The sequence below is a fragment of the Entelurus aequoreus genome, linkage group LG24 (assembly GCF_033978785.1).
Source record: "Entelurus aequoreus isolate RoL-2023_Sb linkage group LG24, RoL_Eaeq_v1.1, whole genome shotgun sequence".
NCBI lineage: Eukaryota > Metazoa > Chordata > Actinopteri > Syngnathiformes > Syngnathidae > Entelurus > Entelurus aequoreus.
In genome coordinates this window covers 34,349,640-34,421,728 of record NC_084754.1, presented here as the reverse complement: position 1 = coordinate 34,421,728, position 72,089 = coordinate 34,349,640, and the positions used below count along the sequence as shown (strand labels likewise).

Sequence of the window (72,089 nt, the reverse complement as noted above, 5' to 3'; positions counted from 1 at the left end):
AAATAGAGATGTGACAGATTGTAGACAAAGGATGATTTCCATCTGCAGGTTGATTGTAACAATTTAGTCTTTTCATGCACTTATTTTTGCTGTATTTATCTGGCACAAGTGGAAAGCCGGTCCCTGGAAATAATGCCTGTACATTAAACCGGTCCGTGGTGCAAAAAAGGTTAGGGACCCCTGATGTAAGAGACTCTGAATGTCTGCTAGAAATACATCACTTTTTATGTGTGATTCATGAAAATGTTCTTGGAGTTTTATAATCTTGAAAAAAAAATCCTGGTGTCCTGTCAGAATTATTTCTCATATAAAAGTGAAAGAAGTTGGATAGATGCTTGATTTTTTGAAAGTCAATGAATGGCCATAACTTAGATCCTATAGTTATAATGGAGGATGCAAAGAACTCCATCCATTTTCTACCGCTTGTCCCTTTCGGGGTCGCGGGGGGTGCTGAAAACTTTCTCAGCTGCATTCGGGCGGAAGGCGGGGTACACCCTGGACAAGTCGCCACCTCATCACAGGGCCAACACAGATAGACAGACAACATTCACACACTCGGGCCAATTTAGTGTTGCCAATCCACCTATTCCCAGGTGCATGTCTTTGGAGGTGGGAGGGGCCTATTCCCAGGTGCATGTCTTTGGAGGTGGGAGGAAGCCGGAGTAGAACCCACGCAGTCACGGGGAGAACATGCAAACTCCACACAGAAACCCAGGACCTTCGTATTGTGAGGCACACGCACTAACCCCTGTGCCATCATGCTGCCCCTGGTATAAATACATCCTAATATGAACCCTTTTATAAGAGCTATTCAAAAGGTTCGGACTCTTTCATGAAGGTCCCATCACTATTGGAGACCTCCGTTCCTGTGAATGTGACTGAAATATGATCACTTTGTCAGAGGCATTTTGAGTTCTGTCTCTGCCTAGCAACAAGTGGCCATAATTGACCCATGTAAGAGACTCTGAATGTCTGCTAGAAATACATCACTTTTTATGTGTGATTCATTCAAATGTTCTTGGAGTTTTATAATCTTCAAAAAAAAATCCTGGTATCCTGTCAGAATTATTTCTCATATAAAAGTGAAACAAGCTGGTTAGATGCTTGATTTTTTGGAAGTCAATGAATGGCCATAACTTAGACCCGTGTTTTTCAATCCCTGTGAGAAAATGTTGGTGTGCCGTGGGAGTTTATGTCATTTTAACTAAAAATATTTTTTGCAAACCAGTAATTATAGTCCGCAAATGTGCCGTTGTTGAGTGTCTGTGCTGTCTAGAGCTCGGCAGAGTAACCGTGTAATACTCTTCCATATCAGTAGGTGGCAGCAGGTAGCTAATTGCTTTGTAGATGTCGGGAACAACAACGATGGTTTGCAGGTAAAAAGGTATCTAATGCTTCAACCAAAAATAAACAAAAGGCGAGCGCTGCTAAGAAAAGGCATTGAAGCTTAGGGACGGCTGTGCAGAATTAAAACCGAACTGGCTGCAAGTAAACAAAAACAGAATGCTGGACGACAGCAAAGACTTACAGCGTGTGGAGCAGACGGCGTCCACAAAGTACATCCGAACATGACATGACAATCAACAATGTCCGCACAACTGAAATAGTATTGATTGCAAAAACAAAGCAGGTGCGGGGAATAGCGTTCAAGGAAGACATGAAACTGCTACAGGAAAATACCAAGAAAACAGGAAAAAGCCACTAAAATAGGAGCACAAGACAAGAAGTAAAACACCAAAAAAACTCCAAATAAGTCACGTTGTGATGTGACAGTACACTTTGAGACAAGAGCTGTAGTGATGCCAGGTTGGTTATGGTTGAAATTCATATCCAACAACAACTTTTTATTGTCTACTGAGTTTCATTTTTTACTGATTTCTGCTGCTGGTGTGCCTGCGCATTGTTTCAATGAAGAAAATGTGGTTGCAAAAGACTGACTTAGATGGTATAGTTGTAATGGAGGACTCACCCTTGCATATTTGGAGGAGTAAGGGTCCTCAAAGAGAGCCCAGACGCGCTTCTGCCAGCGGCTCCACAAGCTCCCACTCCGCGTGTCAGGAGAGTCTCCGTGGGCCAGCCTCCTCGTCATCTCATCCACGTCGTCCTCTCCGTGCTCCTGGTCGGGCTCGGCGTCGTCGCTGGCCAGATCCAACAGTCCCCCCCCGCCGAAACTATCAAGGGCCTCCTCCGCCTCCCGGTGCTGGCGGTAAGTCATCCAGCAGCAGGGCTCCACGTCCGTCTCGTCGATGCCCCAGAAAGCCAGCTCCTCCTCGTACAGAGGTCCGCACACATCGGCGGGGCAGTGCAGCTTACCTGTCCGGTAGTAGTTGAGGATGTGCGCGAAGACCCCCGGGTGGCGGTCGAAGAAGAACTCCTCGATCTTGGCGTCATAGTCAAAGTGGTTGGGCGCGTCTGGCTCGGCCAGCCACGACAGACGCGTGCCGGGCAGGGTGCGGAGGGTGCTGCGGTACGTCTGGTGCCGGATCCCTCCCACGTTGATCACGATGCGATCCTTGTCGTCGCTCAGGCCCATCGCGTCCCTTAGGCATCGCTCGCCGAACTTGCCCTCATCGTCGCAAAGGGGAGTGCGAGCGCGGGAAAAAGCGGCGCGCCGAGACACCTGTCGTCTCCCGCCAACAGCAGCAGCAGCGGGGAAATTTGGCGGGGCACTTTGGCGCTAAAAGATGCGCTGCCAGGCTGGGGGCGAAATCCAAAATGAACGCATCACATGGACGGCAATGGACGTCTCATCATCACCAAGATCCAAGGAAGAAACAACAAGTCCAAGTCCTCTTCTTCACCTAGTTAATGATCTGCTTGATGACTTTGACAACAAGGTGACTGCTGCTGATGATGATGAGGAGGATGATGATGATGATGGTCCTCCTTGGTGTTCGATCCCTCCTCCTTCACACCGACGCACCGCCTGCGGCTCTTTGTCTCAGCGACACTTCCCTCTCCTCCCTCACTCTGGCAATTTGGGGGCACAAAGAGGCACACATGCAGTCAAGATTGGGAGGCTGTGCGTGTGCGTGTGCGTGTGCGTGTGCGTGTAAGGGGGAGTGGAGCTTAATCTTAAAGAAAAAGATCCAAAATGTTGGATCATGCAACCCAACAATCATCAGTGGTTCTTAACCTTGTTGGAGGTACCGAACCCCACCAGTTTCATATGCGCATTCACCCAACCCTTCTTTAGTGAAAAATAAAATGTTTTTTTTTTCAAATTCAAGACAAAGTTATATGTTTTTGGTAACTTTAGTATGGGGAACATATTCTAAGTAACAAATACTTAATTTTGAGTTTTTTGGACAATAGGGGAACATATTCTAAGTAACAAAGACTTCATTTAGAGTTATTCGGTTAGGGGGTTAGGGTTATAATAAGGCCATGCCGAATAAGGCATTGATAAGTACTTAATAATGACTAGTTAAGAGCCAATATGTTACTAATTTGCATGTTAACAAGCAACTAATTAATGGTGAATATGTTCCCCATACTAAAGTGTTACCATGTTTTATTACTGGTGCACAAAATGAAGCGTGCATGAACATCACCTTGTTCAAACAACAAAACCAACACAGTGCATAAACTCACAACAAATGACACACCTGCAAATCAGTCTGACTTCTGCTGTTGTCGTATCCGTAATACGCCGATAGGGAGAAGTTTGTATTTACACGATGAGTCGGGTGTGTCTTGACCTCCGCCGAACCCCTGAGCCCGACTCACCGAACCCCTAGGGTTTGATCGAACCCAGGTTAAGAACCACTGTTCTATATATGACCTCCTTTGTGTGAAGAAGGTGTCTGCAATGTGCTCAGTGGGACACTAATAATGCATGAAAACATTGAAGATTGATGCAAGTTGTAATTGCCATCACACTCATGTGCTGTCATCTACTTCTGTTTGGAAAGAGGAGAGTCAACTAAACTGTTCATGTGTCATCATCATAACAAAGGAGGCTTGGCTTGTGTTTAATTAGTCAGCAGAGGGCGCTGTTGTACATTAGAAGGAGGAGGTGCTCCATTTAGGCTAAAAACAGTTGAGGACACTTTTTTAGGTAGAGCTGCACACTTAGTTCTTGCCTGTACAAAGAGAAAAGGGGGCTTAGTTTTCTATTAGGTTCTTAATTTGTATTCTCTTATTTTTCTGTTATTACTATTATTCTCATAGGTTGATTGGCAACACTAAAATGGTCCCTAGTGTGTGAATGTGAGTGTGAATGTTGTCTGTCTATCTGTGTTGGCCCTGTGATGAGGTGGTGACTTGTCCAGGGTGTACCCTGCCTTCCGCCAAAATGCAGCTGACGCGCCAGCACCCCCCGCGGCCTCGATAGGGTCACGCGGTAGGAAATGGATGGATGGATTTATTTATTGTTTATGTTTTGTTTATTCATTCATTATTTATTTATCTAAATTTAACTTAAATTAACCGATTTTCAGTTGTACTGTATTTATTGCTATTATTACTACTATTATTCTCACTGTATTATCTTTTTATTTTTTGTATTTAGTATTTTTACATATATTTCAAAATATCTTTTATTTTATTTTTTTAGATGACGATCATTTCTATAGCAGCACGGTGGCACAGGGGTGAATGCATGTGCCTCACAATACGAAGGTCCTGAGTTCAACCCCGGGCTCAGGATCTTTCTTTGTGGAGTTTGCATGTTCTCCCCGTGACTGCGTGGGTTCCCTCCGGGTACTCCGGCTTCCTCCCACCTCCAAAGACATGCACCTGGGGATAGGTTGATTGGCAACACTAAATGGTCCCTAGTGTGTGAATGTGAGTGTGAATGTTGTCTGTCTATCTGTGTTGGCCCTGTGATGAGGTGGTGACTTGTCCAGGGTGTACCCCGCCTTCCGCCCGAATGCAGCTGAGATAGGCTCCAGCGGCCCCCGCGACCCAGAAAGGGACAAGCGGTGAAAATGAATGAATGGATGGATGGATTTATTTATTGTTTGTTTTCTTTAGTCATTCATTATTTATTTATCTCAATTTAACTTAAATTAATAATAATAATAATGGATTAGATTTATATAGCGCTTTTCTAAACACTCAAAGCGCTGCACAGAGAACTGAGAATCCATCAGTCATTAACTCCACATTCACACTCGGTGGTGGTAAGCTACATTTGTAGCCACAGCTGCCCTGAGGTAGACTGACGGAAGCGTGGCTGCCAGTTTGCGCCAACGGCCCCTCCGACCACCACCAAACATTCATTCACCAGTGTGAGCGGCACTGGGGGCAAGGGTATAGTGTCCTGCCCAATGACACAACGGCAGTGATTTGAATGGCAAGAGGCGGGGAGTGAACCTGCAACCCTTAAGTTTCTGCTCGACCCACCACGCCATGCTGCCCCCAAATTACCTAAATTAAACTATTTTCAATTGTACTGTATTTATTGCTATTAATACTACTATTATTCTCACTGTATTATGTTTTTTTTTGTATTTAGTATTTTTACATATATTTCAAAATAATTTTCTTTTTAGATGACGTTCATTTGTATAGTTTTTCTCCAGTGTGGAGGAGCTATGCCATCATTTTGTTATTGTCAATAGTGCTGTCTGTGCGTGGGTGCATGTGTGTGTGTGTGTTTTCTTATTTTTTGGTGTAAAGCACTTTTTGTTGCAACTTGCCTGTGCATGAAAATAACTATATGAATAACGTTTGATTGATTGAGAGTCTTAGTTTATCAATAAAGTCCCTGTATCTTTTGTATTTTACAATGGCGTTTGATTGACACTCACTTGTGTACTGTAACCTCACTCACTAGCTATGTGCACATGAACACAAATAATCGGATTAAAAGCCAAACCGTAATAAAAAATGCTTCATTTAAACACGCCATTCGGAATATTCTGACCCGATCACACACTTTCGGATCAAAATGTCCTTCCGATGGAGATGGGTGTTTTATGCCGATAGTCAATCAGATTGGAGCGCATGTAAACGCTTCTTCAGAAGTTTGGGTTGAAATTATTCTTACTGTGCATGTCCTTAATGTCAGCTATACTTTGGTGATGGAGGGGGACTAAATGTAATAGTCTCAGAATGAATCAATTGTGTTGCTGCTGTCTCCCCCCATTCAACATGTACAGAAGTAGCATTATATACTCTTGTTAAGTGTGTTTTTTCTAAAACCAAGACTAGCAAAAACAAAATATGGTCTGGAGTTTCATCTGTCGATGTTACAATAAAAGGAGCGATCCAGTTGTCGTCTCAACAAGCTGTTTTATTTACTGCTTTACAGCTACTCCAAGTGCTAACAGCTCGCCTCAGGCACGTAACATGAAGACGCATTGTGATGACGTCACGTTTGCGACTAGAGAAACTACAGCAACCCGTACCAATTCCAACATGGAGGGCACAGAACAGCTTCAATTCTAAAAGAGAGGTAAAACAAAAGTAGCGAACAGATGGAAAAATGGATAAATACATAAGTTGATGTCGGACAGGCAGAAATGCACAGAGCGGAAGTCACTAATGCTTCTTCTATTCCCATTTACTGTATGTGCTGCGCATGTCAAAATAAAGTATTCTGATTTAGGTGTGATGCATGACAACACACGTCATAATCTGCAATGTTGTTCATTTTATAGCTTCTTGCAGTTAAGACGTTATGGTCTATATAAAGGCAGCATTCAAATTACTTTTCTGTAAAATCTCTTGAAGATGAAGGTGTACCTTATGTGGTAAAAAAAAGGAAAAGGGAAGAAGCCTCGCTTGGCCACTAAGTGACAGTGGCGGCTAGCCGTCTAAAAGGCATGGCGGTGCTTGGCGAGGGCGATACGATCCAACAGGGGCCTGGTTAATGTAATCTGGGATGTCCAGGTAAGCCGAAGAAGGCCACGTAACCCCCTGGGTGGTGGGCACGTGCACGCCATGAGAGCCTGTTTGACTGTAAATCTGTCATCCATTCTTGCTACCTGGGCAAAAGATCGCAGCCTTCCCCTTTTTATTTTTGTGGAAATAGCAGTACGAAAACCTGCTTTTTTGTAAACTGCATTGTTTGTGTTATGGTGGAACCACCGAATACGGAGGATGTTCCAGAGCCAGTTCCTGTGAAAAGCATCAAAGCGGCGAGTAGTGTCTGCGGAAACAAGATTCAGATCCGTACAGGAGCACTGGCACCATGCAGGAATTGAAGATGTGCATCTTTGTAGACGTTTTTATCTGCGCCAGACTCTTTGGAGGCGACCGAAAGCACAACGGACAACGTGCAACTTCAGGATCCGACCAGCAAGATCTGGCAATTTTGGATCCAAGATAAACATAGTATTCGACCTGCTGGTTGTGGATGGTAATGACCTGTGTTGGGGCTGGGATTAAGTCTGACAGTGATTACATTTTTGTCTTTGCCCAGCTATTGGTAAGGCCCAGGGGTAAGGCATCTTCCGCTCATACTGACAATGCTTTGGTGATGGTATCCAGGTGTGTGGAGAACAACACAACATCATCAGCGTAGCACAGGTTTGTGAAGCAAAAATAGAAGATGACTCCATGACTGGGGCAGCGGTGCAGTGTGCTTTGGATTCACCAGTCAACAGCGATATTAAAGTGCTTTGGAGCCACAACGCAACCCTGTCGGGCTCCAGTGGTGGAAACAAAAGTATCTGACATGCCACCCTCTACTTTTACTCCACAGGTGGTGTTTGCATGAAGATTCCTTGGAACTCTGGTACCTTGCAAAAGTTGCCAGAGGACGTTTTAGTCCAGGGAGTCAAAGGCTGACTTCACATAAACGTAGGCTGCATAAAGAGGTTGGCAATATTTCCTCCTCTGTTGGGCAAGGATGTTTACAGCCAGAATGAAATCCGCCGTTAAATACATCTCAGGATGATGGCAGTAAACCCATGTCTGGGACAAAGAAAAGTGTAATGGGCAGGTACATGGCCGTGTTTCAACGGTCACCCTTTTTCTTATAGAGAGAAAGTATGACTCAGTTTCTACAGTTTTGAGTAACAGATGATCTGGCAAAGTTAAAGTTAAAGTACCAATGATTGCCGACGTTCTAGCTGGTGGGTGACAGTGGTGAGTTCAGCTCTCATCATGTCTGCTGTGACTCTGTCTGCACCTGGGGCTCTCCCAGATGGAAGCTCCTTGATGACATCTGACAGTTCGGTGATAGATGGCGGGTCTTGATTGACATGGCAACCTTCAATGCCAGAATCAGCAAACAGCTTCAGCTTGTCCAATGGAACGGGAGAGAGTAGACCGAGCCTTTTCTCCCGATTTAGACTGAGGAATACTCATTCCCCAGTAGTCTCGCCTTTCGACATCGATCAACAAGAGCAAGAGAAGTCTCCGATACCCAAGGTTGAGTCCTCCGGCGTCAAACGGCGAGGACGTCTGCAGTTATTGAGGTGAGCGTGGTGGTGATATTCTCCCATGCATATGTAAGGTTCTCTCTGTAGCCGAGAACAGCAAAATTATTTGCAACTTCTATTGAGAAGAGATGTTTGTACTCAGGGCTGAAAAGCTTATTATTGTCTGTGTCTATGAAACAGTGTTGAGCACTGACACGTGTGTGATGGCGGAAACGAAGATTCAGAGTGGCTGCGAGGAGACAATGGTCAGTTTGTCCTAGTTACGCTTTGTGGCATACACGGCAAGATGTAGCAACTTTCCAGCGCCCACTGATCATAATATGTTCTATGACCATGGATGTTGTGCCTGTATTACAGTACCAGGTAGTACGGTGGATCTGGCGGTGTTGGAACCAAGTGCCTAGAATTTTAAGCTGTGGGCAGCGCAGACATTAGGCATGCGTTCTTCGTTGTCGTTGGTGAGGGTTGATTGGTCTTGTTCACTTCTGTTGCGGCCCACTGTGGCATTCATGTCCCCCAGAATGATGATGATGTTGTGGCAGCAGATGTGGCGTAGCTTGTAATGCAACTGTGCATAGAATATGTCCTTGGTTTGGTCCCTCTGCAATGTTGCTAAGGGGGTAGGCTGCGAAAAAAGCAGCTGACCTAATGGCTTCCAAGTGGTGATGGAGTTTTCGTGGCGTATGTGGATCGCAATAGCCACACCCTGTGTGCGGAGGGTGGGGTTACCGCTCCACATGATCTTGTTGTGACACACTATTGCCTCGCCATCCTGTGGCCACCTGTGGTCACCTGACTTCCTGGAGGCCAGAGACTGTGAGCCAGGAGAATTGTTGGGGATGAGCTGAGGGTGACCAGGTTCGTTCAAAGTCAGTCCATTCCAGGTTGCTATGCGGAAGCCGTTTCTGACGATGTTAATGAGTGGTGGCTTTCCTGGTGTTCCTTGAGGGAAACCCTACCCCCGTGGGTTTGAGGCAGTCTCGTCATAACGACCGCACGTGTGCCTCCAAGATGGGAGTTGGTGGAGGGCCCTTGAGAGCCCAGCCTTTTTTCGATTGGTGTACATAGCGTTTGCAAGATTTCCCAGGGGCTGAGCTGATAACACTGTACTCAACCTTCCTCCTTTATCATCCGTGCCTTGGAACCTGCAAAGGTGGAGGTTGAAAAAAAAAAAGTACAACAAATAGGGCTGTCAAAAATGGTTACATAAGTCGTGATTGATCACTAAAATATTGCATTATTCATATGTATACTCATAATCAATAATCACATAATTGTATTTCAAATTTCAATCCAAAATACACCAAGATGGGAAAAAGAAAAAACTGTTGGCAAGTTTTGAGAAAATAAATGATGTGTATTCAAGTAAAACGTTAAAAAATGTTCCTCTATGACATTCTGATAAAAACAGTGCATTTGTGTCCATATTTTATTTTAATTAATTAAAGTTATGCGAACAAGTAACAACCTGTGAATAATCAAGATTAATCCACATTCAAAATTGGGACAAATCTAATTAATCATTTGACTAACAAGAACACAACAGTGATAAAATTAGAAAATATTTTAGTATGATGCAGTGCAGTTGTACACCACTACAAACTTAACTATTAACACAAAAATAAGCATATTGTTGCATGGATACCTAATGAAGTGGTGCACCGTTACTTTAACGCAGTAGTGACATAGTGACTGTTAACAACTACTTGATCCAGATCTTCACCAGAATTGAAACAATTCCTTCTTGCAGTCTATGTGCCGCCCCTTTTACGAAGTTAAATGGGAAACACTTACTGTAATTCTAGTAATTTTGTCCTTTTCAGGGTCGGATTTAGGAGTGAAGAAGATGAGGGTTTTGCCTAGATGAGTGATGGTTGTTTTTAGCATGTGCAAAAAAAAATGTTTTTTTATGATACAGCCTCTTAACTTGAATAATTCTGACCACCTTATAGCAGACAACAATCACTGAAACACACCAAGAAAAACTATTATTAGACAAGCTTGTTTGGATTTCTTTCCATATTTGGAGCAAAATTTGGGTCTTTTTTATGAAATCAAACAAAAACAAGATTAGCAAACAAACAAAAAAAGATTTGCAATATTACCTTGCTATCTAGCACCTTTCAAATGAAAAGCCCCTCACTTGCGAACTGGGTCCTGGACTATCATGATCCACAACGCTGCCTTCTCCTCTCTTCCATGGCTTCCCTCAGGGATGTGTGCTGAGCACCTCCTTTTTGCACTGCTGACCTAGGATTGCACTGCTAAACATCCCAGCGGTTATATTGGCTTATTATATTTTGCGGACAACATAGCAGTAGTGGGAAGCATCACAGACAATGAGTCCAAGTACAGAGAGGAGGTAGAACACATTGTGGATTGGTGCAAAAGCTACAACCTGTGCATCAATGTACAAAAAAAAACAAGACGATGGTGGTGGACTTCAGGAAGGTTAGAAACCCGCTCCCCCCTGCAGCTGGGAATGTGGTCTCCAGCATCAGGTATCTTGGGGTTCATCTACCCAGGACCTTACCTTGAGCCACAGCACTTTCTGTCTGCTCAAGAAGGCACACCAGCATCTCTACTCCCTCAAAAAGCTGCTGCCAGGGCCTCCTTAAAGGCCTACTGAAATGAGATTTTCTTATTTAAACGGGGATAGCAGATCCATTCTATGTGTCATACTTGATCATTTCGCGATATTGCCATATTTTTGCTGAAAGGGTTTAGTAGAGAACATCAACGATAAAGTTCGCAACTTTTGGTCGCTGATAAAAAAAGCCTTGCCTGTAGCGGAAGTAGCGTGACGTCACAGGTTGAAGAGCTCCTCACATCTGCACATTGTTTACACCAGCAGCGAGAGCGATTCGGACCGAGAAAGCGACGATTACCCCATTAATTTGAGCGAGGATGAAAGATTTGTGGATGAGGAAAGTGACAGTGAAGGATTAGAGTGCAGTGCAGGACGCCAGGATGTATCTTTTTTCGCTCTGACCGTAACTTAGGTACAAGCTGGCTCATTGGATTCCACACTTTCTCCTTTTTCTATTGTGGATCATGGATTTGTATTTTAAACCACCTGGGATACTATATCCTCTTGAAAATGAGAGTCGAGAACGCGAAATGGACATTCACAGTGACTTTTATCTCCACGACAATACATCGGCGAAGCACTTTAGCTTCAGAGCTAACGTGATAGCATCGTGCTTAACTGCGGATAGAAACAGAAGAAATACGCCCCTGGCTGGAAGGATAGACAGAAGATCAACAATACTACCAAACTCTGGACCTGTAACCACATGGTTAATCCTGTGCCGCCTGGCAAAGCCAAGCAATGCTGTTGCTAATGACGCCATTGAAGCTAACTTGGCTATGGGACCTCGACAAAGCTATGCTAAAACATTAGCTCTCCACCTACACCAGCCCTCATCTGCTCATCAACACCCGTGCTCACCTGCGTTCCAGCGATGGACGGCGCGACGAAGGACTTCACCCGATCATAGATGCGGTCGGCGGCTAGCGTCGGATAGCGCGTCTGCTATCCAACTCAAAGTCCTCCTGGTTGTGTTGCTGTAGCCAGCCGCTAATACACCGATCCCACCTACAGCTTTCTTCTTTGCAGTCTCCATTGTCCATTAAACAAATTGCAAAAGATTCACCAACACAGATGTCCAGAATACTGTGGATGTGATGAAAACAGATGACTTAAGCTGGCCACTGTACTATTCCAAAATGTCTGCTTCAACCCGTGACGTCACGGGCAAACGTCATCATACCGAGAAGTTTTCAGCCGGATATTTCCCGGGAAATGTAAAATGTCACTTTATAAGTTAACCCGGCCGTATTGGCATGTGTTGCAATGTTAAGATTTCATCATTGATATATAAACTATCAGACTGCGTGGTCGCTAGTAGTGGCTTTCAGTAGGCCTTTAATACACAGGCTTACCTGGGCTTAAGCCCAGGGGCCCCCACCCATCAGGGGCCCCAGATTTTGATGGCGGAATGCAATGATTGGTGTTCATAGCTGTCAATCACAGACAGCTGTGCTTCATGTAGCGATTGTGTACTTTCTCTCTCTCTCTCTCTGTCATGTTTTTTCCCACTGCGCAAACCCAGGTTGCGCAGTGGGAAAAGCGTGCTGACTACTGAGCTAAAAACACAGGCGTATTCATGAACAAAGTTATTTTTTTAAATGAATGATATTTTTACATTGTTGTTGTTCTGTTGAGCAAAACACATTTTACAAGCTTTGTGTTGCTGCGTCATCAAGGATCCCCCCCATGAATTGATTTACGTGGACCTCGACTTAAACAAGTTGAAAAACTTATTCCAGTGTTACCATTTAGTGGTCAATTGTACGGAATATGTACTGAACTGTGCAATCTACTAATAGAAGTTTCAATCAATCAATCAAAACCCGCCCCTCAGGCAGCAGACTATCTAGAGGAGGACCACCAGACCGAGAAACAGCAACTTTTCAGAAACTGTTAGACTGCTCAACTCAGATGGTGCTCTGTATCAGTAGATACCAATCTGGGACCTCTGGTACGACATTTCGTGCAATCTCATGTGTGTGCTGCTATGACATTACATTTCATTGAATCCTTGAAATACAATTCACAAACCTGAATCTTCACCTGCTGGTGTTGCTGACAATCTGTCACAGTACTTTTTGTTTGAAAACAAATGTCAGAATCTTCATGTTTACATGCATCCCTGCTGAAGTGCTTCTTCAGGGGAGGTTCAGGCAGGCTGACTGCAGGCTACTTTACACAGCTGCTGCCTCTCTGTTGGACTCCGGTACTGCACGTTGTTACTTTTTTTTTTTTTCCTCTTCAATAGTACAATTGAAATGCTGAGCGTTTCAGAAAATATCCAGGGCAGCCACCCATTAACGCCAACCCTGGCCCTTTTATTTACATTTTTGTGTCAAAATGATCACTGTTAACAAAGAAAAGACTTGTGACCCAAGACTTTTGTTCAACAAAGTGGGGTTCCCTGTTGAAACGTACAGACGGGGGGGCCATGACATTCCCTCAGTCTTCCCCTCCTGGTGGGCAGTTCTCTGTCTCAGTTTTCACTCTTCATTATAAAGGAGGAGTTTGCAGCTTCGAGGCTCTTATACCTCCACTGGCAGAGACTCTGTGGGATCCTGGACTAGACTGGTCTCAGATATTTTAAAAAAAGACAAGAAGTTGGCGAGATGGCGGTGACAGGCTGTACGCAATGCATTAAATATATGTTATTCTTCTTTAATTTTATTTTCTGGGTAAGTTGTATCTTATTGCTTTTTGAAAGTTTTGCTTCCAAACATGTTTGTTTGACTGAGCTGCATTAGAGGTGTAACATCGGTGGGGTTTATGGATTTGATGCTTGATGATTGCTCTACTGTGATTGTAGAGCAGCATCACCCTTTACTACTGGCTTTTTTTCTGCAGAGCAGGGCATTTCACAAGGGGTGGCCTTCCATTTCATGGGATTAGGCTTTATTCTCCTTATAAACTACATACCCATGCTGTTTGTTTCATCATCATGCAAGTGATCACTTGTCACAGAAGCCTTCGCATCAGACCACTTAAACGTGAGACTATTAACGTTTTCATCACATCTGCCTTCATGACTTAATGTGTCATTCGCAAACACTTTGCCTTGATCGCTTGTGAATTTCCATTGGCTTTTTGTTGTCTTTTTTTAGACAAGCAGCATATCCTGGACATGCCACACATGAGTGTTTCCTCTGTCGGTTTTGCCCTGTCATTGTGAAAAACGGCCTTTTTTTCAACTAGAGGATTCAGCTTCCTGTCTCTTTGGAGAACAATGGAGTACGGTCGTGGCGTTGAATGTGTCGATTGGGTTGTGTAAATAATTTCTTCAAAATTCGGAAGAAAACGGGATAATGTGTGGTAAATCTTAGCTACGTGGTCCACATTTGTTTAGAGGCAGTTGAGAGAAAGGAGTTCTGGAGTTTGCTTTTTGCGGCCATGGACTTATAGCATAGGTCATGGCCTTGTCAGGATGTCCTCTCATCACTTCCCTTAAAGGCCAGTGGACAGTTCACAGACTCCCAGAGGATCTGCACACCACCAATTTCATCTTATTGGTTTTACGTTTCAGTCAGATGTTTTAGGTTGCAAATGACTATGATGTGATAGTGACCGTGTCCTTTCCTTCCTTGCAGCTGGCAGGAGGAGTGATCTTAGGAGTGGCCCTTTGGCTCCGTCATGACAGTCAAACAAGCAACCTCCTCATTCTTCAGTTTGAAGGCAACCAAGCGCCTGGCACCTTTTACATCAGTGAGTCAAGAGAATGCCGTCTACTGTTTACGACTACTAAAATGCTGCACATTAAAGGCCTACTGAAATGAAATTTTCTTATTTAAACAGGGATAGCAGATCCATTCTATGTGTCATACTTGATCATTTCGCGATATTGCCATATTTTTGCTAAAAGGATTTAGTAAAGAACATTGACGATAAAGTTTTGGTCACTGATAAAAAAGCCTTACCTGTAGCGGAAGTAGCGTGACGTCGCAGGTTGAAGGGCTCCTCACATTTGCACATTGTTTACACCAGCAGCGAGAGAGATTCGGACCGAGAAAGCGACGATTACCCCATTAATTTGAGCCAGGATGAAAGATTCGTGGATGAGGAATGTGAGAGTGAAGGATTAAAGTGCAGTGCAGGACGTATCTTTTTTCGCTCTGACCGTAACTTAGATACAAGCTGGCTCATTGGATTCCACACTCTCTCCTTTTTCTATTGTGGATCACGGATTTGTATTTTAAACCACCTGGGATACTATATCCTCTTGAAAATGAGAGTCGAGAACACGAAATGGACATTCACAGTGACTTTTATCTCCACGACAATACATCGGCGAAGCACTTTAGCTACGGAGCTAACGTGATAGCATCGTGCTTAACTGCATATAGAAACAGACGAAATAAGTCCCTGACTGGAAGGATAGACAGAAGATCAACAATACTACCAAACTCTGGACCTGTAACCACACGGTTAATGCTGTACCGCCTGGCGAAGCCTAGCAATGCTGTTGCTAACGACGGCATTGAAGCTAAATTAGCTACGGGACCTCGACAGAGCTATGCTAAAAACATTAGCTCTCAACCTACGCCAGCTCTCATCTGCTCATCACGACCCGTGCTCACCTGCGTTCCAGCGATCGACGGCGCGACGAAGGACTTCACCCGATCATCGATGCGGTCGGCGGCCCGGAGACGGAGGAAGTCAAGGGGAGGACAGCGGCGCGCGTTGTAGCTTTCGACGACACTCCGGCCGCCATCAGAGTCGGCAAGAAACATATATTTCCCCAAAGTTATGTACGTGACATGCACATAGCGCCACGCACGTACGGGCAAGCGATCAAATGTTTGGAAGCCAAAGCTGTACTCACGGTAGCGCGTCTGCTATCCAACTCAAAGTCCTCCTGGTTGTGTTGCTGTAGCCAGCCGCTAATACACCGATCCCACCTACAGCTTTCTTCTTTGCTGTCTCCATTGTTCATTAAACAAATTGCAAAAGATTCACCAACACAGATGTCCAGAATACTGTGGAATTTTGCGATGAAAACAGAGCTCTTTGTATTGGGATACAATGTGTCCCAATACTTCCGCTTCAACCCTTGACGTCACGGGCAAACGTCATCATACCTAAACGTTTTCAGCCGGAAGTTTCCCGGGAAATTTTAAATGTCACTTTATAAGTTAACCCGGCCGTATTGGCATGTGTTGCAATGTTAAGATTTCCTCATTGATATATAAACTATCAGACCGCGTGGTCGGTAGTAGTGGCTTTCAGTAGGCCTTTAAGTACACTTGCACAGTATCAGATCCTTTAAAGACCACTACCAGGGCGGAAAAAACTGGCAACGTGACCTGTTTGATAGAGGCCATACTGTTCTACTCCACCCCTGTAGGTTTAGTTGCCCCATTAGGCTGTAGTACAAGTGAACTGTGACAGTAAAAAGTGTTAATAGCCCATAAAGTACAATGTCTCTCAAGTTACCCTCCAAAATAGATTTTTGTACTCATAGGTACATTTTCTAAGCAAAAAGTACAATAAGAGGCCAGACGTATTCAAGTGTATACAAGGTGATATAAAGTACACATTTGTACCATTTCATTTGTACCTTCTGCATTCAAATGTGTTTAATACCTATTATCAGTAGTATTTGAAATAGGTCATACTTATAGTGGTATAAGTATAGTTAAGGCATTTAAAACAATATTTAAAGCCATTATCTATACTAATATTGATAATGGCTTCAAATATTGCCGCTTCACCACATTTCTGATTTTTTTTAAATGCAGCATTTTCAAGTATAAAAAATAAGAATGGCTAAAAAAACAACTTAATATTACAGTATTATTGGCCACTAGAGAAGGCCAAACCAATCAGAGCACCCTGTTCAGAATGGTGGCCAATGATTGGCTCAGCCTCAGGCAGCATTACTATATTGAAACAAAATAATGTAAAGGTGACTATTTCATGTCTCTCATAATGTTGAACATATTTACAAGGTGGTAAACAGGCTTTTTAATGCTCAAGATATGAAAATATTTAACTTTTAAATAAAGATTCCAATTTATCGCGGTCATGTCCGGAGCCAGTTAACAGTGGTAAACAAAAAACTACTTTATTGGCATTCGGATTATTGCCATCATCTCTATTTGATCCCCTTTACTCATCATTTTTAACATGATGTTGTTTTATTGTCTATTTTATCCTTCAAGATTTGACTTACCGCTGTGTATTGAGCTTTTAATTATGGCTTCTAGCACATGATTACATCATCCTGGCTGCACTATCAGCTGTTTAGGACTTTGGGGATTATAACGATTGTACTTTACCATTGATAAGGTACACAAAATGGACCTAGACTGAAGACTACAGAAATGTCTCTCAAAAAGGTACACCGCCATATTCTTTTAGGTGCTCCGTTTTAATGGTCAGGTATTCATTTGTCAAAATATGCTTCTTATTATGGCTGCGGTTTGTTTTGTTGGCAATATTTACCTCCACAAGACCGCATCATATCAAGAGGTTATTTCTCATATTTTGTCTTAGTAAAGAAGGTGTCCAAATGATGTTATTTTGAAGAGCCACTCATTGTTGTCGTTGTAAAAGTATACAGTTTTGAGACTGCACTTGTATCTTGGATCTTATGTTGGCGTACTTAATGAAGTGACCGGTGAGTTTGCATGTATCTACAAAGTGAGGCTTTAATATTTAATGGTGGGAAGAAAAACATTGGCACCGGAGAGGAAAGTTAGATTGACCGAAGAAAGTGTTCTTGTTATCCTTAAATCTCATTATATTTTATTTTTCAACTGCACCCACCCCTTTGAACTTGCTTAGTGATCCATCCTGCATGCTGTCACCTCATACTTTGCTCATTGTTAACTTAAATAATGCATACAAGTAGATATACAAGCTTACTTTCAACTGGGGGGGGCGAGTAAACTTCACAAATAAGACACGTCAATGACCGATAAGAAAGGTCAAAAAACAGGACCAACGTCTAGGGCAGGGGTCGGCAACCCGTGGCTCTAGAGCCGCATGCGGCTCTTTAGCGCCGCCCTAGTGGCTCTCTGGAGCTTTTTAAAAAATTTATGAAAAATGGAAAAAGATGAGGGAAAAAAAAAAAGTTTTTGTTTTAATATGGTTTCCGTAGGAGGACAAACATGACACAAACCTCCCTAATTGTTACAAATCACACTGTTTATATTAAACATGCTTCACTGATTTGAGTATTTGCCGAGCGCCGTTTTGTCCTACTAATTTTGGCGGTCCTTGAACTCACCGTATAGTTTGTTTACAAGTATAACTTTCTCCGACTTTCTAGGACGTGTTTTATGCCACTTCTTTTTCCGTCTCATTTTGTCCACCAAACTTTTAACGTTGTGCGTGAATGCACAAAGGTGAGTTTTGTTGATCTTATTGACTTGTGTGGAGTGCTAATCAGACATATTTGGTCACTGCATGACTGCAAGCTAATCGATGCTAACATGCTATTTAGGCTAGCTATATGTATATATTGCATCATTATGCCTCATTTGTAGCTATATTTGAGCTCATTTAGTTTCCTTTAAGTCATCTTAATTCAATTCATAACTCATGACACAATATGGCTTTTAATTTTTTGCGGCTCCAGACAGATTTGTTTTTGTATTTTTGCTCCAATATGGCTCTTTCAACATTTTGGGTTGCCGACCCCTGGTCTAGGGTGTCAAACAAATTTTTGCCTAGAGTCCACATGGAGAAAAAATCTATTAAGTTGGCCGGACTGGTAAAATCCTGGCCTGATAACTTAAAGATAAAAACAACTTCAGATTGTTTTCTTTGTTTAAAAAAAGACCAAGCACATTCTAGAAATGTACAAACCATAATGATATTTTTTTTTACACTTATATGTTGCGGTTAATAGTATTCTATCTTCATTTGTCGTTATTTATACTTTCTGAATAAATGATGTGATAATAATTGGTGGATTTGAGTCTGGCAGAGTTTTAAAATGCTCCCATTAGTGTTATTTTGTTAAATTTATCAAAAGATGAAATGAATAGTAATATGAAAATTAAATTACAAGATGTTATTAATGTAATGTACTCATTTTCCTCAACTGATGTACTAACATCATATGGTTATTCTGTCCATATGGAGCATCATCTACAACAGTGTTTTTCAACCACTGTGCCGCGGCACACTAGTGTATCGTGAGATATTGTTTGGTGTGCCGTGGGAAATTATATAATTTCACCTAATTGGTCAAAAAAATATTTTTGCAAACCAATAATTATAATCCGCAAATAATGTGCCGTTGTAGAGTGTCTGTGCTGTCTAGAGATCAGCAGAGTAACCATGTAATACTCTTCCGTATCAGTAGGTGGCAGCAGGTAGCGAATTGCTTTGTAAGCCTACTTTGAGACAAGAGAATTAAAGATGCATGGATGGTTATGGTTAATTGCGTCAGGTATTTGATGAGAACGACTTTATAATGTCAATATAGACCAGGGGTCTAAAAATAAATATTTTTTTATTTTAATTTTTTAAAATCTGTCCTTTCTAATCCATTTTCTACTGCTTGTTACTCTTAGTGTCTCCTAGTCGCTCAGGCAAATCATATAGTCTAAAAATGCATTTTCCCATCGATAACGTGACATCATCGCGCTCGGAATATATATATATATATATATATATATATATATATATATATATATATAGCCCGGCCCCCGGCCAAGTTTTTTTGAACCCAATGCAGCCCCCGAGTCAAAAACTTTGGGGACCCCTGATATAGACTATTGAGTTTGGTTTTCCACATGTTCTGCTGGTGGTGTGCCCCTGGATTTTCTCAATGAAAAAAATGTGCCTTGGCTCAAAAAAGGTTGAAAAACTCTGATCTCCAACAAACCTTGTGAATTTGGACTCATATCATTAATCTCACACGAAGTTAGAAGGGGATACACATTATTTCAGCATATTGATGTGCGCCCAGAAAATGTGTCCCCACAGTCATAAATACAACACGAATCGTGCAGATTACCAAAAGCATTTCTGGGGGGTTTAAATGCCACAGGTTACATTACCAACAACATCTTAGACAATGAACGTAACGATCCACATTTTGTACACTATCATTAATAAGCAGTGTAAGTATGTAGTGTCCAAACACAGAAGTGTTGCCTCTACTTTAACACGACACAAAGCTCCGCCCTCTCTGAAGGGGAACAAAGAATTGCTGTTGCGACATCCAGTGGACACATTTTCTTTCATTCAAATACTTGCCAAACTCATTGTAATACTTGGCCAACACATCTCGCGGGCCGGATAAAAGCTGTTGGTGGGCCGTACGTTTGCCACCCCTGACCTACGTAGATCGGCAGCGTGACATTTTTATCCAGCTGTCAGTCTGACGCTGCAAAGGTGAAGCAACAAACTGGATGAGGCTCCTTGGAGACAGCAGATGTTCTAAACAGATGTTGTGGCTATGTGGGCAGCGAGTCGAACGGGCACAAACCAAAAAATCCATCATGGATTTCAATGTTGTTTCACTTCCTTTACAAAATGTCGCCTACATTTCAATATCAGGAATGTGCTCCTCAGGTTGAACTAAGCTTCCATCTTGGCTTCATGGCATAAGCAAAGCTGCAAAACATGTCAGCGTTTCAACATTACCGTCATGTCGCCTTGTTGTGGAGCTCAAGCCATTCATTTGCATTTGGCTCTGTCAATGTTCTCCCAAACTTACCCCTTCTCTAAGTATAAGGAGTGATTGCTGTTTTTTTATGGAGGGAAGGCCCACTAGTGATTTTGGAGAGGCCCACCCAAGTAAGATCAAGGGAATGTTTCTGTCTTTCGCCCTCTCCTAAACATACGCCCCAGCGTCATTCAAATAACCTTGGACATCTGCACATTAACCCTCCAATTAGAGTTTCGCCTGGATGTTTTTAGCACGCTGGCACGCCAAAGTAGTGTTTATGAAAGGCTGAAAATACTTAGTGTCCAAACGCTGAGGCTGTGCTGGAGCTCAGTGCTGCTGGCCTGCCTGAGCTCAGCTTCACTGACTTGCACCGCTGAGAGAAATCTAACTAATGATGATGTATACGTGCATAAATCCCGTATTGGCGCATAAATCCCCTTCAAGTGAATTCTTCATTCTACCAAGACACGATAGTACCTCAGCTTATGAGCTTAATTGGTTCTGGGATGAAGTGCTTAACTCAAAACTCTTGTATCTCAAATCAAGGTGTCCCATGGAAATGGATTGAATGAACATGTACCATGCCTTTTAAAAAGAAAAATAACATGTTAGATAAGAAATATAGTATAAAAACACTACAATAAAATCAACCTACAGGCTTAATTGGTTCTGCGACGGAGCTCTTAACTCAAAACACTTGTATCTCAAATCAAGATCTCCCTTTGAAATCAATTGAAATCAATTGAAGTCCTATGTGCCAAAGTCCAGGCCCGCGGGTCAGATCTGGACTGCGAATGAATTATCTATGGATGATATTTGATTAGTGTTAGAACCGGCCCGCAAGCCACAGCCGCCTGCTGCTGTTTTGCACGCACCAATACTCCATCAGTGTTGGCACTGGGAATTTTCAAAAGGGGGTCCCAGGGATCCCATCAAGTCATAAAAATGGGGTCCCACAGTACATTTTTGGGGTCCCACAGTACATTTTTGTAACCGTTTTGAAAACAAATTATAAATGTTATATTTCACATTCTATTGTGTTTTGGAAAAAGGTTGTCATAAACGTTAATTCATAAAAAAAATAATTCAAAAGAAAAAAAAATGTATTCAGTTATAACATTCATTCACTTTCTTCCTTCCTTCATGGATCGAAACTTTACCGCTGCCGGTATTTTTTTCTATATTTTTATTTTAATAGTTTCAGAATGTGCTTGTTCTATTTTTGGCCAAAGTAAGACAAAGAAAACAATCTCAAGTTGTCTTTTATTTTTTAGTTTTAATGCCATGATTTTAATAGTCCGGCCCGCGTGTGCACAGATGTTCCTCCAAGTGGCCCCTGAGCTCACATGAGTTTGACACCCCTGATTTAAGTGCTGATTGCTCCCCCCCCCCCCCCCCCAAAAAAGCAGAATGTTTACTTGTAACATGCCTGTTAAAAATAAAAACAAACTTTTAGATAATGGCGGTATAGCTCGGTTGGTTGAGTGGCCGTGCCAGCAACTTGAGGGTTCCAGGTTCGAATTCTGCTTCCACCATCCTTGTCACTGCCATTGAGTCCTTGGGCAATGTAACGACCGGGTCGCATCGTGGTGCGGTGGTGTTCTCCCAAGGATGCAGACGGGCTCGGACACAGCTTGCAGGTAGGAAAATGATTTATTTTAGAACTAAATCAGACAAGAGAAAAACAAAAACGACTAGCATGGGAGCTAGCAAGCAAAATAATCTAGCATGAGAGCTAGCAGGAAGCAAAGTGGTCGTCAGCTGTTGCATGAGAACAAACTAGGAAGCCAGGCCGAGTGAGGCCCGGGCAAAGACTAAATAGCCCTCTGATCAGTGCTCGGGCAACAGGTGCGCGTCCCGAACGCTGATCAGAGGCAGGTGAGTAAAATCTGCAGTCATGGCAACAGAAACAAACACGTGACGCTAAAGTGTAAACAAATTGTGATCCGAGCAGCGGATCCTAACAGGCAAGACACTTTACCAACCTGCTCCCAGCCACCCACACAGGTTTAAAAATGTAACTTAGATATTGGGTTTCAAAATGTTAAAGCGCTTTGAGTCACTAGAGAAAAGCGCTATATAAATTTAATTTACACAATACATTTCCTATAAAAACAATACAATAGAATATGCTACTAACAACTACAGCAGTTTTATCAAATAATGTCACAATAATTTAAATACTTGTATCGCACTTTTCTACCTTCAAGGTACTCAAAGCACTTTGACACTATTTCCACATTCACACACTGATGGCGGGAGCTGCCATGCAAGGCGCTAACCACCACCCATCAGGAGCAAGGGTGAAGTGTCTTGCTCAAGGACACAACGGACGTGACTAGGTTGGTAGAAGGTGGGGATTGAACCAGGAACCCTCAGGCTGCTGGCACGGCCACTCTCCCACGCCGTCCCCAATGATAAATTGTACAACATTTACCTTAGAGAGTGGATTTTTACAGTATCTCCTTACAGCTGCTTCTCCATCAAACACACCATTAGCAGCTTTTGTATATTTTCATGGATTAGGTTGTGAGTTCAAACCCCGGCCGAGTCATACCAAAGACTATAAAAATGGGAGCCATTACCTCCCTGCTTGGCACTCAGCATCAAGGGTTGGAATTGGGGGTTAAATCACCAAAAATGATTTCTGGGCGCGGCCACCGCTGCTGCCCACTGCTCCCCTCACCTCCCAGGGGGTGATCAAGGGTGATGGGTCAAATGCAGAGAATAATTTTGCCACACCTAGTGTGTGTGACAATCATTGGTAATTGAACTTTAATGTCTGCCATTTAGATACTATTTGAACAGTCTGGCTGGCATTAGACTCACTCTGCTTCAGCCTGGCTGGCATTAGACTCACTCTGCTTCAGTCTGGCTGGCATTAGACTCACTCTGCTTCAGTCTGGCTGGCATTAGACTCACTCTGCTTCAGTCTGGCTGGCATTAGAGTCACTCTGCTTCAGTCTGGCTGGCATTAGACTCACTCTGCTTCAGCCTGGCTGGCATTAGACTCACTCTGCTTCAGTCTGGCTGGCATTAGACTCACTCTGCTTCAGTCTGGCTGGCATTAGACTCACTCTGCTTCAGTCTGGCTGGCATTAGACTCACTCTGCTTCAGCCTGGCTGGCATTAGACTCACTCTGCTTCAGTCTGGCTGGCATTAGACTCACTCTGCTTCAGCCTGGCTGGCATTAGACTCACTCTGCTTCAGCCTGGCTGGCATTAGACTCACTCTGCTTCAGCCTGGCTGGCATTAGACTCACTCTGCTTCAGTCTGGCTGGCATTAGACTCACTCTGCTTCAGTCTGGCTGGCATTAGACTCACTCTGCTTCAGTCTGGCTGGCATTAGACTCACTCTGCTTCAGTCTGGCTGGCATTAGACTCACTCTGCTTCAGCCTGGCTGGCATTAGACTCACTCTGCTTCAGTCTGGCTGGCATTAGACTCACTCTGCTTCAGTCTGGCTGGCATTAGACTCACTCTGCTTCAGTCTGGCTGGCATTAGACTCACTCTGCTTCAGTCTGGCTGGCATTAGACTCACTCTGCTTCAGTCTGGCTGGCATTAGACTCACTCTGCTTCAGTCTGGCTGGCATTAGACTCACTCTGCTTCAGTCTGGCTGGCATTAGACTCACTCTGCTTCAGTCTGGCTGGCATTAGACTCACTCTGCTTCAGTCTGGCTGGCATTAGACTCACTCTGCTTCAGTCTGGCTGGCATTAGACTCACTCTGCTTCAGTCTGGCTGGCATTAGACTCACTCTGCTTCAGCCTGGCTGGCATTAGACTCACTCTGCTTCAGTCTGGCTGGCATTAGACTCACTCTGCTTCAGCCTGGCTGGCATTAGACTCACTCTGCTTCAGTCTGGCTGGCATTAGACTCACTCTGCTTCAGTCTGGCTGGCATTAGACTCACTCTGCTTCAGCCTGGCTGGCATTAGACTCACTCTGCTTCAGTCTGGCTGGCATTAGACTCACTCTGCTTCAGTCTGGCTGGCATTAGACTCACTCTGCTTCAGTCTGGCTGGCATTAGACTCACTCTGCTTCAGCCTGGCTGGCATTAGACTCACTCTGCTTCAGTCTGGCGCTCAAACTGCTTTGCCACGTTTTTGTTGATTTCTTTTTTTAATTCACTGAATATCATCCACTCCTTCACACTCATGTTCATCCTTCCCATGGTTGGAAAAATCTAAGTTATTTCCATCTCCTGCTGTAAGCTAATGCTAGCGAGTAAGACCAAATATTTTGGGCGGATCTTACGGGAGTCCCTATGATTTTTTCCACGCCAACTAATGTAAAACTGTGAACTAACTGAAGTAACATTTTTGCTTGCAACTTAAAGCATAACAAGTAGCCAAGAGACAGCTCTTATCTCAATACACTCTTACGTTTAGGCACCAGTGTATGTCAGACAATTCTATGCTTTCAAGTTTGTGGTAGACATTTTTTTCAGCCGTGTAATTTATGAAAAATCTGGTGAGCTCGTCTGCTTTCTAGCCAGGCGGTTTTTAGTTCACATTTCCACTTGGAACCACTTGTTCTCCTCAAACATGCATGTTAGGTCAATGAGAGACTCTAAATTGTCCAAAGATGTGAATGGTTGTCTATATGTGTCCTTAAGTCGTTACAAAAAGGGTGTACCTTGACCACACACAGCTGGGATAGTCTCCAGCTCACCCGTGACCTTGATTTATAATAAAACTTCACAAGTGTTTAGACCAGGGGTGTCAAACTCATTTTAGCTCAGGGGCCACATGGAGGAAAATCTGTGCACACGCAGGCCTGACTGTTAAATCATGGCATTAAAACCAAAAAATGAAGACAACTTCAGATTGTTTTCTTTGTCTTACTTTGGCCAAAAATAGAACAAACACATTCTGAAAATATTACAACAAAAATATAGAAAAAAATACTGGCAGCGGTAAAGTTTAAAGGAAGAAGAAAGTGAATGAATGTTTATAACAGAATGCATTCAAAACATTTGTTTTGTTTTGTTTTGTTTTGAATGAATCAAGTAACGTTTATGACAACCTTTTTCCAAAACACAATACAGAATGTGAGATACACTATATTGCCAAAAGTATTTGGCCACCCATCCAAATGATCAGAATCAGGTGTACACAATCAAGCACTTAGGCCAGGGGGGTCCAAAGTGCGGCCCCCACAGTACATTCTAAAAATACCATGAAAAACATAAAAAGTGGTATGAAAGACCAAACGTAACAAACGTAACAAGAAAATGTTGCATTATTTACTCTAATAACACAAAGCTGCATGCAGGCTGTTTCTTTCTTTAAAAAATAATAATGAATCAAAATCAATGTCATTATGAATTATTGACCCATTCAAGGCTCCATTTACTTCACATTAAATTCTCCACTTTGAGATATTTTGGGGGGAAAATGTTGCATATTTTTTGATTGCCATTTAAAAAACTAAAGTTTTTTAAAGAAGGGCCTAAAACGAACAAACAAAAGACATAAACAACAATAAAACTTATAATTGACGGATAGATCTGAAGTTGATCTTGAAACTATTGTGGTAAAAGTTTAAAAAATGTTGGATTTATTTTTTTAAACTTTCTGAGCAGTACCCTTTTGGATCCCCAATCATTTTAGTGGGACTTTTTTTTTTTAAGTGTCATTGCTTGAAAAAATAATGAATTAAAATCAATGTTGTTATGAGTTATTGACCTTTTTAAGACTCCAATTATTATATAATCTCAAATATTCCACTTTAAAATTTTATTGGGGGAAAATATTGCATATTTTGTGTTTTTTTTCCATTAAAAAAATGGCATACAACTTAAATCTTTAAAAGCCTTTTATTGACAGATAGACCTAATGTTGATCTAGAGATTTAAACCTTGAATAATAATAATAATAAAATAATAAATAATGACACATTTGTAATATTTTGACCAAAACCTTTTGGGGTTCCCGGGATCAAGTCTGAGTGGAGGCCTAAATGTATCTTTTTTATACATATATTGTATTGGTTTTTAAAATAAAAAATATCAAAATGGCCCCCGCTTGCTTTGATTTTTCAGTGTGCGGCCCTCAGTGGAAAAAGTTTGGACACCCCTGACTTAGGCCATACTTGCCAACCCTCGCAAATTTTCCTGGAGACTCCCAAATTTCAGTGCCTCTCCCGAAAATCTCCCGGGACAACCATTCTCCCGAATGTATCCCAATTTACAGCCGGACTTAAGGCACCCCCCCTCCAGACCTGAGTGAGGACAGCCTGTCGTCACGTCCGCTTGGCCAACGGTTTACATTGTATTGCGCACCCTGACGGCAAGTGTGGGAGTGGGTTCTGAAGTATGAAGTAAAGAGACGTAACTTCGTCACCTCGCCTGTTTATTGACTCCAACCCAGAATATTACACTGCCCATACCTATGCTCCTTCAAAGGCTGTGCTACTGGCTGCAAAGCATTGCACTTTCAAATACAACAATAGGTAGAGAGGAGTGTTATGTGTGTATATGTGTAAATAAATGAACACTGAAATTCAAGTATTTATTTTATTTATATGTATATACATATAATAAAATACATATATATATATATATATATATATATATATATATATATATATAGCTAGAATTCACTGAAAGTCAAGTATTTATTTTATTTATATATATATATATATATATATATATATATATATATATATATATATATATATATATATATATATATATATATATATATATATATATATATATATATATATATATATATTTACAGTATAAGAAATACTTCTAACTAAATAACTGAATTCTAGTTATAAATATACTCCTCCCCCCTTAACCCCGCCCCGACCCCGACCCCGCCCACCTCAACCCCTCCCCAAATCTCCCGAATTTGGAGGTCTCAAGGTTGGCAAGTATGACTTAGGCATGGAGACTGTTTCTACAAACATTTGTGAAAGAATGGGCCGCTCTCAGTGATTTCCAGCGTGGAACTTTCATAGGATGCCACCTGTGCAACAAATCCAGTCGTGAAATTTCCTCGCTCCTAAATATTCCAAAGTCAACTGTCGGCTTTATTAGAAGAAAATGGAAGAGTTTGGGAACAACAGCAACTCAGCCGCAAAGTGGTAGGCCACGTAAACTGACAGAGAGGGGTCAGATGTTTGGAGGTTGCCAGGAGAACGGTACATTTCGGCACACTGTTTCGGCATTGTGCCGAGTGTGAAATTTGGTGGAGGAGGAATTATGGTGTGGGGTAGTTTTTCAGGAGTTGGGCTTGGCCCCTTAGTTCCAGTGAAAGGAACTTTGAATGCTCCAGGATACCAAAACATTTTGGACAATTACATGCTCCCAACCTTGTGGGAACAGTTTGTAGTGGGCCCCTTCCTCTTCCACCATGACTGTGCACCAGTGCACAAAGCAAGGTCCATAAAGACATGGATGACAAGAGTCTGGTGTGGATGAACTTGACTGGCCTGCACAGAGTCCTGACCTGAACCCGATAGAACACCTTTGGGATGAATTAGAACGGAGACTGAGAACCAGGCCTTCTCCACCAACACCAGTGTGTGACCTCACCAATGCGCTTTTGGAAGAATTGTCGAAAATTCCTATAAACCAGTGGTTCTTAACCTGGGTTCGATCGAACCCTAGGGGTTCGGTGAGTAGGCCTCAGGGGTTCGGCAGAGCCTCCACCGTGGAGGTCACACACCCGACTCATCATGTAAATAAAAACTTCTCCCTATCGGCGTATTATGGATACGTCCTGGGCATGACGTTAAGTGCATCCGGCAGTGGAGGCTCCTCTATGGGGTCTTGGGGCACTAGGAGGTTAACCCCTTTACTACTGTTACCCCAGGTGGCCCTTGGCAAAGGCCTAGTACCTGACTGCCCCTTAGCCAGAGATACCTCAACGTCTTGGACTCCATGCCACTGGACCCTGACCCGATTCTGTCAAGGATCGTGTGGTGACTGTCTGTGCACCAGTCTCCCCACGTAAAACAAAGTCATGCACAGGCATCCTCCATAAAGGGATACACCCCTACCAGGAGGATCGTCATATTTGTTCGAGTAACCGCCGATGATGATGATTATGGATACGAGTCACACTGATTTGCAGGTGTGTAATCTGTTGTGAGTTCATGCGCTGTGTTGGTTTTGTTCTTTGAACAAGGTGATGTTCGTGCACGCTTCATTTTGTGCACCAGTAAAAAAACATATAACTTTGTCTTGAATTTAAAAAAAACCTAAAAATTTTATTTTTCACTAAAGACGGGTTCGGTACCTCCAACAAGGTTAAGAACCACTGCTATAAACACACTCCGCAACCTTGTGGACAGCCTTCCCAGAAGAGTTGAAGCTGTAATAGCTGCAAAAGGTGGACCGACATCATTTTGAACCCTATGGGTTAGGAATGGGATAGCACTTCAAGTTCATATGTGAGTCAAGGCAGGTGGCCAAATACTTTTGGCAATATAGTGTATAACAGCATGATGCATACATTTATCATTTGTTTTCAAAACGGTTACAAAAAAAGTGTGACACCAAACATTTACTGTGGGACCCCATTTTGAAAAGTCCTAGTGCCAACACTGATGGAGTGCAAAACAGCAGCAGGCGGCAGTGGCCTGCGGGCCGGTTCTACTACTAATCAAATATGATTCCGGGGGCCTTAGACAATTCATTCGCGGGTCAAATTGACTTTGAAACCCCTGGTTTAGACGGTGCTGCAATTTAGTACAACAGCACTCATTACTGGCCAACAATGTGTTGCTTGACAGACTTCAAAGGACTTATGGGAATTATTTGTTTCTTCTTTTACAAGTCAGTGAAAAAAATTGCATTGTAGTAAAGTCATTAGGGCATGAGTAAGTTAACCTGTGCGCTGTGTGGAGTTCCTTTACATGCACAGTAAAGAAAAGTATAACAGCCAAGTGAAATATTTCAACACCCCAAATGTGATCAAACATGTGCATCACGATGTGAAGTGTGCTGAGAACACACAACCGGCTTTCAGTCCACTGTTGTTGTTGGAAGAGCATCCAACTTAGACTGTCACAGCAACTACTGTACGTTCATGCTCCTCCAACAAGTGTGGACTGTGGCAAAAGGGCTCTTCAGCTCGGCCTCCATTATTATCCATTAAAGCAGAAGGACAGCTGAGAAGGCTGAAATGTTAATCTTTCTGAAGAATAATCTGCCCCTCATGTTGAAGTGATTATATATTAAATGTGAGCACCTTAAGAGGACCGGCATTTTTTTCCATTGTACATTTTCAAGTGGATCTGCTATTATTTGTATTTTATATTATTATTATTTAGGTTGTGGTCAACTTTGACACTCGTTTTTGATGTACAGGCCACATTGAGTATTTATTTAATCACAATTGCATTAAAAGCTTTGCACATTTAAAATGGAATAAAAAGTAGCAGTATTGTATGAGCTATTTTATGTATGGCACATATTAAGCAAAGTACATGCATACAAATGTATTACTACAACTAAAAATGAGAAAAGACAGTTTCAAACATGATTTAGTGGTATCAAGGTATATATTGAGTATCACCCACTACAGTAAGTACCATATGGGGCCTAATTATTGCACTTTTGCACGTGTGCCCTCTAAATTATGGAGGATCAAATAGGACAACATGAAATAAACAAAATACAACTTTCAATAGTTGTAATTTGTAACACATTTAATATTTTTAATTCAAATTATAATTAATGACACATTCAATTATAATTACAATTAAATATTAAATGTGTCATTATTAATTTGTAAAATTGAAATAATTTTTAATTACATTTTAATAATTTATTTACATGATTAAATAATGAACTCAATAATCAATTAAATTGTGAAACGATCAATTAAATCATGAAATAATTAAATCAATAATAAATTCCATTCATCTTCTTCCGCTTATCCGAAGTCGGGTCGCGGGGGCAGCAGCCTAAGCAGAGAAGCCCAGACTTCCCACTCCCCAACTTCGTCCAGCTCCTAGGCATTCCCAGGCCAGCTGGGAGACATAGTCTCTCCAACGTGTCCTGGGTCTTTCCCTTGGCCTCCTACTGGTTAAACGCGCCCTAACACCTTCCCAGAGAGGAGTTCGGTGGGCATTCTGACCAGATACCCAAACCACCTCGTCTGGCTGCTCTCAATGTGGAGGAGCAGCAACTTTACTCGGAGCGCCTCCCAAATGACAGAGCTTCTCACCACTCGACGGAAGAAAACTCATTTCAGCCGTTTGTAACCGTGATCTTGTCCTTTCAGTCATAACCAAAAACCTCATGAACATAGGTGAGGATGGAAACGTAGATCGACCAGTAAATTGAGATCTTTGCCTTGCGGCTCAGCTCCTTTTTTACCACGACAGACAGATGCAGGGTCTGCATACCTGCGGACGCCGCTCAGATCCGTCTGTCGATCTCAAGATCCACTCTTCCCTTCAACGCCCTGACTGCACCTAGATAATCTGTCTATAAAAGTTGAAAACAAAATTGGTGACAAAGGGCAACCCTGGTGGAGTCCAACCTTTACTGGAAACGTGTCCGAGTTACTGCTGGCCTTGCGGACCAAGCTCTGACACTGATCATACAAGGAGCAGACCGCCACAATCAGGCGGTATGATACCACATACTCTCTGAGCACTGTCTACAGGACCTCTCGAGGGACACGGTAGAATGCCTTCTGCAAGTACACAAAACACATGTAGACTGGTTGAGCAAACTCCCATACACCCTAAAAGATCCTGCCAAGAGTGTAGAGCTGGTCCACAGTTCCATGACCAGGCCGAAAATCACACTGCTCCTCCTGAATCCGAGGTTTGACTATCCGGCATAGCCTCCTCTCAAGTACACCTGAATAGACCTAACCGGGGAGGCTGAGGAGTGTGATCCCACGATAATTGGGACACACCCTGCGGTTCCACTTTTTAAATAGAGTAACCACCACCCCAGTCTGACAATTCAGAGGCACCACCCCCAATGTCCACACAATGTTACAGAGTCTTGTCAACCAAGACAGCCCCACAGCATCCATAGCCTTAAAGAACTCCGGGCGGATCTCATCCGCCCCCGGGGCCTTGCCACTGAGGAGCTTCTTAACTACCTCGGCAACCTCAGCCCCAAAAATAGGAGAGCCCACCACAGGGTCCCAAGGCATTTATTTCCTCAAAGGAAGACGTGTAGGTGAGATTTAGGAGGTCCCCAAAGTATTCCTTCCACCGAGCCACAACATCCCCAGTCCAGGTCAGCAGCCCACCGTCACCACTATACACAGTGTTGACATTACACTGTTTCCCCCTCGTGAGGCGTTGGATAGTGGTCCTAAATCACTTCGAAGCCATCCGGAAGTTGTTCTCAATGGCTTCTCCAAACTCCTCCCAAGTCCGAGTTTTTGCCTCTGCAACCGCCAAAGCTGCACATACTCGGCTTGTCGGTACCTGACATCTGTTCCTGTGGTCCCATGAGCCAAAAGGACCCAATAGGTCTCCTTCTTCAGCTTGACGGCATCCCTCACTACTGGTGTCCACCAGCTGGTTCTGGGATTACCGCCACGGCAGGCACCGCCCGCCTTGTGGCCACAGTTTCGATTGGCTGCCTTGACAATAGAGGCACGTAACATGGTCCACTGGGACTCAACGTCCAGCGCCTTCCTCAAAACATGTTGAAAGTTCTTCCGGAGGTGGATATTGAAACTCTCTCTGACGGGAGACTCTGCCAGACGTTCCCAGCATATCTTCACTATGCGTTTGGGTCTGCCAGGCCTGTCCAGCATTCTCCCCCACCATCGGAGCCGACTCACCACCAGGTGGTGATCGGTTGAAAACTGCTCCCTTCTTTTCACCCGAGTGTCAACAACATGAGACCGCAAATCCGATGATACAACCACAAAGATGATCATCGAACTGCAGCCCAGGGTGTTTTGGTGCCAAGTGCACATATGGACACCCTTATGTTTGAACATGGTGTGCGTTATGGACAATCTGTGATGAGCACAAAAGTCAAATACCAAAACACTAATCTGGTTCAGATCCAGTTGGCCGTTCCTCCCAATCACGCCGCTCCAGGTCTCACCGTCGTTGCCAACGTGAGCATTGAAGTCCCCCAGTAAAACACGGGCATCACCTGAGGGAGAACTCTCCAGTACTCCCTTTAGGGACTCCAAAAAGGGCGGGTCCTCTGAACTACCAGTCAGTCAGGGCCCGTCCCCCACCTGAAGACGAAGGGAAGCTACACTCACGTCCACAGGGCGGCAAAACCAGAGTGGAAGAGGGTCCAGCTCCTCTCGAGAAAAACTCTTGTTGTGCATCACAGTGAGCCCAATTAGATTCAGCCGGAACTTCTCCACCTTGTGCACCAGTTCAGGCTCATCCTCCCTAGCGAGGTGACGTTCCACATCCCACGTCCCAAGAGCTGGCTTCTGTAGCCGACGATAGGACCGCCAAGGGTCCTGCCTTCGACTGCCGTGCAGCTCGCAAAACAACCAACCTCTATAGTCCCTCCTATGGGTGGTGAGCCCATTGGAGGGGGTACCCACGTTGCACGCTGGGGGAAGTTCCGGTCACCAGGTGCTCGCCATCGAGCCCCACCTCCAGGCCTGGCTCCAAAGGGGGGCCCAGTGACTCGTGTCCGGGCGAGGAAAAACTGTGTTCCAGATGTTGTTTTTTTCATAGAAGTCTTTGGACTGCTCTTTGTCTGGTCCCTACCATGAATTGATTAACATGGACCCCGACTTAAACAAGTTGAAAAACTGATTTGGGTGTTACCATTTAGTGGTCAATTGTACGGAATATTTACTGTACTGTGCAATCTACTAATAAAAGTTTCAATCAATAAAAACTCACCTAGGACCTGTTTGTCATGAGAGACACTAACACGGACATAGAGGCCCCAGACAACATAGATCATAGGACACACAAACTCTTGTACCACGATAAGATAGCAGCTCAGAGAGGAGCAATAATTAATTAAATCGCAAAATATTTAAATTATGAAATAATTTATGAAATCAATAATTAATTAAATTGTGAAATAATAATAATATTAATAAAACAATTAAATATTGAATTTTTATAAGAATAATTTAATCATTTAATTATTGCATGATTTAATTATTTCACTTTGTGATTCATTCACGATATATATGTATATATATATATATATATATATATATATATATATATATATATATATATATATATATATATATATATATATATATATATATATATCATCTATGTATCATATATCATCTGGCCCTAAGTGAGACTGGGACCAATCTACAAGACAGCAGAGACTTGACTTTGCAGTCCCTATTTTGTAAATAATGGATGAGAGAAGAAGTCAGACATCCAAGAGGGTCTTTTAGCTGCTGTCCACCGCAACCCCCTGCCATTTCCCCTCGCTGCACCCCCCCTTCCCTTACAGCCATTACACAGGGAGACAGAAAAGAAATGAACTTCCCCGGTGCCGTCTCAATGGCCTTCAAACCTCAAAGGGTGTTGTCATAGTAATGGCAGGCAGTGGAAATAATGGCTGCTTTGCCACATTGCCAGGTTACCAGGCCTGCTAGCTGTGCGCTCGCTGGAACAAAACATCAGGGTCCTGAAAGAGAGAGTCGGGCTGGTGTAGATAGAAGGAAGGTTTTGTGTGTGTTACGTGACATCTGCGTCTACAAATTACAATGCAGACTTCTCCTCAAGCAAGCACAAAGGATTTCATTTTTAGGATGTATATAAATATTACAATTATTTATTGTTGTTGCACAAAAAATACATTTTTCTTCCTGTTCTGCATATTTCCAATGCATTAATGAAGGATGTTTGGTTGAGGGATTTGTGCTGCCCATTCTGATACTGATCATACATAAGTGAGATTGGCCGATACCATTACCGATACTGATCACATGTACCAACTTTACATCATTCTATCGATTTTTGGTGGGTGCTATTTACACTTTAACAACATCAAAAACAGTAATTAAACTAGTTCCTTATTTTCTTTGATTACATACAAATTTCTGAGCAAAACAGAGTCAGTAGTACACAATGCGTAGTCAAAAACTACTTACCGTATTTTCGGACTATAAGTCTCTCCGGAGTATAAGTCGCATCGGCCGAAAATGCACAATAAAGAAGGAAAAAAACATGTATACGTCGCACTGGAGTATAAGTCGCATTTTTGAGGGAAATTTATTTGATAAAATCCAACACCAAGAATAGACATTTGAAAGGTAATTTAAAATGTCTAAAGAATAGTGAACAACAGGCTGAATAAGTGTACGTTATATGACACATAAATAACCAACTGAGAACGTGCCTGGTATGTTAACGCAACACATCATGGCAAGAGTCATTCAAATAACTATAACATATAGAACATGCTATACGTTTACCAAACAATCTGTCACTCCCGATCGCTAAATCCCATGAAATCTTCCTCCCGGTGTCGCCTCTGGTATGTCCTTTCTTTCTGCTGCTCGATTGCCATTCTCTGCTGCATATTTCACTACGTCCAGCTTGTAATCTGCAGTATATCATTTCCTTTTCGGTGCCATTTTAGTTCAGTCCTTCTCAGTTTTTATAAGTTACCGCCAATGTTGATGTGATCCATTTTAATAGCTACGGCAGTAGCATATAGCATATAGCAGTTAGCATCCCATGACCCACAATGCACTTCTGCCATGACCCTCCCCCGCCGAATTCTTATTGGTTGACGTGTGTGTGACGATTGCTGCCATTTGCTTCGTCTCTTACGCGAATGAGATAAATAATATTATTTGATATTTTTACGGTAATGTGTTAATAATTTCACACATAAGTCGCTCCTGAGTATAAGTCGCACCCACGGCCAAACTATGAAAAAAACTGCGATTTATAATCCAAAAAATACGATATTTAAATCATTTGGTTTTGCCCTCAAATTTCTCCTGTGTCCAGGGAATTATTTCCTAAATTTGGAAACATTAAGAAAAGCAACAAAAGGATTAAAATAAATAAATAAAATAAAATATCGACCTAAATCACTCTAGTATCGATCATATACTGATACTACATTCGGTGTCAACCCCACCAATATATGGATTGATCTGCTCTCCTCCTACGTGACAATGCTGACACACCAACTGTTGCTTTTATATTATCCTCCCTCTAAAGTTCAAGTTAAAGTTCCAATGATTGTCACACACACACTAGGTGCGGTGAAATTATCCTCTGCATTTGACCCGTCCCCACAGGGGAGCAATGAGCAGCAGTGGTGGCTGCGCCCAGGAATCATTTGGTGACGTAACCCCCAATTCCAACCCTTGATGCTGAGTGCCAAGCAGGGAGGTAATGGCTCCCATTTTTATAGTCTTTGGTATGACTCGGCCGGGGTTTGAACTCACGACCTACCAATCTCAGGGCGGACACTCTAACCACTAGGCCACTGAGCAGGTGTCCCAAACTACGGCCCGCCAGCGTCCAAAATCCGGCCCGCGGGAAGTTAATTATTATTTTTTAAAATCTGTCTGTCCAAATAATATTGTCTATCCCATCGATAATGTGATATCATCAGCGGCAAGTGCACACTCTTTCAGTCAATTAGTGCATGAGGAATATATATATATATATATATATATATATATATATATATATATATATATATATATATATATATATATATATATATATATATATATATATATATATATATATATATATATATATATATATATATATATATATATATATAATATATACACACTATATATATATATATATATATATATATATATATACATACACACTATATATATATATATATATATATAATATATACACACTATATATATATATATATATATATATATATATATATATGTATATATATATATATACATACACACTATATATATATATATATATATATATATATATATATATATATATATATATATATATATATATATATATATATATATATATATATATATATATATATATATATATATATATGTGTGTATACCTGTATATGTATATGTGTATATATATATACAGCCCGGCCCCCGGCCAAATTGTTTTAGCCCAATGTGGACCCCGAGTCAAAAAGTTTGGGACTCTTATTAATCTACTTGTTAATATCTACTTACTTTCTGAAGTAACATTGTTCCATCCACACTTCTTAAACTCTACTAATCACTACTTTGCACTGTCAAGTGCGGCACCTTCTATATATAAGGTGCCGCACTTGACAGTGTATATATATATATATATATACAAGTGTGTGCCTTTCCAAATCATTTCCAACCAACTAAATTGACCACAGGTGGACTTGAATTAAGCTGCAGAAACATCTCAAGGATGATCAGTTGTAACAGGATGCACCTGATCTCACTTTTACGCATGGTGGCGAAGGCTGTGACGACATGTGATTACTTAAGTCTTTTATTTAAAAAAAAAAAAAAAAAGGGGGGGGGAAATCTCTCTATAAAAAAAGAAAAGGTTTTCACATTGTCATAATGGGGTTTTGTATGTAGAATTTTGAGGACAAAAATGAGTTGATTCCATTTATTCCAAAATGTGGAATTATTTCCGGATGCATTTGTTTGAGGTACAATATATCTTCTATTCCTGAAGCGCTGCACACAAAACATGCACTCCTACTGTGTCACCTGTGCTATTATTGGTCTGATAAATCATTAGAGTCATTACACCCAAAAGTTTCAACCCATTAGTCAGACTGACACTATTTCTCACACAGCTCAATGGACTGTAAAAAAACACCCACATTAACTTTAGAGTGTTTAGCCGAATGGGAAATAAAGTTTGCACACATCTTTGACAAGCACATGTCTGTAAAATTAGAGCAAGATTGGTCCAAAAACATGGCTGCCATCAAGCAGGGGAAACTTGACTAATTGGCTATATGATTATACCAATAATATTTTTTTTGTAAAACTATCCGTAATATATGTATGCTAGCGTGTATTTTGGCAAGCAGTTAGTTATTGTAACAATGATCAATGTTTTCATTTTGTGGTCTGTTGAGAAATTAAAGGTAACCACACCTCTGCGGTAACATTACTGCTATTCATTGACTTCTTCAAATGACATGTTTGTCCTAATAACTGAATAATGTCAAAATCTTAAAAAAAAAAAAAAAAGGTTTAGATTCTGGTTCTTGTTCTTGTAATTGCAAGAAGATGTGTTTATCTTTGCTGTGCCCCTCTTTCTTGCATAGGCAGCCTTTACAGCAGGGGTCAGAGGTCAGTGGGGGTTTATTTGTAGTCAGCGGGGTGTTAGAGTGTCTGGAAGCCGTTTCCTGCTCGGAGGCTCCTCCCCTAGGATCTGTTTATGTCAATAATGTCGTGTACAATGTACAAGGGGGAGAAATGAAACATCCAGGAAGTGCATTACCAAACTGTGAATCAATGAATGGGCAAGAGACCCAAGTCCCGACTGTCAATGCTGCCCTCTAGTGGAGAAAAGGAGCACAGCAAGTCCATAGTGACAGCTCCAGTATGATTTCATGTGCTTGTGTGCTGCAGGTGTCTACATACTCATAGCTGTTGGAGCGGTGATGATGCTGGTGGGCTTCCTTGGCTGTTACGGAGCCATTCAGGAGTCTCAATGCCTGTTGGGGACGGTGAGAATTTCATTGACTTTTTCACCCAATAAATATGGACAATGTAATAAATTGATCCAGGGTTTCTTGGTAAGCGCTTGGGAGCCAAATCTGAAATATGCTAGGGTCCTCTTAATGTTGAGATAAATCAATAAATCTGTCAAACTGGAGTTGAATTTGTGTCTCTCTCTGCAGTTCTTTTTCTTTTTGATAATCCTCTTCGCCTGTGAAGTGGCTGCTGCCATCTGGGGCTTCATGAACAGAGACACGGTGAGGACACACAGACACACACCATCTCCACCTCAACATTAGTGACTCGTGATTTGAAAAAAACAACTCATGTCGCTGCAGATCTCCAAGGAACTGATCAACTTCTACGACTCGGCATACATCAAGGCTGTGGATGTGTCAGGCTCCCCCAGTAAAGACGCTGCCATTAAGGTGCTGGATGTCTTTCACACCACGGTAAGATCAAATCTTATCTAAATATACCAATATAAGACTTACGTTTGACTGAAAGACATATTATCATATTGACTTGGATAGAAGACAACTACTGAATATAGGACAATGTATCATTTTCATCTTTCCTGAAATCTACTTTTTAAGGCAAAGTCTAAATCATGTTATCAATAATACAATAAAAAATAGGATACAAAAGTCCCTCTGTTATCGCTGTTAACTGGTTTCAGACATAATGGATAATTGATTTCTACAAAATAGGAATGATTAATTATGAATCTGATATTTTCATAGCTAGAGCCAAAAAAACCCCCCAAAAAACACATTTACGACCTTCTGAAAAAAAAAAAAAAATATATATATATATATATATATATATATATATATATATATATATATATATATATATATATATATATATATATATATATATATATATATATATATATATATACAGTACATATATATATATATATATATTTATTTTTTCAATTAATCAATCCAACAAAATAATACACAATAATGCCATAAAAATATAATTCCAATTCCAAAACCAAACCCAGCCCAGCAACATTCAGAATAGCAATCAACAGAGCAATTGAGAGGATATACAAACATGACACAAAACTATCCAAAAGTAGTCAAACAAAAATGAATAATATCAACAACAGTATCAATATTGATAAGAATTCCAACATAGCAGTGATTACAAATCCCTCATTTACATTATCATCACAGTTATTTATAATAAAAAATGAAATAAAATCATTTAAAAAATGAACAACAGTGTCACAGTGGCTTACACTTGCATTGCATCTCATAAGCTTGACAACACATTGTGTCCAATATTTTCCACAAAGATAAAAGAAGTCATATTTGAATAGTTAAAACAAATTTAAATAACGGATCCCATATTCCAATAAATGACTCGTTATTATCCGAACTAAATGCAGTTTTTTCTACCGATATCATCACCTTGGCTTGTGTATACCAGTCAGTATGAGTTGAACTATCAACAATTATCCATTTTTTTAATATTACCCTTTTTGTTATGATGCATATCGAAACAAATGCATTTTTACTCTTTGATGACACGTTACTAAATTGATGCAGATCACCAAGAATACACATTTGCAGTGTCATTGGGATGTTTATATTTATGAATGTGATTTCTTCTTTTGTTGTTTTCAACCATAGCTCTTTTATTCTCTGACATTCCCACAATAAATGAACAAGAGTTCCCTCAGCTGCCCGACACTTCATACATAATTTGCTATCTACTGCACCAATTTTAAACAGCTGAGAAGATGTCAAATACAATCTATTCAAGATCTTAAATGGACTCAGCTTATTTTTCATGCTTTTTAAGGGTTTATTGGCTGAATAGATTTTTCAACATTATGAGACCCCTCTAGACAAGAACCTTTAGTCACCTTTACACTCTTTTAATCCAATATAGTAAAACTTCCTGAGGCTGAGCCAATCAGTGGCCACGATACTGAACAGCGTGCTCTGATTGGTTTGGTTTCCTTTAGTGGCCAATACTACTGTAGTAATAATATATTTTGTTTATTTAGTCATATTTGTGCATAAAATTGCTTAATTTAGGATGAAAAAATTGTAGAGTATGCTTTAATAAATATAAAAAAAAAAAATCTGCAATGTGGTGAAGCCACAATATTGCGATATGGCAAAGGACAACTGTACCATATTTTGTAGTTGCTGGACAGTTGTTTGATGACTGCTTCATTGATCAGCATTATTATATTGTTTCATCAAAGCTCTTCTCTTGTTTGCTAACAAACTTAAGGGCACTTTTTTTCCCCAAATGTGTCACAGCTGGCATACTGTATGTGAAGAAAAGTAAATTGGCGCCACCCTTTGGTTTGCATGTACAAATGAACAGTAGTACCTCAATTTACCAGCCTAATTGTTTCTTTTGACAAAGCGCTTTTTTCAGACGTTCTTTTCATCTTTACTCGAAACATTATAACTATTTTATGCTGTATTTTTTGTTTTCCGATTGCGTAGTTGTATCTAATATTGTAGTCAGCGTGTGTACATATGTAGAAAAATGATAAAGAGTCTTGTCATTCATTCCAGCTGGACTGCTGCGGTAAAGGAGACGACACAGCGCTCTTCAAACAAGTTGCAAGCACTTTGTGTCCTAGAAAGTCTCCAGAAGATTTTCTGAGGTCTCAGGTAATACATGTTTGTTTTTATTTGTATCTTTTTTTTTAACGTATATATACATGAGCTTTTTCCAAGGAATTTATTTGCTTTATGATTTTTGACTTGACCAACAATGACACCTTATAGGAGGGGAGTCAAACTAACTGGTAAAAATAACTTCAAAATTTCATACTGTGTTCTTTGTTTTATTTTGGCCAAAAATAGAACAAGCACATTCTGAAAATGTACATATCACAATAAAATACCTTGGCAAAACACTGAATGGAAATTCTAAGGAAAAAAATGGATGCAGTTTCAAAAATATAATGAAGAACACAATGAACTTAGACTTTGTATATTTACAAAACCATTCAACTTTGAGCACTTCCTTCTTATAATTCTCATGTTGGCAGTTCACCCTTAAAGATGTGTTTGGAGAAGCAACCTCAAACCGCCACATTGGTGACAGCCGCAACTGCCACAACACGTTCATTTATCATCATTCAAATATTAAAATTATAATATAAACAAAACGATTAACGACACCATGGCTGAAATCAAGGTAACATAACTACAAACTTAACCATTTAAGCATACAACTAAATAGAACAAACAACAAATGCAGAAACACACATTTTTACAATGGAGTTCAGGGTGAGCATCGTGCTGTCAACCAATTGCAAGCACTGCACGGAACTCTAACTACGAAGATGATGGTCATGTTGATTTAAGTCTTTGCATCTTACCGTTTCATTATTTTATCCGTTGAGTCGATAATTTACAATGAAAGGAGGTATACTTTGTCGCTACTGCACTAGTCTGCCACTATCTGTTTCCACCCACGTTTGAGCGTGTTGTGTCACAATGTATAATCTCCTAATGTGTGACTCAGATGTGCTGCTTGAAAGGTGAAAAAATGGTCATTCTTTGTGTTGCCTTCCAAACAGAGCTGTCACGACAAACTGATCGAGCTCTTTTCAGAGAAGCTCTATCTGATTGGTCTGGCTGCTCTCGTGGTGGCCGTCATCATGGTGAGGGCCATGCCAAGGACTACATTAGTTGTACTGTGCACGTGATGATTGGCTTAGTGAACGTGTCATGTTTTTCTTCTTCCAGATCTTCGAGATGATCTTTACTATGGTGCTCTGCTGTGGGATCCGTAACAGCGCAGTAGCGTACTGAGCCCACACAGTAGTGACAAGCACTATTTCATGGATTTATTTTTGTACGCTGCAGCTCATCTTTTCTTATAATTACAACTCAGCCTGGTGGATATTTCTGCTTTTTTTCTTTGACTAAAACATACAATGTTTTTTTTTTTTATACGCTGCCTGTCGTCAACCCACCTTCTTTATGGAGTATTTTATCTATCTATCATAACAACTTTCTACTAAATGTGTGGCATAGTTCTCTGAGTTAGTGAACCGATGTTTTTATGGATGTATAAATTGTACATATGCACGTCTTATGTTAATGACAGGGAGACTTCATGCCTCCCTGCAGTCTTACTCTTTTAATAATAATAATGGATTACATTTATATAGCGTTTTTCTAGAAGCTCCAAGCGCTTCACAGAGAACTGACAACCCATAATTCATTCGCTCCACATTGACATGTGGTGGTGGTAAGCTACATTTGTAGCCCCAGCTGCCCTGGGGTGGATTGACGGAAGCATGGCTGCTCTCCCACCACCACCAAACATTCATTCACAGGTGTCTTGCCAAAAGACACAACAGCCGTGACTAGGATGCCGGAATCAAACCTGGAACACTCAAGATGCTGGCACGGCTTCTCTACCATCTGAGCCACCACGTCTTTATCACTACTTTGTGTGTTTGTAGTCAGCTGTGTTAAATAAACCATCTTCTTGCTGTATCAAGTTTTGTCTTAATCAAACACTTCACTTATCCTATATCACTATTAAATAATCTACTGTAATACCCTACATTACCATCAGAGGGCGACAGACTAATGAACACCTATTCTCTAAATCCAAATGATTACACCTGATCCCAGCAGTGCAGCACATCCAAAAGTCACCTGACTTGTATTTCTGGTACAAACACACACCCAAGTGCACATCTTTCTCCTCAGTGGTGATGAGGTCATAGGTTTGAATCCCAGTGGGGATGGCTTTGGTTCAGACTTGTTTAGGTATTGTTTGGCGATGCACATCCAGTGGTAAATGGCTTTGTTGCTGCAAACTTGTTTGGGAAGGTTTACACGTCACTTATATTAATGACGGTGGACCTACCACAACATAAAAGCTATATTACCCAAAATATAATATGTTTGTGGCATAATTGGCAAATAAGTGGCAAACAAGCCTGCTCTGTGGCCTTGTGGTTAGAGTGTCCGCCCTGAGATGGGTAGGTTGTGAGTTCAAACCCTGGCTGAGTCATACCAAAGACTATAAAAATGGGAGCCATTACCTCCCTGCTTGGCACTCAGCATCTAAGGTTCGAATTGGGGGTTAAATCACCAAAATGATCCCCGAGCGCGGGCTCCACTGCTTCTCACTGCTTCCCTCACCTACCAGGAAGTGGAACAAGGATAGGTCAAATGCAGAGGTTAATTTCACCACACCTGGTGTGTGTGTAACTTTAATTGTCTACTGTATTTCCAGCACATAATATCTGTAAAAATTTACTTGAATCTGGCAGCAACAGGAACTTTTGATTATTTTATGGTTTGATTATTTTATGGTATTTTATTTTAATTCAGAATGTTGTCATTTTCTCTTTCCGTTTTGAGCCTCACACATACTTGTCATTATCACTTTGGCCAGCAGATGTCGCTGATGCAGCTGCAAAAGCTATAACGACATTTTTTAGATCATAACATCCCATTAAAGGCCTACTGAAAGCCACTACTAGCGACCACGCAGTCTGATAGTTTATATATCAATGATGAAATCTTAACATTGCAACACATGCCAATATGGCCGGGTTAACTTATAAAGTGACATTTTAAATTTCCCGCTAAACTTCCGGTTGAAAATGTCTATGTATCAGAGGTGTGGACTCGAGTCACATGACTTGGACTCGAGTCAGACTCGAGTCATGAATTTGATGACTTTAGACTCGACTTGACAAAATGTAAAGAGACTTGCAACTCGACTTAGACTTTAACATCAATGACTTGTGACTTCACTTGGACTTGAGCCTTTTGACTTGACATGACTTGCTACTTTCCCCAAAACCTAAAGCTTAAAAGTTAATTGGGAGCGCTCCATAGCTTTCATTTTGTACGTGTCTGTCTATCTATCAGCGTGTGTGCTGCCTGTCAAGCATGTGTGCTCTCAGTACAACAGCCAATCAAATTAGATCTACATTGTTTTCATCACACAGCATTCATCCAATCAAATTGCAGGACAACCACTGAACAAGAGTTGTCAAACAATGCGGCAGAGAGAAACAATTATGCCAAAGTTGGTTTCATTCGGGTATAAAAACTACGACTTGGTCAACAAAAAACGAATTGCGTATGCAAATCACGCAGTTGGAATATTACAGACGGAGACGCAACAACTTCCAACTTCGTTCGACATTTGAAGTTGCCCAAAGAAGGGTAAGTTTTGAATGTAAGATAACGTTTATTGGCTAAGTAACATGACTTTTATTTGCTGTGTAGTTAAATAAGTGAGGCTGCAAACTCACTGCTAACGTCATAACCATAGACATCTTATAAGGTTACACAGCATCGAGCGCTACTGCCTACTGGCGCAGACGAGACGCGGGGCCGCCATCTTGGAGTGGTGATCCGCTCCACTCAGTGCAATTCATTTGGCAGGAGCAATGAACTGTCAGCGCATTTAATTCATTTTACCTCACTGAATACCACTGATTTTCACGCGCTTTTTTGTCATACGTGTAGCTATGATAACGGACACATGTTTTGGCAAGCTTTATTATTCATAGTTTGCTTAACAGTAATATAATATTCTTATACGCTATAAGTGACCAGACGTCCGAGATCAAAACTGGGAATATAATCCCAGAGAAGGGGGAAAAAACAGTAAGCTATTTTTAAATTGAAGAAACAATATGATTAGGTTATATATACATGCGTATATCCTACATAAACAATGTATGAATACATTAGATATCTATATATCTTAGGGACCTATAGACTGTATCTCTGTTGCTGCAGCAGCAGAGTTTATTCTGTCTTGACACTTTGTATTGATATTTTGTATTACATTCTTCCCTTAAATGATCATGTTTACAGTGATTGTTTTATATCTATTTTTTATGTATGTCGCTTTGGATAAAAGCATCTGCCAAATACTTAAACATATATAAACACCTGAAAGTCTTTATATCAGCTAAAACCACCAATCTGTTTCACTGGATTCAGAATAAAACCAAATTCTGTCTTACCCAACAATGTTAGTATTTGAATATTGTTACTTGAAGACTTATTCCTGGTTACAATTATACTGTTAAGAAAGTATTGTCTTATATTTTGCCTAAAATGAGAATGCATCATAATCAGTGGCGGCTGGTGAATTTTGTTTTAGGTGGGGCTGAAAGTTTGTAAACCAAACCCCTGTAGGAGCGTCATCCTCCCCCAGAAGATTTATTTGTGATTCTCACATACAAATATTGAAGATCTTTGCTCCTTCTCAACTCTGTGGTAATGTTATTTTCATAAAATACAACCAATAGTATGTTAATGTTTGTTTTTGCAAATGTGTTTATTCTGTAAAGGAATGAGTTAAATGTTTAAAATTGTTTAAACTATTAAAATTACTGTTAATAGTGCTATTATGAATTGCAATGTCAGCACTATTTTTTTTCTTGCAATTTCAAATGCACTTGTTTTAATAAATAAATACAGCGTTTTAAAAGCATACACAATCTGTGTAAAAATATTAGTCTGCGGTTAAAAGGACTTGAAAAGACTCGAAACTCAAAATGCAGGACTTGGGACTCGACTTGAGACTTTCCAGTCTTGACTTTGGACTTGACTCTGACTTGCCTGTCTTGACTCGGGACTTGACTCGAGACTTGAGGGCAAAGACTTGAGACTTACTTGTGACTTGCAAAGCAATGACTTGGTCCCACCTCTGCTATGTATGATGACGTATGCACGTGACGTCAATCGTTGAAACGGAAGTATGCGGACACATTGAATCCTACAAAAAACTCAGTTTTTATCTCAAAATTCCACAGTATTCTGGACATCTGTGTTGGTGAATCTTTTGCAATTTGTTTAATGAACAATGAAGACTGCAAAGAAGAAAGTTGTAGGTGGGATCGGTGTATTAGCGGCGGACTACAGCAACACAACCAGGAGGACTGAGAGATGGATAGCAGACGCGTTAGCCGGCGAACTCACCTTAACTTCCTCCGTCTCCGGGCCGCCGACCGCATCTGTGATCGGGTGAAGTCCTTCGTCCTTCCGTCGATCGCTGGAACGCAGGTGAGCACGGGTGTTGATGAGCAGATGAGGGCTGGCTGGCGTAGGTGGATAGCTAATGTTTTTAGCATAGCTCTGTGAGGTCCGGTTGCTAAGTTAGCTTCAATGGCGTCGTTAGCAACAGCATTGTTAACCTTCGCCAGGCTGGAAAGCATTAACCGTGTAGTTACAGGTCCATGGTTTAATAGTATTGTTGATTTTCTATCTATCCTTCCAGTCAGGGGTTTATTTCTTTTGTTTTTATATGCAGTCAAGCACGATGCTATCACGTTAGCTCCGTAGCTAAAGTGTTTCGCCGATGTATTGTCGTGGAGATAAAAGTCACTGTGAATGTCCATTTTGCGTTCTCGACTCTCATTTTCAAGAGGATATAGTATCCCAGGTGGTTTAGAATACAAATCCGTGATCCACAATAGAAAAAGGAGAGAGTGTGGAATCCAATGAGCCAGCTTGTAGTTACGGTCAGAGCGAAAAAAGATATGTCTTGCACTGCATTCTAGTCCTTCACTCTCACGTTCCTCATCCACGAATCTTTAATCCTCGCTCAAATTAATGGGGTAATCGTCGCTTTGTTGGTCCGAATTGCTCTAGCTGCATTGAAAACAATAGGAAAATGTGAGGAGCCTTTCAACTGTTGACGTCACACTACTTCCGGTACAGGCAAGGCTTTTTTTTATCAGCGACCAAAAGTTGCGATCTTTTTCGTCGTTGTTCTCTACTAAATCCTTTCAGCAAAAATATGGCAATATCGCAAAATGATCAAGTATGACACATAGAATGGATCTGCTATCCCCGTTTAAATAAAAACATTTCATTTCAGTAGGCCTTTAACGTATAACAGTACTCCAAACTTCTGATTTACTTATTTATTTTAAGATCATCAATCGGCTACTTTAATAGGCATACTTGCACAATCGAATGGAATCCAAAGAAAAAACTGAGCAGCTTTTTAGAAGAACAAAATACTTGACATCATCAGAGCAGTAATAATTTAACAGTATGTTTATTATTCTTGTAGTTTGCAGTGGTGCAGAACTGCCAAGGTGTGTCAAGTCCATGCAGTTATTTCCCTAATCAGACTTCCATTACACGATGTCTAGGAAATACTGCGTGTTTTTTGCTAAATGACTGATGTATGACGACATCGATGATGTCAAGTCGAGTCAAAAACACAATTTCACACTTTGTGTTCCACAACATTGTTTATCAACATTGTGTTCTTCCGGAGAACGTTATGGTTATGAGTGGAATACAATCACCTTCTTATTTAACAACTGAAAGCAGTTGCCAGGCAACCAGTGCAGACATCACGGTGTTATTGCTGTGTGCCAAGAAATATTTTGGCACAGTAACCACAACCCCCACCTTAAAAACAACGTTGCACTTATGAATAATAGCATCTAAGAGAGGACCTGGACAGGTTATAATATAACTATGAATAATAGCATCTAAGAGAGGACCTGGACAGGTTATAATATAACTGTCACAAAAGTGAGTCCACTCCTCACATTTCAGCAACGTTTGATGACATTGTATCCTCTCAAGGGACAAAACTATAGAAATTAAACTTGGATACTGCTTGGAGTAAACAAAATAACTGTGATTTGTGGTGTTAGTGCCATGTCTAGGGCTGCAGGACTGCTGCCAGCAATGGAAAGCTGCGGTTAATTGAGGGAAAATTCCAACATGTACAGTTGGACCTCAACTTAAGAGTGCCCCAACTTAAAAGTGTTTTGAGATAAGAGCTGCCCAGTTATTTTGTCAACATTATTAAGGACAAGTGGTAGAAAATGAATTATTAATCTACTTGTTCATTTACTGTTAATATCTGCTTACTTACTCTTTTAACATGTTCTATCTACACTAATATGTAATAATCATTTATTCTTCTGTTGTCTGGATGCTTTACATTAGTTTTGGATGATACCACAAATGCGGGTATCAACCCGATACCAAGTTGTTACAGGATCATACATCGGTCATATTCAAAGTCCTCAAGTGTCTAGGGCAGTGTTTTTCAACCACTGTGCCATGGCACACTAGTGTTCCGTGAGATACAGTCTGGTGTGCCGTGGGAGATTATCTAATTTCATATATTTGGGTTAAAAACATTTTTTGCAAACCAGTAATTATAGTCTGCAAATGATGTGTTGTTGTTGAGTGTCGGTGCTGTCTAGAGCTCGGCAGAGTAACCGTGTAATACTCTTCCATATCAGTAGGTGGCAGCCGGTAGCTAATTGCTTTGTAAATGTCGGAAACAGCGGGAGGCAGTGTGGAGGTAAAAAGGTGTCATATGCTTAAACCAAAAATGAACAAAAGGTGAGTGCCCTTAAGAAAAGGCATTGAAGCTTAGGGAAGGCTATGCAGAATAAAACTAAAACTGAACTGGCTACAAAGTAAACAAAAACAGAATGCTGGACGACAGCAAAGACTTACTGTGGAGCAAAGACGGCGTCCACAAAGTACATCCGAACATGACATGACAATCAACAATGTCCCCACAAAGAAGGATAAAAACAACTGAAATATTCTTGATTGCTAAAACAAAGTAGATGGGGGAAATATTGCTCAAAGGAAGACATGAAACTGCTACAGGAAAATACCAAAAAAAAAAAGAAAAAGCTACCAAAATAGGAGCGCAAGACAAGAACTAAAACACTACACACAGGAAAACAGCAAAAAAGTCAAAATAAGTCAGGGCGTGATGTGACAGGTCGTGACAGTACACCTACTTTGAGATAAGAGCTATAGTGATGCATGGTTGGTTATGGTTTAAATTCATATTCAACAATTGCGACAATTACTTTTTACTGTCAACTGAGTTTATGATTTCTGCTGGTGGTGTGCCTCCGGATTTTTTCAACGCAAAAAATGTGCCTTGGCTCAAAAAAGGTTGGAAAACACTGGTCTAGGGAAATATTTCCTGAGTTTATAAACATAATATACATTTTTTTTAAAACAAAAGATGTTGTGATGCCAAAAAATATCGACGTAATCATAGTAGTATCGACTAGATACTCTCTTGTACTTAGTATATTACAGTGGATGTTAGGTGTAGATCCACCAAAGGCGTTTGTTTACATTTTGACACCGGTGAGCTACGGTGTGTAGTGAAGCACGTTTAGCTATTCCTCGACCTGCAGGGATGATACTTGTAAGAAACATACTTAATTTGTCGCCATGGAGGCGAGGATTAGTGATTTAAAGTAGCTAAAACACTACCGACTGGGGCTGGACTTAAGCCGCTAGCTAGCTAGCCATGTCTTAAATCACCTCTTCCTGAGGGCGTTTCAGTGTTATAACTTCACCTTTATCGTTAGTTTTTAAGCCAAAATGCGTCCGTTCTCCCTTTTCTGTCTACACACTGTGTCTGCTTGTAAGTACTCCGTGATTGTGCGCTACCGAACATGATCGTGTCCTCGTAAACCAGCAATGACACGACGTGACGACGACAGGGGCGTGGGGGGTGGGGGACCGGTACTTTTCAGAGGCGGTATAGGACCGAATATGATTCATTAGTATCGCGGTACTATACTAATACTATACTGGACAACCCTACCCCGCTGTTGGCATAGCAAATGTCACAGCGAACCCTGTAAGATCCACCCAAAACATCTGATTTTACTCGCCAGCGTTAACTTATAGTTAGAGATCGACAGACCTTGTTTTCCCAAGCACAGGAAGGAAGAGAGTGAATGTGAAGAACAGCGTTGAGAACAAAAAGTGTATGTTTTAATTGGATCAAAGAACGAAATCACAACTTGGCAAAGCAGTTGGAGGGGATAACTGCCCGCCTGCACCGTACTGAAGCAGAATGAGTCTTACACCAGCCAAAAAGGTTAAAATAACATCTAAAACGCGGACATTTATCCTTGAAAATATGGAAAAGCTGCTGATGGTGTGTTTGATGGCGAAGCAGCTGGAGGGAGACACCATAGAAGTCCATTCTCTAAGGCAGGGGTCGGCAATCCGCGGCTCCGGAGCCGCATGCGGCTCCTTGACCACTCTGATGCGGCTCCTTGACCACTCTGATGCGGCTCCTTGACCACTCTGATGCGGCTCCTTGACCACTCTGATGCGGCTCCTTGACCACTCTGATGCGGCTCCTTGACCACTCTGATGCGGCTCAGCTACATACATGCCGACCCCCCCGACTTTCCCAGGAGACTTATGGATCTCAGTGTCTCTCATAGATTACTCCCAGGGGAAAAATAATCCTATTTACACTAGAGATGTGCGTATCGATCCTGTGGTATCGATATATCGATACTCACACGCTACTCATTTGGCATCACTTTTCTGAAACAAGTATGGATATAAACCAAAAAAGGGCGTGTGGGGTGTGCAAGCATCACTTTCAGATGTTTTTGATGACTTACTTAACTTACTATGTGCTGGTACACCCCTGTACCTGGCAGAGTATAGAGCTGGCCCAGTCACGTGACAGGAGACAGCGAATGAGCGTGGTCAACGTGCAACACACACACACACACACACACACACACACACACACACACACACACACACACGGCCAGCCGACAGCGATGCAGCCAGGCATATCCAGTGTTGTCCATTTGTTGACTTAAAACAGGCATTGTTTTGTTTTTTTTAGTAATGTTTACTGAATATTTTTGTGTGGAGTTTGCATGTTCTCCCTGTGACTGCGTGGGTTCCCTCCGGGTACTACGGCTTCCTCCCACCTCCAAAGACATGCACCTGGGGATAGGTTGATTGGCAACACTAAATTGGCCCTAGTGTGTGAATGTTGTCTGTCTATCTGTGTTGGCCCTGCGATGAGGTGGCGACTTGTCCAGGGTGTACCCCGCCTTTCGCCCGATTGTAGCTGAGATAGGCTCCAGCGCCCCCCGCGACCCAGAAGGGAATAAGCGGTAGAAAATGGATGGATGTTTAAATGATTATCCTAAATTCAAATAATTTCCACACAGGGGAATTTACTGTTAGTTGAAAATTGCTTGAGTATTTAAAACAAGATAAGAAAGAGATACAATTTGGAGATTCTTCATCTTTGCATTACAGTTTAATTTTTTTCCAAGAAAATCTTGAATATATGAATGAATGTGATTTTGGTTTTAATCTGTGACATGATTTCTTACATTTCGAAAACATTAGCCTATTTCATATTTCATTAATTGCTAATTATATCACAAACTTTAAAAAATAACTGCAGCTTCTTGCAATTCGGATTTGACTGTTAATTGGAAAGCCCTAATATTTAATTATTATTATTATATATAATATATAGTTATTATTATATATAATATTTAATTTATTTTTCATATTTATGTTATTTATTTTAATTGTACTTTTATTATATATTGACCATAATAAATGTGGTATAAATGGTCTGTATTTGTCTTGTGATTTGTCTTAAATAATAACAATAGTAATAATATTTTTGACTGACAAAAAATTGCCAATAAGAAATTATTGGTATCGGTATCGATGAAAATGCAAGAAAAAGTATCGTATCGAATCCTAAAAGTGTGGTATAGCCCATGCCTAATTTACACTCTAATTACTAAATAAAGGGCGTGCCCTATTTGCACTGCAGTAATTGTCCTCTATAGCATTTACATACAGCGTGCCAGTCCAGCCACATGTTGCATGTTGTCATTACTTGCACACACAGGAGACAGCAAAGCATACTTAGTCATCAGCCACACAGCTTACACTGACGGTAGCCGTATCAAACAACTTTAACATTGTTACGTTACAAATATGCGCCACACTGTGAACCCACACCAAAAAAGAATGAAAAACACATTTCTGGAGAACATCCCACCGTAACACAACATAAACACAACACAACCATTACCCAGAATCCCATGCAGCCCTAACTCTTCCGGTCTAAATTATACACCCCCGCTACCACCAAATCCCCCCTCTCCGTGCGTTGGTTGAGCGGAAGAGTTAGGGCTGCATGGGATTCTGGGTATTGGTACCGTCAGTGTAAGATGTGTGGCTGCTGACGTAGTACGTCTTGCTGTCACTTACGTGAGCAAGCTGAAATTGCATTGTACGTGTGGTCGAGCAGGTACACTGTTAGGGCAGACTGTAGAGGGCGCCAAATGCAGTGTCATCACGCTCTGATATTCGGGAGTCTCCCGGGAAAAATGAGAGGGTTGGCAAGTATGACGCCATCAAGTACCATTCATTCAAAACTCGCGGGCTGCACTAACATCAAATGTCCACATTAAAGTGCGTGCCGGTGCGTGTGTCGGAGACCCCAGGTTAACATAGCACAAAGCATTTAAGTTTTGTATGCGGTGTTTTTCATTTTAAATTTTAAATTTTTTTTTGTGGCTCCCATTACTTTCTTTAATTTGTGAAACTTGCCAAAATGGCTCTTTGAGTGGTAAAGGTTGCCGACCCCTGCTCTAAGGTAATTACTGTAAATTATTATTACATTACTTCATAAAACTACTGTATTTGTTTGTAGTACAAACCCCAAAACCAGGTAAGTTGACACGTGTAAATCGTAAATAAAAACAGAATACAATGATTGATTAGACTTTCTTATTTTTTGCAAATATTAGCTCATTAGGAATTTGATGCCTGCAACATGTTTTAAAAAAGCTGGCACAATTGGCAAACAAGACTGAGAAAGTTGAGGAATGCTCATCAAACACTTATTTGGAACATCCCACAGGTGAACAGGCTAATTGGGAACAGGTGGGTGCCATTATTTGTGAACAAATGCGTGAGAAAATTGTCCAACAGTTTAAGAATATTTGTCAACGAGCTATTACAAGGAATTTAGGGATTTCACCATCTACCGTCCGTAAAATCATCAAAAGGTTCAGAGAATCTGGAGAAATCACTGCACTTAAGCGATGATGTTACGGACCTTGGATACCTCAGGCGGTACTGCATCAAAAAGTGTGAAAAGGATATCACCACATGGGCTCAGGAACACTTCAGAAAACCACTGTCAGTAACTACAGTTCGTCGCTATGGGGGTGTATTGGTGCCCAAGGCATGGGTGAAAGCACCATTAATGCTGAAAGGTACATACAGGTTTTGGAGCAACATACGTTGCCATTCAAGCAACGTTATCATGGACGCCCCTGCTTATTTCAGCGAGACAATGCCAAGCCACGTGTTACAACAGCGTGGCTTCATAGTTAAAAAGTGCGGGTACTAAACTGGCCTGCCTGTAGTCCTGACCTGTCTCCCATTGAAAATGTGTGGTGCAATATGAAGCCTAAAATACCACAACAGGGACCAATGACTGTTGAACAACTGAAGCTGTACATAAAGCAAGAGATCGGAAAGAATTCCACCTGAAAAGCTTCAAAATTGGCCTAGTGTTGTTAAAAGGAAAGGCCATGTAACACAGTGGTAAAAATACCAATTTCAATTCATTTCATTGGACAACTTTGATTTGGGATACCAGTGTTTTGAGTTACCAATTAAGCTCGTAAATTGATGTACGTACTGTACAATCGTCTCTCCTTAATTGGTTCCTGACATGACCGCTATAGAGGAATTTACGCAGAGTAGGAATCCTTAATTTTACATCAAATATGTTCATAGCTAGAGCATAAAAAAACATTTACTACCTTCAAAATATGTTTTTAACATTATGAGAGCCCTCTAAAGATGAAAAAACACCCTTTAGTCACCTTTACACTCTTTTAATCCAATGTAGTAATGCTTCCTGAGGCTGAGCCAATCAGTGGCCACGATACTGAACAGCACACTTTGATTGGTTTGTTCTCCTCCGGTGGCCAGTACTACTGTAGTATTGATATGTTTTGTTTATTTAGCAATTTTATGTTTGGAAATACTTATTTAGGACCTACAAACTGTATCATATGCTTCAAAAACAAACACACACACACACACACACACACACACACACACACACACACACACACACACACACACACACACACACACACACACACACACACATTGTTGTATTTGTTACTTTCTTGAGACCTCCGAAAAATGCCTACCTCCCTTTCTGGATATATAAAGATTTGTATTTACAACATTAATAATATCTACATGCTATGCAAATATAAAAAAAGCTTGTTGTGAAAAATGAGTTGGAATTTCACAAGAAAAACTTTGAATTTTGGCAGTATTATAATAAAAGTCATAATTTTACTCAATGCAACTCAAAATTTAACAAGAAAACTGAACATTTGTCCAATATTATGATCCATCCATCCATTTTTTACTGCTTATTCCCTTCGGGGTCACGGGGGGCGCTGGAGCCTATCTCAGCTACAAGTTGGAATTATACTCAATAACAGTCGCAATTTTACAAGAAAAGCTTAACATTTTGGCAATTTTATGAAGAGTCTTAATTTTACTCGACAAAAATCACAATTTTGAAAGAAAACTTGGCAATATTTGGAATTTTACTTGGCAAAATGATGACAAAAGTCATAATTTTACTCAATAATAATAATAATAATTGTGATAAAAGTCAGAATTTTATATGACAAATGTCACCATTTTGCAGTAAAAACTAATCATTTTACATAAAAAGTAATAATTTTACAAGAAAATATTGCAATATTACAGAAACAGAAAGAATATGAGAAATTGTTCCCAATTTTATAAGAAAAAAGTAGACACAATGTGAGAAAAAGACTGCTTTTAGTTAATTTATTTTTTGTTTGTAATTGTTTTTTAATCTTCATTATTTACTTTGTATTACTACAGTATGTCTCTATATACATCCATCCATCCATTTTCTACCGCTTGTCCCTATTTATTTTGGCCAAAGGGGGCACATTTCAATTTCTAACACACACTTGTTATTACATATGTTGGCCAGAGGGGGAGCACTTTTAAAAGCGACACACAGTCAATTAGAAAAATCCCTCCTTTTTGGGACCACCCTAATTTTAATAGATTTCACCACCAGGGGTGCAAATGAGACATTCTCTATTAAATACAATGGTTTTCCATATTGGGACCATGATTTTGGTCCTAACTTGTTTGGTCCTCATACGGAAGGTACTTTTCCTTGTTGATGTCTCAAGAGGGGTAGAAATACAAGAACACACACACACACACACACACGCACGCACACACACACACACACACACAATAACATACATACTAATACACGCACACATACAGTACATATGTGGTGAAGCCGCAATATTTGAAGCGCGATTTGGTGAGTGACGACTGTATTGTGACATTTTGAAGCACAGCAGGATCCCCTCCCTTGCAGGGAAAGTGGACCACTAGAGCAGTGTTTTTCAACCACTGTGCCACGGCACACTAGTGCCGTGAGATACAGTCTGGTGTGCCGTGGGAGATTATGTAGTTTCACTTTTTTGGGTTAAAAATATTTTTTGCAAACCAGTAATTATAATCCGCAAATAATGTGCCGTTGTTGAGTGCCGGTGCTGTCTAGAGCTCGGCAGAGTAACCATGTTATTCTACTCAATATCAGTAGGTGGCAGCCGGTAGCTAATTGCTTTGTAGACGTCGGGAACAGGTCGTGTGAGACGACGATGGTTTGTCGTGATCACAATATGCAGACGACAGCGGGAGAGCAACGTGCAGGTAAAAAGGTATCTAATGCTTAAACCAAAAACAAACAAAAGGTGAGTGCCCCTAAGAAAAGGAATTAAAGCTTAGGGATGGCTTTGCAGAACGTAACTAAAATGTAACTGGTGACAAAGTAGACAAAAACAGAATGCTGGACGACAGCAAAGACTTACAGCGTGTGGAGCAGAGACGGCGTCGACAAAGTACATCCGTACATGACATGACATGACAATCAACAATGTCCACACAAAAAAAGATAGCAACAACTTAAATATTCTTGATTGCTAAAACAAAGCAGGTGCGGGGAGTAGCGCTCTAAGGAAGGCATGAAACTGCAACAGGAAAATACCAACAAAACAGAAAAAGCCACCAAAATAGGAGCGCAAGACAAGAACTAAAACACTATGCACAGGAAAACACCAAAAAACCTCAAAATAAGTCACGGCGTGATGTGACAGGTGGTGACAGTACACCTACTTTGAGACAAGAGCTACAGTGATGCATGCTTGGTTATGATTTAAAGTCATATCCAACAATTGCGACAACGACTTTTATTGTCTACTGAGTTTAATTTTCTAATGATTTCTGCTGGTGGTGTGCCTCCGGATTTTTTCCTTGAAAAAAATGCGCCTTGGCTCAAAAAAGGTTGAAAAACACTGCACTAGACACCCACCGTCTCTGTGATGTCATCATGGAGAAGTGGAAGAGGATTTTAGTAACTGTGCATTCCGTGCTCAAGAGAATCCAGGCAGTGTTAGACAGCAATGATGTTCACACTAAAAAGTGTCCGCCCTGAGATCAGTAGGTCGTGAGTTCAAACCCCGGCCGAGTCATAACAAAGACTCTAAAAATGGGACCCATTACCTTCCTGCTTGACACTCAGCATCAAGGGTTGGAATTGGGGGTTAAATCACCAAAAAATGATTCCCGGGCGTGGCCACCGCTGCTGCCCACTGCTCCCCTCACCTCCCAGGGGGCGATCAAGGGTGATAGGTCAAATGCAGAGAATAATTTCGCCACACCTAGTGTGTGTGTGACAATCATTGGTACTTTAACTTTAACTTAACTTAATTATTGACATGGTGTACACAATTTGGACAAGTTCACTGTGAGGTGTACTCACGTGTTGCCAGCTATTTGGACAATGATGGCTTTGTGTTGACTTATTTTTACTCTTAATGCTATTCAAGCTGTACATTGACTACTCTAAGCTAGGTCCACAATGTATTTATATAGTTGTGTCCCTTAAGACTGATGTTTTGTCAGATATAGTAGCTAGATAACTAAAAAAAAAAGTGCTCTACCTATCAATATCACCCTCAGCCTGGCTCGAGTGACTAACCATGATGAGATAAAGCTTGGAAAACTTCTCTTTCACAATCTCTCCACTGTGCTTAGTGATTCATCCCTAAATGTTAATAGCACTCGCAGGGGCCAAACTGCTCTAAATAAAAGCAGCATGCTCAGCAAAAGGAGACAAACTATCACCCCACTTCTCATGAAGAGTAGCATCATCACTTCCATTTAGACTTCTCCTTTCTGTCACACTGTCATCTCCCCTGCGGCGTTCCGGCAACACGCCCTGTTGTGGTGTCACCATCTTTTTTTTCCCTTGACTCACCTTTTTTGTTTGATGCCAGTCCTGTAATTACATGCAGGTAGAATTCAAAAGTCTAGGGCGGTGACAGTTAACACAGACTAGAACAATTAAACTCTGTACAAAAATTCCCAACACTTCTGACCTCCCGCTGTTCGAAGAAGAGAGTGCACAACATCCAGAATCAGCTGAGCCTCACTGGCAATGGTAGGTCGGCCTTTATGAATAACTACTTGTACATCTTAAATATATTTTAGTCATCTTTCTTGTGTAATTTCATTGTGAAACTTGGAAAAAACGGTAATTTCATAGACAGGTTAAGAAAATGCACTCCATTATATGTAGTACGGTCAAATAATTACATTTTTAAAACAGATTAATCACCTTTTTGCATTGTCATTAATCAAGATTAAACGCAGTAAATTATGTGTGTGCATAATTTTAAAAAGTCAACTTTTAAAAATACTACAATATTTTGACATAAATTTGACATTTGTAAAGTGTTTAACTTGAATGCAAATCATTTATTTAATCAAAACTTGGTGACAGTTTTATTTAAAGCCTCGTCTGAGTGTTTTTTTAAATGGAATTTGTCACACAGCACACAAGTCTACTTGTGATTAATCGAGTTAAATGATACTTTTCTCAATAAAATCCTTTAAAATACTTGCCATTTATAAATTGTAACCCCAGAAAGGTATTATACTCTATACTGGATTATAAGATTGACACTTTGTATCATTGCCAATAGATTCATAACGATTTCCATATTTATCATAATGTGTTATGTAATGAATAGTAAACTTCGCTTCTTGACACCTTAAGAGTCGCACTGGACAACAAGCTCACAGCTCAGGTTTTTAACTTGTTGGCTAGCACTCTCGTCTTTCAATCAATGGACTCGATATGCCTTTCTTCATTGATTGGCCACATGTTTTTTTTTTAAAGTGCAACATCAAATTTAAATTACCTACCTGTAATATTTACAAAGGTTACAATTTCCTACATACAGGTTTAAACAAATCTGGAGCTTACATCTCTGATTGAGTCAATATTTATCATTTAAAGAGCGTGTAATAGGAAGGAGGCGAACAAGCATGCAAGCATAAACAGACATGTAGAAAAAAAGTCTCACTCTTGGAGCTGTTAGAGTATTGACTCATATGACACACTCTAGATAAAAAGTTGGGTGTGGAGTCGCCTAACGACTGCGCCACGCCTTGTACAGGTTCTCCGTTCACACATAACAACAAAATAATAAAATGAAAAATACACAACGCGTCAACATGTCGTTTTTTTTCATATCTGCACAATGTCTACACATGGTACGCATTTACAGTAAGGGAGTAAGAAAAACACTTCTTAGCTCATGTTTAATTTACAAATAATCGACAAAACTACTGTAAGACATTTATCATAAAACAAGTGGTATCCAGGTGTTAATCAAAACCTTAAAGAAAAAAAAATATATATATATACAGTACATTTATAATTTCAAATTTGAATGTGACTCATTTGATGAACCAGTTTGACGAGAAAGACTGTCTGCTTCCTCCCTATGTGTGCCGTCAATCAATGTGTACTTATCCAGCATGGCATACTTACTCACACACATCATGTACTCGACAGTACATGAGGTCATGAGCTCAAGGAGAAACAAGGGGTGGGGGGGACTGGGAAAAAGAATCAAAATGTGGTTTCTGCACAATCTAATTAATGCAAACATGTCTAAAACTGGTGGTTCTTGTCAAATGATTGTGATGAATTGATTTTGAAACAATGACTGTACTTCATAGTTGACGGATTCCACCCACACTTGAAGCTGAAACCACAACAAACTCGAAAACAGACCACCGCCAGGCGCTATATCTCACAATGCAGCACTGAGCTAGTTAGCATAGCAACCATCTTCAATGCTAGTGCAATGAGTGGGCCGCACGCCTCCACACACACATTGGCTGCATGTACGCCTCCACACACACATTGGCTGCATGTACGCCTCCACACACACATTGGCTGCATTGAGCAGCGGAGAGAGAGAGCGACACGCCTCCTTACTATGGCTGCACCACTGGGAGAGTTACGGGTGCGGTACAACATGGTGAAGGGGATCCGGATCACCCCCAAAATCGAATCCCATTTCGGACATTTACTTAAAGGGCAACTGCACTTTTTGGAATTTTGTCTATTAGTCACAATTCTAATGTGAGACAAAAAAAAAAAAGTTTTTCTTTTTTTAGCAATTACATTTTTAATATACGGCAAGTACAAGGCGGCTAACAATGAAGCTAACTGGAGTCATTTATTGTGCCTAAAAGCCCTCTACAAAAACATCTAAAAACCTTCAACAACACTCCATTAACATGTTGTGACTCACATATTAACCAAGTATTAGTGGTTATTATAAACGCTGAGGAAATACTTTTAGCGGCGCCGTGATCACAGAGGGGTAAACTAGCTTATGCAGCTATTGAGAGACTGAGCCAGTGAGCTGCTGCATGGTCTCTGAGCTGGTAAAAGTTCATTCAAGATCATAAATCATTAATCTCACCTGGATAATAGAGGGTAGTGGCCCATAACCGAGAAGTTGGTCAACTTTGACATTCAATTTAGACCCGGACATTGCAAGAAAGACATGAAAAGACGCTTGTTTGCGGCCACCTTTAAAAAATATGTATAAAATAAAGTTTACCTGTGAGAGGTTTATGATTAATCCTTCATCTAAACAGGAAGATATAAATATCCTATCAGTTGGCATCCCACTGAGAGCAGACATTGTGCAGTTAGTGATCGTTTTATTATGTTCGTAATTTGTATTACGAACGTAGCTTATCCTCTGTATATTCAGGCTCAAAAATATAAGGTTCTGCATTATCATTTGTTTCAAAGTAGTCGCTGTTGTTTGCCATGATTATTAGTTGTTGTTGTTGAGGGAAATAGCAAATGATGTGATGCGTCTGTGAAATGTATGCGCCGCCGTATGCTTAAAATACGTAAATATTAGATGTTATTATGAATGTGCCTGTTACTACATTACATACAGTATATACTTACAGCGTGTACATAAAACGTTGATGGAGGTTTTGGGATGATTTTAAAGCGCTTTAAACGCGGAATAGTGCGGTTCCCTTTAGCTTCTTTAACTGGTATAGCAACATGCTGTATAAATGTGCATTGTAAATTTAACTGGTCCTAGCAACACCTTATTATTGTGAAATACTAAAGGTATTCACAAAAAAAAAAAAGGTATTCAAAGAATACAGTATAGCGTCACAATTAACTAACTGCCAGTTCGTGCGGCAATTCCTAGCTGACAAAGAGTGTGCTAGTTGCTAGCTACCAGCTAGAGCAGGGATGTCAAATATAAAACCAGGCCCGCGAACAGGTTTTATCCTACCCGCGGGATGAGTTCGCTAAGTATAAAAATGAGCCGAAATTTTTGAATGAAAGAAACTGCTGTTGTAAATGTGTCAACTAGATGTCGCAACAGCAATTCTTTGTATCTTTGTAGATTATGCTACATATGTAAAAAAAAATAAACCACATGATGTTAGTGCACTAGTTGAGGAAAATGAGCAAACTACATATATAACATACTGTAATTTGATTTTGATATTATTTTTCATCTTGATAGATTGAAAATTAACACCAATGAGTTGACTGATTAACATTATCACATAATTTATTCAGAAAGTATAAATAACGACAAATAAAGATAGAATACTATTAACCGGAACATGTAAGTGTAAAAAAAAACCCAACATCATTATGATTTGTTCATTTTCAGAATGTGCTTGTTCTATTTTTAAACAAAGATAACAATCTAAAGTTGTCTTTATTTTTAAGTCATTGTGCCGTGATTTTACCAGTCCGGCCCACTTGGGAGTAGATTGTTCTCCATGTCTAAAATGAGTTTGACACCCCTGAGCTAGAGCGATGTGTTCTAAAGACACTTTGTTATTGTGCAATACCAAGCTATTCAAAGAATTACAGTGCAAGTTTTAGCTAGCAGAATATAGTCACTAGCTGGCAACTAGAGCGCTAATAGCGAGCTGGAAACTAGTGCTATCTTAAAAGCTAGCATGAAAATAATAATACTGTACTGTTTAATGATTTATTGATCTTATCAACCAAAAAATACCTCTGCGGACACCCCCGTTGAAGACCACTGCTATAAAAGGTGAAAATAAAACAGGTTGTTTATCAGTAGCTGACTGCACTGTAGACAGGATACGTCCAGAATAAATTAAGTGTGCTTAATAATGTTTCTTTTATCGCGTAGGTAGTAAATGTAGTGAAGCAAGACAGTGAAAGAGTGTATAAAATTGTCGACATAGTGAAATTACGTAAGAGCAGCACCCACCTGAACTTCAGGTAGAGCTGTCCACGGATTGGCGAGGCTCCGCCCCTTCCAAAGTGCACCTCTGTCGGGCAGGAACACTCCAGTGCTGCCGTTCAGTGCTCCTCAGTCCTCAGCCATAAGTCGACGCTACGCAGAGAGGAGCGCTTCTTGTCGCTGATTTTTATTTTATTTTTTAAATTGACTTTTAATTGAACCACCATGAGCACCGTGGCTACAGACACTATCTTTCTTTCCGCTCTACAGCCCAACAACTCGGTCACCACTTATGGCCTCCCGTCCGAGGTTCAGCTCGGAAGCGGCGCTTCGGGCCCGGACGACGGGACGCGGGTTCGGCGGGTCCAGCAGCAGGTCCAAATGCGGCTGGCGGAGAAGTCCACACTTCCGCGTCATAATGGCTCCGCTTCTGGCTACGCCATGTCAGGTAAACTAGTTCCATCACTTCCTTAAACCTTTTGTTCAACTTCAGCGAAATATTTAGGTGTTATTATTTGAGTCGGTGTTCAGTTACTGGTGACATGTATAAGCTGACCCAAGTAGATCATTGTTGGTTGAATTAATTGGCCACCTGTATTTCCCTTTAATTTTGACAGTATACTATTTTAATGAACGAGTGAATTAACCCTGAAGTAAAAGCCCCTGCAGTGCTTTGGTACTTGTTTCCCTTTTAAATGTAAGTATTATATGGTATATGATTTTAGCATTAATTACTGATGAATTAAGAAACATTGAAAAATATACATTATGGCATGTTGACAAAAGTGGAGGAAACTGATTCCCCCCTTCAAAATAAAATGCGGACTTCCCTGGTTTATGCCCCAATCCTACACAAAAGTGTGGAAAACATCAAATCAGAGTTAAGGTCAATTCTGATTTGTTTTTGCCGAAATGTGACCTGTACCAGTTTTTTTCATGTCAGGGTTGTAACAATATGAACATTTCATATCACAGTTACCGTGACCAATATTGTCACGGATATCATTATTTTTACAGTATTGTGCTAAAAAAGTACTTGGACACACACTAAAATCTTTTCACCAACCTGTAAAAGAAAACAAATTTAAAATAGACAAGCTGTTAAAAAAAAGCCATATTTTGCCATGTTTTGTGTTTCTTATGCGCCACTGATAGTGTTTTAATCCCAGTATTTGATCTGTTTTGATGGCTTAGCTTTTATTATTTTAAAAAATTGTTTGTACTACAGCATTTTAAGATTCATCAATTTGAAAAGTCTGTAACAAATAAAATCTATTATCATAATTTTTTTTAATGTACACTACCGTTCAAAAGTTTGGGGTCACCCAAACAATTTTGTGGAATAGCCTTCATTTCTAAGAACAAGAATAGACTGTCGAGTTTCAGATGAAAGTTCTCTTTTTCTGGCCATTTTGAGCGTTTAATTGAGCCCACAAATGTGATGCTCCAGAAACTCAATCTGCTCAAAGGAAGGTCAGTTTTGTAGCTTCTGTAACGAGCTAAAGTGTTTTCAGATGTGTGAACATGATTGCACAAGGGTTTTCTAATCATCAATTAGCCTTCTGAGCCAATGAGCAAACACATTGTACCATTAGAACACTGGAGTGATAGTTTCTGGAAATGGGCCTCTATACACCTATGTAGATATTGCACCAAAAAGCAGACATTTGCAGCTAGAATAGTCATTTACCACATTAGCAATGTATAGAGTGTATTTCTTTCAAGTTAAGACTAGTTTAAAGTTATCTTCATTGAAAAGTACAGTGCTTTTCCTTCAAAAATAAGGACATTTCAATGTGACCCCAAACTTTTGAACGGTAGTGTATATATATTTATATATTATATTAATATATATTTAAAAAAAAATTAAAATCATAAACACGGGCAGCATGGTGACACAGGGGTTAGTGCGTGTGCTTCACAATAGAAATGTCCTGGGTTCAATCCTTGGCTCGGGATCTTTCTGTGTGGAGTTTGCATGTTCTCCCCATGACTGTGTGGGTTCCCTCTGGGTTCTCTAGCTTCCTCCCACCTCCACAGACATGCACCTGGGGATAGGTTGATTGGCAACACTAAATTGGCCCTAGTGTGTGAATGTGAGTGTGAATGTTGTCTATCTGTGTTGGCCCTGCGATGAGGTGGCGACTTCTCCAGGGTGTACCCCGCCTTCCGCCCGAATGCAGCTGGGATAGGCTCCAGCACCCCCCGCGACCCCGAATTAGACAAGCAATAGAAAATAGATGGATGGATCATAATTTTTTTTCTTTCTGGTAGGTGTCCTACTCTGTTTAGCTGTCCTTGAACGAACCGTAAAAACACCTTGGTCTCGTATTTCTCAGAGTATAGAACGACCACTCTGTACTAAGAGAGCACAGCTTGTAAGTTCAATGTGCACAATTGAATAGCTTAGTTGCTCAAACAGTAATGTGTTCACATAAGTTTAGATTGGGGTATGTCCTTTCCTAAATGGGAAAACATGTTAATGACTCTAGTATTCATATTAGAATTTAAGCTTGCAAACTGGTGCCAGTCAGTCCGTGAGTTCATCAAAGTGCAGTTATCAATCACGGTTTGTCATTCATTTTAACCCAAATCTGTAATAATAATCATCGAGAGTATTACGGTGGTAATTATTATCATCGTTACATCCCTACTGAACAGTACTATTTCCAATTGTTTTCAAATCCGACCCAGGCCTCTCTGTCCAAATGCAACTGTAGTCTGACCGATCTGGGCGCATTCATCCGACCTGTACATCATCAATGTCACAATTTTAGGCCAAAACAGACAAGTGTGAAGGTAAATTTTTGATTAAAGAGCAGAAACAGTGAGTGGTGAAAAATTGATTTAGAAGAATAGGGGTGTTCACAAAATCTACAGTTTTGTGACTCGGTTTTCGCTTCAGTTCGGTGTACATTGTTGTTTTTTTACACTCGAATATCATACCAATAATCCACCATGACCATTTATCAGTTGTTGTTCTTCAAAAATATCTCAAATGTCTGAAAGTTGCCCCACAAACTTCTTTCCCGCCAAAATTATTTCCCTCCGAATTCTTCTTAATCTCCTACCTGAAATAGTAAATGTTGAGTCCGGTCGCACAAACTCATTGAAATAGTCACAAATTCACCAGGACGGACACCTACACAAATCTGCGTGTGACGTCATGCTTTGTGCGCATGTGTCTCCTTGATTTTTTCCAATTTTTCTCCCTACTTTTTAACAAAACCAATAAATACAAATGACAGAGATAATTCAAAACAAGCTTCACTTTTGTTTGATCAAAAACTAGTACTTTGAAATGACACTGCTTACACTGCATTTTTTACTCTTAGTAAAATTCAAATTTGTATAATGTTCTTTTTAGACGAGATATAAATTGTACTTTTTATGAAATACTTTTCCAGTAACTAAATCAATAGCTTCCTCTGGCAGGCAATACTTCTAATTGAATAAAATACTTCTGTAAACAAAAATGAAGCATTGTACATTGCATACAAATAAACTTCAATAAATCAAAAGATGCCAATAATCATTAAATAGTAATCAAAATCAATCAGGTCCATCAAGTGCAAACTTAAAACTTCTGTTTTCAATAAAATACTACTCTGAATAAAAATGTAGTATTGTACATTGTATGCAAATAATCAAGTAAAACATTGAGATGACTATATAGTTTTACTCAGTGGGTTAACGTAGGCTTGTTAGTGTGTACTGATGTTAAAGACAATGTACACTTCATTGCACATGTAATATAACACTATATGGATGATTAAATGCAATTCTCCATACTGTACATGGTACCTTGTGTAAATGATTTCTCTACAGTACGCTGCTTCTTAGGTGAAGTAAGGAATACATTTGTTGTTCTGCTACCTTTTTTATAGAAACTTTGCAACGTGCTGTCACTTGTTTAACGCCTGTTCCCGCAAATCTAAAGCATTGGCAATACTTTTCTTTTCTCTGTAACAAATGTCTCTCTTTTTTTAGCATTAGCATTATCTATGTTTTACAAGTCTTGCGGATCTCCGCTAAGGAAGAAAGAGGGCAGGTGAGGGGATTGAAGCTCATGGGGGCAAAGAGGAGAAAAACATGTTTTTTTAAAAAAATCGTCTGCAAAAAAAATTGAATTTATCAATACAATCAATATATAATCAATAAGGCCTAATTGGAACCTTTACATCTTTATAAATTGACTACCCTACTAAAGTAAAGCTTGTTGAAAAAAAAACAAAAAAAAAACTTAACTCAGTGAGTTTATGCTTCCTAAGTTCTGCTCTCGGTTCTGTGTCACAGAAACTACCTCTTCCTTGATCAGAAAGCAAAGGACATTTCCCTAAAACGATGTTAACAAAAAAAAAACAGCTTTTCATATTTGGGGATTTTTGGAATTCGCAGTGTTTGTCCACATTATACAATCTTGTCCACTAATGATGGAACGTGTCCATTCAACTTGTCTGCAGGTTCTTAACAGACCAACCTAAGCATGCAACCTTCACATGTGAAAGGGTTAATATGTAACAGGCTCCAACAAGTGTTGCTTTCATGAACGTTCTTGCCATAGCAGACTGATTTGAAAGCTTTTGTCAGTGCATGAGGTTGAGTTTCTGCTCCACTCAACTACTAAAAGGTGATGGTCGGACAGATACATGCAAGGGGACGCTGCTGTGAGAACCAAATGTTGCTTTACAGTATTTTGTTTATTAGCAAGTGTCATGTTGTCAAGAAGCGTGTGCTTGACCACGCCACGCTGAGGTGGTTACGTAAGCCATGGTTCTCCAAAAGGGAAGTGAAAGGTCACATTTGTTGACGCTCCTCAAAAGACTTACAGAATGCTTGATAGGACTTTGCTTTCACATCCCATCATTCATTTTCCTCAAAGTGATTGACTTCTGGGTATTGCTTACGTGACATTTTAAATCATGGGTCATTCAATGGTAGCTGAAGATTGTTTTTCCCTGTCAGCCCCCACGGAATTACTGTATGTCTTCTTTGACAGTACTTCATGTTCACTAGAAGTGTCCTCTTTAATGGCTGGAATGCCACTACTGATGCAACATGGTACCTCTCTAATACCTTTGACTGGCTTTAAACTAGTCTATAATCCTTGATAATGACCACTTCAAGTTGTACGTCATGTCATATCGTACTCCCTCAAGAACAGTCAGAACTACTGTACAAGGAGACGCCCATTCCTAATAAAGGAGTTATGCGTGTTTTATGAAAAGGAATTTGCAAGGAAAGCCCTCCTGTGTTGGATGTACAGTAAATGCATTCTGCAGATGACCATATCTGGGGGAGGCAAGTGGAGACTAAGCACATGTTGCAAGGCGGAGAGAAAAAGACAAACTTACAAGAAAAAAGGGTGTGTTTTGTGTGTGTGGTATCTCAGGTGTGCTGGGGCGTTGCCATAGGGCGGGAAAAGGGACCCATCTGTCATTCCTCTCTGTACAGACCGGTTTGTCGTGCGTTTGTTTGTGTTCTCTACAAGTGAAGCGTGGTGATAGTGAAAATTTCACTTTTGCTCACCATCGAAACATTTGGACAAGACATTGAGAAGTTAACACAGAACTGCATCAAGTGCAACTATCAATTTCGTTATGTGGTCGTTATAAGTGCAAAGACTATGTTGTATGTGACCACCCCGCCTCTATGTCTGACTTTCTGACTGTATGATGTAAAGTGGACTAGCAAGGCAAATGTTGGAACACTAAATGTATTCAAGATGACTTTGAAAGTCTAATGACCTTCTCCTTGTTGCCTTGCACTATTTTTGAGTTTGTAAAAATGTAAACCCTTTATAAGATTAAGATTAAGATTAAAGCAAGGCTTGTGGTACGTTACAAAAAAATATGTGTGCTATATAAATATGTATCACTACACATACAACAAGTTAAAGTAGTTTATAATATGTTCCAATTTTTAATATAAGAAAATATATAAATATAAATATTCTGTCACTGAATCAAATTATCACTTTCTTAAAACTTAAACATTTTTGCCTTCTACATTTTAAGCAATTTTAGTGGTCTACAAAACATTTATTGATGGCGCTTTGGTCAAAATTTTGCATAGATTTTTGTTTTGCAGACCATTTTCAAACCGTTTTCAGGCCGTCTATTTAGAAGGCGCCCGTTGGTCTTATTTATGTGCCTCCAAGCCAACCCTTCGACTGCCATGTTGTAGTTTTTAACGCTTCCATATGGAATCTACTGAGAGATATTAGTTAGAAATTTACACTACTTTTTACTCGAAATGGCAACAGCGGAGGATTTTAGTATGCATATGCATGTAAAAACCTGTCTGCCCCACAAGAAGAGGATAGAGAAAAATAAGGAACTTACTGACTACAGCTTTGGACTACAACTGAATAAAAATGACGAACTTGCACAAAGCTCTTTGGGTAAACCTCTACCATTACTATTAGTAATGTAACTGATGGTGGTGCAACGCAACGGCAAAAGCAGACTGATTGAAAATAAGGTTGTTGTTTTTTCTGTGAAAACAAATTAAAGCAATATTATGTATTGTAGCCTCCAGAAGAAGTCTAAAGTCTGACAATATTTTTAACATTTATTGCCAATCTTATGCTAACAACCAGCCCAACTCCATCAGGCCTTACTTCCGGTGCAAACACATTTGTCTCCGTGCTTGGTTTTACATAATAGAACCCCTTTAAAGGAGGCCTATGATCATTTTAACCTACATTTAAAACACTGCCTTATGTTTTAGATAATTATTGTAAGTATTGGTTATGCTTCGGTGTATATTGCAGAGGTGGGACCAAGTGATTGCTTTGCAAGTCACAAGTAAGTCTCAAGTCTTTGCCCTCAAGTCTCGAGTCAAGTCCCGAGTCAAGACAGGCAAGTCCCGAGTCAAGTCCAAAGTCAAGACTGGAAAGTCTCAAGTCAAGTCACAAGTCCTGCATTTTGAGTTTCGAGTCCTTTCAAGTCCTTTTAACCACAGACTAATATATTTACACAGATTGTGTATGCTTTTAAACCGCTGTATTTATTTATTAAAACAAGTGCATTTGAAATAGCAGGAAAGAAAATAGTGCTGACATTGCACTTCATAATAGCACTATTAACCAGTCATTTTAATAGTTTAAACAATTTTAAACATTTAACTCATTCCTTTACAGAATAAACACATTTGCAAAAACAAGTGCAACTGTACTTATTTGTACAAAAGTGTTAACATTGTATTTCCATGACATATTGCATTGTAACTGGTTCCACAGCAGTTTCTATTCTGTTCTTACCTTATCTCATTGATCTCATCTCATACTGTATGTGTGTTGATGTGTGCGTACACATGAAAAACATAACAAATACATGAACATAACAATGAACAGAGTTGTACTTTTTAGATGTCAGGACCCTATGCAATATGTACACATATTCTGAATATAGTATATATTTTAACTGACCTTATTTGACTATGTTTGTCTTTTTGTAGGTGGCTAAAATACGCGGTGCTGCTGACCGCCGTCTAACGTTATGTTACTGTGTGTGATACATTGACTAACGTAACGTTATGTATAGGTACCTCATGCAACCCTGCTTAAAAAATCACTTGACAAAAAGTATGAATAAGGTAGCCAACTGCAGTGGACGCAACATATTGCCGTGTTTGAAATGACGTTATAACCATAAACATCTTATAAGTAGACGCAATATTGGTTGCTGTGACGCGAGCAATTTGCATCTTGAAGTGGTGATGAGGAGCCGGCGAGCAGCCTAAACTGACAGTTGACAGGTAGAAAACAAAGATGCTAAACTGACAGTTGACAGGTAGAAAACAAAGATGCTAAACTGACAGTTGACAGGTAGAAAACAAAGATGCCGGGCTGGTGTTCAGCGTTTTCCTGCTCAAATGAGCGGACTGTTGAAAATAGGAATCGGGGGATTACTTTTCACAAGTAAGATTTAAAATTAAAGGCCTACTGAAATGAATTTTTTTTATTTAAATGGGACAAGCAGATCCATTCTATGTGTCATACTTGATCATTTCGCGATATTGCCATATTTTTGCTGAAAGGATTTAGTAGAGAAAATCGACAATAAAGTTCGCAACTTTTGCTCGCTGATAAAAAAAGCCTTGCCTGTACCGGAAGTAGCGTGACGTCACAGGAGCTAGTATTCCTCACAATTCCCCGTTGTTTACAATGGAGCGAGAGATTCGGAGCGACAAAGCGACGATTACCCCATTAATTTGAGCGAGGATGAAAGATTCGTAGATGAGGAACGTTACAGTGAAGGATTACAGAGGCAGTGATGGACGTATCTTTTTTCGCTCTGACCGTAACTTAGGTACAAGCTGGCTCATTGGATTCCACACTCTCTCCTTTTTCAATTATGGATCACGGATTTGTATTTTAAACCACCTCGGATACTATATCCTCTTGAAAATGAGAGTCGAGCACGCGAAATGGACATTTAAAGTGACTTTTATCTCCACGACAATACATCGGTGGCACACTTAGCTACTGAGCTAACGTGATAGCATCGTTCTCAAATGAAGATAGAAACAAAAGAAATAAACCCCTGACTGGAAGGATAGACAGAAGATCAACAATACTATTAAACCATGTACATGTAACTACACGGTTCAAAATTCTCAGCCTGGTAAGGCTTAACAATGCTGTTGCTAACGACGCTAAGGCTAATTTAGCAACTTAGCAACCGGACCTCACAGAACTATGATAAAAACATTAGCGCTCCACCTACGCCAGCCAGCCCTCATCTTCCCATCAACAGCCGTGCTCACCTGCGTTCCAGCGATCGACGGCGCGACGAAGGACTTCATCCGTGGGTTTGGCGGCAAGCATCGACTAGGCGTAGTAAGTAGTCCTTGTTGTGTTGCTGTAAGTATTGTACTTAGCCGCTAATACGCCTAATCAGCCTCCATTGTTCATTAAACAAATTGCAAGAGATTCACCAACACAGATGTCCAGAATACTGTGGAATTTTGTCGAAGAAAACAAGAGGTTTTTGTATCGGGTGGATGGGGTACAACCACTTCCGTGGATTTTGTGACGTCACGCGCATAAATCATATCCAAAGGAGTTTTTCAACCGGAAGTGTGGCGGGAATTTTAAAATTGCACTTTATAAGTTAACCCGGCCGTATTGGCATGTGTTTCAATGTTAAGATTTCATCATTGATATATAAACTATCAGACTGCGTGGTCGGTAGTAGTGGGTTTCAGTAGGCCTTTAATGTACTATTGGTTGTATTTTATGAAAATAACATTACCACAGAGTTGAGAAGGAGCAAAGATCTTCAATATTTGTATGTGAAAATCACAAATAAATCTTCTGGGGAAGGATGACGCCCCTACAGGGGTTTGGTTTACAAACTTTCTGCCCCACCTAAAACAAAATTCACCAGCCGCCACTGATTATGATGCATTCTCATTTTAGGCAAAATATAAGACAATACTTTCTTAACAGTATAATTGTAACCAGGAATAAGTCTTCAAGTAACAATATTCAAATACTAACATTGTTGGGTAAAACAGAATTCGGTTTTATTCTGAATCCAGTGAAACAGATTGGTGGTTTTAGCTGATATAAAGACTTTCAGGTGTTTGTATATGTTTAAGTATTTGGCAGACGCTTTTATCCAAAGCGACATACATAAAAAATACATATATAACAATCACTGTAAACATGATCATTTAAGGGAAGAATGTAATACAAAATATCAATACAAAGTGTCACGACAGAATAAACTCTCTGCTGCTGCAGCAACAGAGATACGGTCTATAAGATATATAGATATCTAGTGTATTCATACATTGTTTATGTAGCATAGTAACGTAATCATATTGTTTCTTCCATTTAAAAATAGCTGACCGTTTTTTCCCCCCCTCTCTGGGATTATATTCCCAGTTTTAATCTCGGACGTCTGGTCACTTATAGCGTATAAGAATATTCTATTACTGTTAAGCAAACTATGAATAATAAAACATGTGTCCGTTATCATAGCTACACGTATGACAAAAAAGCGCGTGAAAATGAGTGGTATTCAGTGAGGTAAAATGAATTAAATGCGCTGACAGTTCATTGCTCCTGCCAAATGAATTGCACTGAGTGGAGCGGATCACCACTCCAAGATGGCGGCCCCGCGTCTCGTCTGCGCCAGTAGGCAGTAGCGCTCGATGCTGTGTACCCTTATAAGATGTCTATGGTTATGACGTTAGCAGTGAGTTTACAGCCTCACTTATTTAACTACACAGCAAATAAAAGTCACGTTACTTAGCCAATAAACGTTATCTTACATTCAAAACTTACCCTTCTTAGTGCAACTTCAATTGTCGAACGAAGTTGGAAGTTGTTGCGTCTCCGTCTGTAATATTCGAACTGCGTGATTTGCATACGGCAATTCGTTGACCGAGTCGTAGTTTTTATACCC

General features: G+C 40.4%; 4 protein-coding genes across 7 annotated transcripts in view; 3 read left to right on the top strand and 1 right to left on the bottom strand.

The window, feature by feature from the left end:
- The window catches only part of kcnc1b (potassium voltage-gated channel, Shaw-related subfamily, member 1b), a 44,605-nt gene extending 41,672 nt beyond the window's left edge, over positions 1-2,933 (bottom strand). For all 4 annotated transcript variants that reach the window (XM_062035505.1, XM_062035504.1, XM_062035503.1 and 1 more), the window contains exon 1: positions 1,970-2,933. In XM_062035505.1, coding sequence (XP_061891489.1) covers positions 1,970-2,533 — 564 coding nt within the window. In that variant the 5' untranslated portion in view covers positions 2,534-2,933. The remainder of the gene's footprint in view (positions 1-1,969) is intronic.
- sergef (secretion regulating guanine nucleotide exchange factor) overlaps positions 1-6,372 on the top strand; it is a 70,487-nt gene extending 64,115 nt beyond the window's left edge. Inside the window, exon 12 of the mRNA XM_062035509.1 lies at positions 6,260-6,372. The gene's annotated coding sequence lies outside the window, so the exon portion shown is untranslated. The remainder of the gene's footprint in view (positions 1-6,259) is intronic.
- Positions 6,373-13,436: 7,064 nt separating this feature from the next.
- On the top strand, positions 13,437-42,635 carry LOC133641635 (CD81 antigen-like). Its single transcript, XM_062035510.1, has 8 exons — positions 13,437-13,604; positions 14,514-14,628; positions 38,058-38,155; positions 38,330-38,404; positions 38,486-38,599; positions 40,700-40,798; positions 41,716-41,799; positions 41,885-42,635. Exons 1-8 carry the CDS (start codon positions 13,539-13,541, stop codon positions 41,948-41,950), a joined length of 717 nt encoding a protein of 238 aa, XP_061891494.1. The 5' UTR covers positions 13,437-13,538; the 3' UTR covers positions 41,951-42,635.
- A 19,100-nt stretch (positions 42,636-61,735) lies between these two features.
- pkp3a (plakophilin 3a) overlaps positions 61,736-72,089 on the top strand; it is a 45,311-nt gene continuing 34,957 nt past the window's right edge. Inside the window, exon 1 of the mRNA XM_062035964.1 lies at positions 61,736-62,116. Within this exon, the coding sequence (XP_061891948.1) occupies positions 61,894-62,116 (223 nt within the window). The 5' untranslated portion in view covers positions 61,736-61,893. The remainder of the gene's footprint in view (positions 62,117-72,089) is intronic.

Bases quoted from the DNA above. Each gene is read 5' to 3' on its own strand.
- LOC133641635 (XM_062035510.1), top strand. From the start codon at position 13,539: ATGGCGGTGACAGGCTGTACGCAATGCATTAAATATATGTTATTCTTC. The intron at 38,156-38,329 runs GTGAGAATTTCA...CTCTCTCTGCAG, and splicing joins CTCAATGCCTGTTGGGGACG to TTCTTTTTCTTTTTGATAAT. The intron at 38,600-40,699 runs GTAAGATCAAAT...CATTCATTCCAG, and splicing joins TGGATGTCTTTCACACCACG to CTGGACTGCTGCGGTAAAGG.